Raw genomic sequence first — 72,089 nt, 5'->3', positions numbered from 1 at the left:
TTCTTTTGATTATAATTGAACTCTGATATGAATTGAAACAAAGGAGTCCATTACAACATAAAATCATTTCCACAAACTTCTATAACAAATTTAGAAATATCTCCTTACAAACTAGACCAAACTACTGAAAAAAAGATAAAGTACTTTTCTCCTTGTATAATCTAATCTTGGTAAAAAGGTTTCAAACTAAAAAGATATAGATTTCAATGCCTGGAATGGATTAGAAGCATCAAAACCACAAGTAACAGATAGCACACAACACTCTTGTATGAGATTTGTCTATATAACCATGTGCATAGTTCAATTTCTCATTTTCTCAGATGGCTCCTTCAAAAACATGAATATACATTTTCATTATGAAAATATTCCTTAACTAGTTTCAAAATATTGCATACCTTGATTTTAATCAATGAGTCATCCAAAATTTGAGTCTACATAAAATTAGGAATGATGAATCCTCCATGTATCACCACATTCCTAGAAAATTTCCAGCAAGAAGCTTGTTGCACTTATCCACAGTATTTTGCACCTTTTCATGTGAACATATAAGTCATCTATGGTGGAAAGCATTTTCCATAAGTTTACATTCTTGTTGCTCTCTCTAAGTTCCATCTGTATGTTGCAATCTTCCATCACATAATGAAATAGTTTGTTTTCTATGCATCAACAAGAAATTTGTTGCCCAAACAGCTTGTCTCTTGTAAGAAGTTATCTCATCCGAAATAGCTTCTAAAATTCCATTTGAGACACCTTTCAGAAACATATCTTTCCCATTATGAATATGCAATAACTCACCAATGAAATTTAACCAGCCTACATCCAAAACCATGCCAATTTCTCCACACCGATCAACATAGAAATCATCCCTCCATCTGTCTATGATCAAATTTGATTCATTGTCCAACTTAAAAGGAAAACTTTCATGTCTCTTCATTTTAATTGAAATTTTAGTACCCCATGAAGTACATGAAAGTGGAAGAGTTACCATTTCTTATAACCAAGCCCATAGCTAACTTGGATTCATGCTCTTGAGAAGTTCTAATTTTGCTTGCTTTCATCATGACTTGGTACTTATTGGTGATGTGTTTCTCCACAAACTGCAAACACTAATCCTCCATAACCTTATTAGTTCTCATATCAAAGTATTCAGAGCTTGCCTTATTTTGGCTCAATGGTGCACTCAATTTTTCACTTATCCATTTACATGAAATGGTGAATTTATGAAGAATTTCAACCTTCATGCGCTTCCAAATATCTTCTTTATGTGAGTCTTTGGTTAAAACACCAAGATCCCATATGTAAAATATTCTTGAACTTGAAACAAAAGGTCTATATGTCCTTTGCTACAAGTTGTGTCCATTACTCTATCACCTCTTTTAACATGCTTTCCATGATGACAAGAATTTTGTAGTGACAAAGAAGGAAACAAATCTGACATATTTTCCTACCTTGGGCTGCAAATAAAATTCTCATCCTCCTTTTCCAAAAGAGAATTGATTGAGATTTCCTCAACAACTCAATTTTTGTGAATCAAAACCCTTGAATTAGAGCTAACCAAAATATTCTTCTCAAATGCATACCCATCCATTAAACTACTTTGCAAATCAAACAATGGCTCATCATTTGGAAATTTAGAAGATAGTGTATCTATTGGTGCATTTTCCTTTGAAATGCACTCTTCACTTTTAACAAGTGAATCCCTTCTATTACCTTGCATGGCAACTATATTTCATTCTTGCATAATGGAAATGTCCTTTTCACCATCTTCAACCTCAAAAGGTATTCCTTTATCACCATGACAATCCATTAGAACATTTTCCTAATTTTTTGAGGCTTCATATTCACATACAATGATGATCTTTCATTGAATTCATGAAAAGGAAACTTTTCTTGATGTGAAAACTTATCAAAAATTATTGAGAACTTTTTCAATTAAAATATTTTTACCTTCAACTTATGAATTTGATTCTTTTTCCTTATCTTGAACTTGCAATGACGTATCCATCACCTTTCTGGTTGTACCTTCTCATTTATGCTCCCACATCTATGACTTGGCTCCCAAGGTTCCTTGCAAGTGAAGCAAAGTTTTTGTATTTTAAAATTTGCTTTTGCTGCCTCCTTTTTCACTTTCCATAGGATAGATTCTTTCTTTCTTTCCTTTTTTTTTTTACATCCTCCTTAGTAACCTCTGATTTTTCATTATTTTTACACTCCCTTAAACATCCTTTGTAGGGATACTTAAGGAATTTGATATTCCCATTAGAGTGGTGTGTTGATGCTTCTCCATTGAGTTTATTCATCTCCTCTTCATTACCTTGATTGTTGTAATTTACTTAACCTCTTTTTTGAGGTTCACTCTTCCTTGCAAGTTCTACATATTCTCTACAAGACATTTCCAATTTGATCTCTTCAAGTAGGGGGTCGTAATCTGTATGCCATTTATGGATCTATGGACCTTCTCAAGATGAAGACCTTTATTACTCTCATCATGCCATGTTGCATTTATTCAAGTGACTTAGCTCTCCTACACGCTCTGTAATTTTCATGCCATCTTGCAACTTTTGAAGTTAATTATCCAAGTCAAAAATTAAACATCCAAAGATTTCTCTCATCATTCAAATCAACAACTTATTTTACCCTGTAGGCTGGCAAGATCATGCTCTGATACCACTATAATGTCCTCAATCCAAAATTTAATATTACTCTTAAAATCTAGAAACTAGATTCACAAAAGCTATATTAAATTTCATCAAAAGTACCAAAACTAGCTAACTAGTCTTGCACATAAGAGGCCAACTTAAATGAAAGCTTAGAGAATGTATTGAAATTGATTTTTTTTATATGAGCATCATATAATCAGGTCTAAAACCGGTCTATTCAATAGCAACATAAATATCTTTGATCTCTAACTTTAAAGCAAAGCCCACAACAACTATTACAATCGAAGACCACCAATGTCATTGTAACACCACAAACTGATTTTGTTTGATTTCCAAATAGAAAGTACATAGCTTATGATCTTACACAAGATTGATAACAACAGCAAACCCCTCTGAATACATCTAAAATCACTACAACAACATTAATAAGCCTTGAACACAAACAATGGAAAATTGCTCAAACTACTAAATTTTTGAAGCTCCAATGCAACCTCTGGATGAATTTGCTCTATGTGAACAATGGGGTTTCGTCCACTATCCACCTAAAACTCATTGGTTTATGCCCACAAGCCTCCAATCTCCAATGGGTTTTTGTCCATTGAAGAATTTTGCAAAACATGAAGTTCATGCAATGAGAAATTGAGAAGTAGAAATGACATAAAGATGAATTCCCCAAAATATGCTTTGTATTTATCTTGTCCTTGGAAAATTTGGTCGGAATATCATTAAATAGAAATATTTCAATTCCCCAATTCACATTTGCTTGCCAAATTTGCTCTTGGTGGAAAAATAATTAATTAGAAATATTACAATTTCCCACTCTCCTCTTATTTTCTAAATTTACTCTCGGTGGAAAATAATTAATTAGAAATATTTCAACTTTCCACTCCACTCTTGGTGGGAAAGTCATTAATTAGAAATATTTCAAACTCCTTATTATGATACAAAATTCAACACCTTGCTAAGTGTTTCCAAATATTTGATTTAATATTTTAAATGACCTTTTGATGTTGAGAATAGGACATTCATTAATATTAAATTAATTATACTCCCTAAGCTTGTCCAATTAACCCACAAAAGAATATAATGGGTTAATATTGACCAAAATCTATTTTTTAATAAGAGAGGACATGACGAATGAAGCTCTCTAGTTGCTAACAAGTTATGTTCGAATCATACAAAATTTAGATGGATGTGATTTGGTGTCATGTTCAAATTGTGTACCACACCTTTTGTACCTAATGCCAGATTTCATTCTGAGTTCTATTGAAGGTATTTTGAGTCATTATTAGAATCATCTTTGTGTTCCTTTGGTAATGTAGCAAACCTTAAATTACCTTCAATGTTGAGATAAAATTCTCCTTTTAGTAGGATTTTTTATGATTTAAACGAGTGTTAAAATATGAATTATAAAAAACAATGACTCATATATGTTAGAAATCATTGAACATACAACTTATTATGTGGGATATGAAAACATTAGCTTGTTTCAGGGGAGATCAAATGCTCTTTTTTAATATTGTGAGTTTCAACAATTAAATATTAATCATTATAACAAAATTTATTCCCTTCAATATCTTTAATAGTACTCTCTCCAAATTGTAGCTATCCTACAATTTACAAGTCGGTATCTCAATAGTAAACTTGTAATGTCCCCACCTTTTTAGCATCTCATTGGAGTTCTTAGCCTTTACATTCTCCGAAGGCTAAGTGGAGAAATAAGGAGAAATTGATTAAATTAATTTCTTATTAAGTCATTAAATAAAATAAAATTAAAAAAGGTGACTTTATATTTAATTAATTTAATTAAAAGTGACTTAAGTGATTTATTTAAATATTTTAATGTTATTATAAAGTTATAAAGTAACTTTATAATAATAAAGTCACTTTAATATTATAATGTGTGAATATGTCTTTAATCCCACATTGGCCAAGAAAGTGTTCGAGCTCTCATAAGAAAGAATAAGAAGGGACTTAAGAGCTCATTTTATATCATCCATCCAGAGAATTGATATTTGTTTGTTATGAACTTGGGAGAAGAAGCCAAGGGTTTCTGATTCAGTCAGCCATTGGAGAGCGACAATTCTTCAGTGTTGCAACCATTTGAGGTGGTGAAATATCCACTAAATTTGGCATTTCAGGAGAGCTTCATTCTGGAGTTCTATTTGGGCTTTAAAAAGAAGGGAAGACATCTAGGGTATGCAGAATTTCGAATATATATTAATTGCAGACCTACAGTTTCATTTGGCAGCCATTAAAAATCAGAATTGAAGCAATCATTTCAAAATACAATTGCTGCTACAGTACCCGCGCTACAGTAAACGCTACAGTTTTGTCGTACGGACTGCTACAGTGTCGTGTGAACAGTACCGCATGAATAGTGCTACCGTACGGATTGCTATAGTACCGCGTGAACAGTAATTTTTTCAAAAAAATTAAAATTTGCAGTTGGCAGATTTTTTTCAACTACTGGGACAGCAAAAATCAAGTTTTTATCTTACATTGTAATGAATTTGTTTTCCAGGCATATTGGGCATAAAACAGAACAAACATTCCCTTGATAGTTTTGTAAATTAATTCCAACAGTAATATTATTGTTCCAGTATTATTTTAAGCATAGGAGTTTATTCCAGTATTGTTTCATTGCTCACTATTACCAAAAAAAACACAAAAAAATCTATAAACATTCAAAAACCAAAACAAATTCAAATCTATTGCATTCAAAAGAAACAGTCAGCAGAGGAGAGCCAAGTTGGGTTCTTACATTGGTATCAGAGCTAAATCTTGCCATCCTGAGGGTTTAGCAATCACATGCAGCCGCCTGAGGTTGGCTCTCACAGATATTACACTCACAGGCGAGCTTTGTTTGACAGGGAACAAGAATTTGACAGGCAGCCGGGCACCATGGGTGACAGGCAAGGGGGTAGCCCACCCAAAGGCGATAGGAATGAGGAGCAAGAAACAAGGGAATTTTTCAGAGTAATGGCTACAGGACAGCAGCAGATGGCTCAGGCCTTGCAGGCACTCACCACCATGATTGAGCGTATGAACCCACAAGACAGACAGAATCAGGAGCAAGGGGATAACAGGAGTGCAGTGGGATCACCTAGAGCTCATAGGACTCATTCCAGGACAGCAGATAGGCCTACACGTCCTACCTTCATTAGAGATGAGCCTGAGGTAGCACCTACAGGAGAACCAGGAGAGGAGATGTTCGCAGATATCCTCATGGCTGCGAATGACGAATGGGATTTATTGACTCCACAGGTGCGAGAGAGGATGACATTCGAGAGGTCTGTTAATCAGAGGAGAGAGCATTACAGGTCACTCAGACAGGATAGGAGGCCTAGAGGTCAAAATAGTGAGCTGAATAGAGTTACAGGCAAGCTTACTATGCCTACATTTGATGGGAGTGGTAAGATGACAGCTCAAGCTTGGATTCATAAGCTTGACACATTTTTGGCACTGAGGCCAATGACAGAGATTGAAGCTATCAAATACGCCACTTTGCATTTGGAGGGAGTAGCACATGATTGGTGGTACCATGGTTTGGTAACACTTCAGCATAATCAGGTGACAGAGTACCAGGACTTCGTGGATAGGTTGGTTGAAAGATTTGACAAGAAAGATCCAGAGGTTTACTTCCGGGACTTAGCACAGCTAAAACAAACAGGCAACTTGGAGTATTTCATTGGTGAATTTCAGCGGTTGGCAGTCATGGTGCCAAACATTTCAGAGCGTAGATTGATAGTTCTTTTCATTGAGGGCCTATCCGAACCACTGAGAGGTTGGATAAAGGCATTTGATCCTATTTCTTTACAGGAAGCTATGAAAAAGGCAAGAAGTATGGAACATGCAGTCCCAACAAACAAATTTAAGTCCAAAGGAGCATCTTCTAGTAAGGATAACAAACCATTTTATAAAAAACCAGAGAGGACTGATTTTAAAAATGATTCTAAAGATAAAACTCCAGCACCTTTTGACAGGGAAACATTAAATGATTTGAGGAAGAAAAAATTATGTTTCTACTGTAAAGGACCCTATGATGCAAACCATGATTGTCCTCTTAGACCAAAGGGCAAAGCTAACAGAGTTATGTGGGCATACTATGAGGAATCAGAATCAGATAACTCAGACCAGCAGTCTGATATAGAGGAAATAGATGGTGAAAAAGAGGAAGACAAGGCTGAAAACTTGTCTAAAATGGAGTCCAATGATGGGGAAGGAGATGGGCAACTTAGGGAAGCTCGTCTCACAAGTATTAGGCAAGAAGGGTCATTCCGGATGAGAGGAGTGCTTGCTGGACAGCGAGTCATAACTTTGGTTGATACAGGTGCCACTCATAATTTCATTGATGCTAGGATGGTGGAGAAGCGTGGCATACAAACAGAGGAGTTTGGGGGAATTAGAGTGAGGGTAGCTGATGGCTATGTCCTCAAATGTGATCGTAAGATCACTGGACTCCCATTGAAAGTTAATAATTATGACTTTAAGGCAGATTTCTATGTTGTGCCTATGGGAGATACAGATATAGTCCTTGGGATGAGTTGGTTGCATGATATTGGGGAGTTCACTCTTAACCTCAAGGAGATGGAGATGAGGTTTAAAGTGAATGAGAAGACAACCTTTAGATGTCATTGTGGCCATTTTGAGTTTGTAGTTATGCCATTTGGGCTAACTAATGCACCTGCTACTTTTCAGGCAACAATGAATCGGGTTTTCCATCCTCAGTTGAGGAAATTTGTACTTGTCTTCTTCGATGATATCTTGGTATACAGTAGATCTTGGGAGGAGCACTTGGTTCACCTTGACAAGGTGTTGGATATATTGAGCAGAGAGTCCTTGTATGCAAAGGAGTTGAAGTGTGATTTGGGCATGACAGAGTTGTTGTACTTGGGTCACATCATCAGTGCAGAGGGCGTATGCATGGATCCTGAAAAGATTCGTGCCATTGTGGAGTGGCCTTCACCGGTGAACCTTACACAGTTGAGGGGCTTTCTGGGATTATGTGGTTTCTACAGGAGGTTTGTGGATGGATATTCTAGGCATGCAGCACCCTTGACAGATTTGATGAGAAAGGGAGCTTTCTTGTGGACTCCTGAGGCACAGGAGTATTTTGAGAAATTTAAGAAGTTGATGACTTCTTGTCCAGTGTTAGCATTACCAGATTTCAGCAAACCTTTTGAGCTACACTGTGATGCTTCTGGGGAGGGCATTGGAGCGGTGCTTATGCAGGAGAAGCACCCTATTGCTTATGAGAGCAGGAAATTGAGAGGGCCAGAGCGGAGCTTCAACATTTATGATAAGGAGATGTTAGCCATTATGCATGCTTTGGCTAAATTCAGGCAATATTTGGTAGGTAGCAAATTTTGTATCAAAACCGACCATAATAGCCTAAAATACTTTTTGGGGCAGCGAGATCTCAATGATAGGCAGCAGAAGTGGGTGAGCAAGTTACAGTCCTATGACTTTGACATTACATATTTTAAGGGGACACAGAATGTAGTTGCTGATGCCTTATCACGTCGGCCCCATTTGAGCTTATTGACAGACATATCGGAGGATTGGAGACACTTGATCCTTGCAGAGTATGCAAAGGATACTTGGGCAGCTAGATTCATAGATGGGACTATTAAGGACAGCAGATACACCCTTGTGAATGAGCTCATCATTTACAAAGGGCAAATATTTTTGGTTCCAGGATCAGTAGTGAGGAGGATGGTTCTGAAATCTTTTCATGATTCACCTATGGCAGGACATCCTGGTTTCTACAAGACATACCGGCAGATTAGAGAGCGCTTCACATGGAAAGGGCTCAAAGTAGAGGTACTTCAGTATGTTAGGGAGTGTCCCACCTGCCAGCAGAATAAGCAAGAACACTCCTATCCAGCCGGTTTACTTCAGCCACTTCCGATTCCTGATAGGAAGTGGGAGTGTTTGTCTATGGACTTCATCACAGGACTGCCTAGAGCCCAAGGCAGGGACTGCATATATGTGGTTGTGGATCGCCTTACGAAGTTTGCACACTTCTTTCCAATCACTGCTACATACACTGCTACACAGATGGCAGAGTTGTTCTTCAAGGAGATATTCAGATTACATGGCTTACCTCGGAGCATTGTGAGTGACAGGGACAGCAGGTTTATGAGTCACTTTTGGCAGGAGCTATTCAGGTTGTGTGCGACAGAGCTCACTCCGACTACTAGCTACCACCCTCAGACAGATGGTCAGATAGAGATAGTGAACAAATGGGTGGAGGGATATCTCAGAAATTATATAGCAGGGCAACAGAAGGCATGGGTAAAGTGGATTTATCTCTGTGAGTATTGCTACAATACCACTTATCACATGTCTATTCAGATGTCACCCTTTATGGCCCTGTATGGGTATGAGGCACCCAATTTTATGGATCTGCTTTTGAGTGACAGTAGAGTGCCCAGTGCAGGTGATTTGTTACAGGAGAGTCAAGACATTGTTAAGACTCTCAAGGATAATATAACTAAGGCACAGAATCAGCAGAAGCAGTATGCAGATCAGAAGAGGACTGAGCGGACTTTTGAGGTTGGAGATATGGTGTATCTTATGTTGCAGCCTTACCGTCAATCCACTCTCAAGAAGAGTGGTGCCGAGAAACTTAAGCCACGATACTATGGTCCATTTAGGATTATCAGGAAAGTGGGAGAGGTGGCTTATGAGTTAGATTTACCGGCAGAGAGCAAGGTGCACAACGTTTTTCATGTGTCACGCCTCAAGAAGGCGCTAGGACATCATATTGTGCCTTCTACAGTACTACCACCCCTGGATGATGAGGGAAAACTTGTTTTGATACCGGAGGCTATCATTGATTTCAGAGAAAGGAACTTGAGGAGACGTAACATCCGGGAATATTTGGTGAAGTGGAAGGATTTGCCAGTAGAGGATGCTACTTGGGAGAATGAGGAGATTTTGCAGCATCTGGAGTTGAAGTTGCTTGAGGACAAGCAATTTCAGGAAGGGCGGACTGTAATGTCCCCACCTTTTTAGCATCTCATTGGAGTTCTTAGCCTTTACATTCTCCGAAGGCTAAGTGGAGAAATAAGGAGAAATTGATTAAATTAATTTCTTATTAAGTCATTAAATAAAATAAAATTAAAAAAGGTGACTTTATATTTAATTAATTTAATTAAAAGTGACTTAAGTGATTTATTTAAATATTTTAATGTTATTATAAAGTTATAAAGTAACTTTATAATAATAAAGTCACTTTAATATTATAATGTGTGAATATGTCTTTAGTCCCACATTGGCCAAGAAAGTGTTCGAGCTCTCATAAGAAAGAATAAGAAGGGACTTAAGAGCTCATTTTATATCATCCATCCAGAGAATTGATATTTGTTTGTTATGAACTTGGGAGAAGAAGCCAAGGGTTTCTGATTCAGTCAGCCATTGGAGAGCGACAATTCTTCAGTGTTGCAACCATTTGAGGTGGTGAAATATCCACTAAATTTGGCATTTCAGGAGAGCTTCATTCTGGAGTTCTATTTGGGCTTTAAAAAGAAGGGAAGACATCTAGGGTATGCAGAATTTCGAATATATATTAATTGCAGACCTACAGTTTCATTTGGCAGCCATTAAAAATCAGAATTGAAGCAATCATTTCAAAATACAATTGCTGCTACAGTACCCGCGCTACAGTAAACGCTACAGTACTGTCGTACAGACTGCTACAGTGCCGTGTGAACAGTACCGCGTGAATAGTACTGCCGTACGGATTGCTACAGTACCGCGTGAACAGTAATTTTTTCAAAAAAATTAAAATTTGCAGTTGGCAGATTTTTTTCAACTACTGGGACAGCAAAAATCAGGTTTTTATCTTACATTGTAATGAATTTGTTTTCCAAGCATATTGGGCATAAAACAGAACAAACATTCCCTTGATAGTTTCGTAAATTAATTCCAGCAGTAATATTATTGTTCCAGTATTATTTTAAGCATAGGAGTTTATTCCAGTATTGTTTCATTGCTCATTATTACCAAAAAAAACACAAAAAAATCTATAAACATTCAAAAACCAAAACAAATTCAAATCTATTGCATTCAAAAGAAACAGTCAGCAGAGGAGAGCCAAGTTGGGTTCTTACATTCATTCCTATCATGGCATTGGAAGGTGTATATGGCTCAATTCTATTTTGGAAAATCATTGCTTTGAGATGCATTTGTAGGATATCTCTAATAAGATGTGCCTCTTTGATGCTATCACCAAACTCCCATTGCTTTATGGATTTGACATATCCAAGGCAAGCTTTGTACATATGAACTGGGCATATAGAGAGAGCTTGTCTATCTAGCTTAGTGTATAATTGGTTGCAAATGGACATTAACCTATTGGCCAAGATGAGTTTGCTGCCCAAGCTCTACACCAGGAGAGAGTATACAGAACTTGTTAATGTTGGAGAGACTAGTCTGCTTCTCTGGTCTATTTGTAGTACTCATTAAATTCCCCTCACCTTCTTCTTTCAGAAGGGGTGTTATTAATAAAGTAATCACACTATATTCGTTTTACTGGATTTGTTGTCTACAACCACTCATCACTAAGATGGCTTTTTATGGTGTACATTTCTATCATATTGTTGATGATATTGCCATCTTTGTTGACTATACTCAGTACTTTGGTACTCGTGATGCGAGGATTACTTCGGTAGATGAGGGTTTTCTTTCACCATTTGTAGTTTGAGACTCACAACCATATTCCCTAAGGGTATCAAGGTTGTTCCATTTGTATTCTCGAGGAGATGCAAAACACAACAACATTTTTAAATGGATGCATTTATTTGCAACTATAACAATATTCAAGATTGGATTTATATTTCCCAATGTTGGATTTTTGTGTGTAAGCAGTGTTTACAATAGATTATACACATGCATGGCATTTGTATTAACAATCCTGAAATAAATTTTGGGGCAAAATACTTGCTTTCGGAGCTTTGTTAGGGTTTTGCATGTTTCTTGTGATGGTTTCCCCTTGCGTCTTTTTGTCGTCATACTACATTTGTTGCGGGATTGTTGTAGTTTAATATGGCCTTAGCCAGCCTCAACGTAGCAATTGATGTTGGTGTTGGAGCTTTGGTGTTTGGTGACTATGGCACCCCTGAACAAACAGCCCAAGAAATTTGTACCAAGGTGTTTCACGAGGTATGTCTACCCCTGATGTTGTTCTTCATGTTCAAGATTTTGATAGTGCTTGCCATTAGCTCAAACAGTTCACTTTGATTGGATATTTTGTTTTGATTGGATATTTTGTTGGGAGGGTTCCCCCTGAAAGCATGCTTCGTGAATGGGTAGCCAAGGCTTGGGCTCCTCATGGAGTCCGCGTGAATGGCATCCAAAATCTTGCCAAGGGTTTTCTTTCATTTGCTGAGTCCAATCATGGGCCTTGATTCGTGCGGTCTTCCCTTTGGTTTTTGAACCTTGGTCACAAGACTTTTCGGTCTCTAATGACAAGAAGCTCAAAGTACTCGTTTGGGTTGAATTTCTTGGTTTACCTTTGCCTTGTTGGCCTTTTTTGCAAACCATAGTCCAATCTCTTTGCAAGGTTGTTTGTGTTGAGCCCGCTTGCTTGTATTGTGCTCGTCTCCAGAAGCCAGTTTGTGTTGAGTTCGATTTGTCTCGCAACCTCAAAGATACTATTGATATTCAAATTGGTGAAATTTGCCATACCCAAAAGGTCTTGTATTTGAACCTTCTAAATACTTGTTTCCGTTCTCAATCCTTGGAACATAAGATTAAGGATTGTCATCTGGCGACCCCTAAGACTCGTTTACCTTCAAAGGAGCTAGAGTCGTCGTCCTCTTCTGAGGCTCCCAAGGTCGAAGATGGTTGGACGACTGTTAATCGCAAAGGCAAAAGTTCTGGGGCTTCTTAGAAGTCTTTTGCTTCTGGAAATTCTCAGTCGCAAGCGCATGCACAGGGCCAGAAAGAGCAACCTCCACAGCCCATCTTGCCATCTACTTCAAATTCTCAAGTCCAGGGGAAGGATAAAGTTGGGGATGGTGGTGCACGCTCAGCTTGGGTGTGCACCCCTCTCCCCGCTTCCACAGTTACAGCACAACCAACTTCTCTTTATCACTCTCGACCTTTCTGGGCGTGGCAAGAAAGACAAGCAGGCATTGGAAAAGCGTTGGGCTTCTCAATCACAAGATATCAACTTCTTTCAAAATAGTTTCTCCTCTCTTGAGGACGAGGACAACATGCATGAAGTTTTTCCATAAATTTTCTATCTTGGAATGTTTGAGGTCTTACAGACCTCTCCAAAAAGTATTTTGTAAGGAATACTAGACAAAAGAATGTTGGTTTAGATGTGTCATGTTTGCAGAAAATTAAAATTTATGCATTTCTTTTGCATGTTGCTTGTAGTGTTATTTGGCCAAGTGGTCTGGTTTTCGCTTCAAACCATGAAGTTGGCCACAAAGGTGTTGTTTCCATTTTGGCGCCATGTTGGCAATCTTACAGTGTGGCTAACAGTTAGGATCCCACTCACCGGGTGGTGTGGATTCTCTTGTCAGTTGTCAATCATTCCTTTGGCTTTGGGATCATTAATGTTTATGCTTCCAATGATGATGTTGAAAAATTGTCTGTGGAGGTGGGTTGATGACTCATTGCCTCCCGCCACTTGGGTTATGTGCGGGGTTTTTAATATGATAGAAGACGCTTCTGACCAGGAGGGCTTAATTCCTTTTTGTTGGATAGCTGGTGGCAGGAAGCATGGTTTTACATGCACAATAAATTGGGTCTTTATGATCCCAATATCAACCAACACTGCCCTTCTGGTGTTTGGCACACATAGTGTAATTTTCACAATGGTCTTAACAAAGTCTTTAAGAGACTTGACCGTGCCATGATCACAACTCAGTCTTTTTTTTCTTTTGGAAGCTATCACAATCCTTCGGTTAGGCCATTGACGGATATGACTCTATCAAATCATTTTCCCATTCAATTTAGTATTGAGTGGCAAGTGGGCTGCACCCGACCACCTCGAACACAGTTCTTTTTTAATACTTCTTTGCTGAGTCATTACCCCTCTGTGGCCCACATTCAAAAAATCTGGAAACTGGAGGGTCATCCTACTCATCAACATAGGTGGATTGATTGGTGGAACTTTGTCGTTCAATGCACACTACAATTTCTCAGTATCTACGGTCTACAACTTGCCAATTTTTGTTGGCATTCCTACGAAGCCACCATGGTGGATTTGTGTCATGCCACGAAGGATCTTGTCGCGAACCCATTCTCTCCTATGTTACAAGTCAGGGTTGCAGAGCTTCGATAGTAGAAGCAAATTGCTAACAATCATGTTGCCATAGGGGCTCAAATTAAAGCCAGGTTACACTGGTTCAAGGTGGGGGATCATGCCTCTAAAATAAAATTCCTGGCTCTTCGTGCTCATCACTCACCTGGTATCAAGCGCATAAGAGAAGGTCAAACGATGCTTTTTGAGCTACCGGATGTTCTTCAAGCCTTTGTCCGCCATTATGAGAAAGTCTTTACTGCTCAAGACCCTTCTCCTGAGCATGATGGTGCTCTTTAGGAATGTCTTTCGATGGTTTCTACTCAACTCTTTGAAGCCCAAAGGACTTTCTGTGATCAAATGCTTACCCCCGAAGACTTGAAGGAAGCAATTTTCTGTATGGCAGATGATAAAGCCCTAGGTTGTGACAACTTTCCTTGTGAATTCTACAAGGCTTTGTGGCCTTGTGTGGGCCCTGATTTGCTCAAGGTTTACCAAAAAGCCTACCATTCTTGTTCTCTAGGCAAAATTATTAATAAAGGAAATATTAAGTTCATACTTAAAGTCAGGTACTCGGAAGATATTTGTAATTGGCGGTCCATCACGCTCCTCAATGTTTCTAACAAAATTAGTGCAAAAGCCTTGGCTCTGAAAAATTAGACACCTTCTACCTCAAATTGTGAGGCTAGAGCAGACTGGGTTTATTAAATCTAGGTTCATTCTAGATAATTTTATTGTTGTTTGGGAGGGCATGGACGCTCCAAGCATAATGCAATCTTTCTCAATATCAACTTTGCTAAAGTTTATGACAAAATTGAATGGTTATTCTCGCCATGCTTCAAGCTATTGGGTTTGGTCCCCGTTTCATTCAATCTATTCAAATGTTGTTTGGGGACGCTTCTGCGTGTATCACTATCAATGGTCGTCAATCCTCTACTTTTGATTTGTTCATATCTATTCAGCAAGGATGCCCCTGGCCCCATCCCTGTATGTTTTGGTTGTCGAGGGTTTTGGGTACTTACTCGCTAATGCCATTGTGGCTAGCAGAATCAAAGGTATTGCCCTACCCGAGTCATCTTCTCTGGAGGATAGTGGTAACTCACCATCTCAATTAATCAATGGTCACTTCACTAATGATTCATTTTTAACTCTCATAGAGGATGAACAAAACCTTCAGGAGGCCCTTCATTGCCTTGATATCTTTTGTCTAGCCTCTGGGTCTGCCATTCAATCGTGCAAGATGCAATGCTACAAGCAGTCCTTCCTTTCAGCTCCTTCGTGGCTTCTCCAATTTGGTTGTTAGTGGTTAGATCATGGTGAAGTTTCAAATTCTTGGGTATCCCTTTTGCTTTTAAGGGTTCTCCAACAAATCTGTGGAACTCGGTCCTTGCCAAAATTGAAAAAAAGTAGTCTTGTTGGATCACAAAGCCCCTTTCTCTTGTTGGGAAGTTTCAAATTTGTTCTAAAGTTCTGGTGGCCACCCATGTTTATTACTCCTCTTGCTAGGCTCCTTCAAAAGCTTCGTATTTGAAGCTTGAGAAGCTCTTGAGGGATTTTTTGTGGGCTTCTTCTCCTACAAACACTAGCTTTCATAGAGTTGTGTGGAAATTTTGTTGCCTTCCTCGAGATTCTGGTGGACTTGGTCCATTTTCCACCCAAAAATAAGGGCTTGCTTTGTGTGCCAAATGGGTCATAAGAGCCATCTCTAGCTCAAAGGCCTGGAAAGTTCTTCTCAGACATTGTATTTCTTCAAGGTACTCGGTTAATAAGCCTACTTGGAAGGGGATTGGTTTTCAAACCCTTCTTGTCATGAAAGATGATGTTCGAATTGAAGGCACTTTTGTTGCCAAGAGCATATGACGTGCCTAGAAAGCCATTAAGTCATGCTTAATGGAATGGCTCTGGTTTTTGTGATGGCCTTTCTTTTAATCAGCATAAACTTTGGTGGTCGCCCCTCATTCAAATTCAAGGTTTTCCCCTAGCTAAAGTCCCCGAGGTGCATGCTTTATGCTTTCACAAGCATGGCATTTGTACTCCCAAAGATCTCTTGTCTACAGCTTTCATGAGCATTCGCTCTTGGGAAGATTTGTGTGTGCAATTTCAGCTCATTTAGCCTAATCAACAAACGTTTGACGTTGTCTTATTGGCTTTGCATGTGAATATGCTTCATAAGTTGGGCATTCACTCTGTGAGGCCTTGGTGGAAAGACTAGATTTGATATCCTCATACTTCATTTTTTTCGATACAAACCCTCTTTGGGTTACAGATGGCTCTCTCCACATCTTCCTAAGGTATTGACTTTGAGTGTAGTCGAGTACTACCACTTGGCGACGCAGATTTCTTGGCATCTGGTATGCCATTGTGGAGCCAAAACTTGCCCATTTTGCCTAGTGTATTCTTTTCCAAGGCTTGCCTATAGGCTCTCGCCTGCGGCAAATGGGGGTTTTGGACCCTCGTTGCCCTTTTTGTGGGCAACCAGTCTTATATGCATCTTTTTTGGTATTGTCGTCGGGCTCCAACTTTCTAGAGATGAATTCATGATTTCTTCAGACCTTTCAGGCTTGAACCTTTCTCTTGGCACATGGCCTTGCTCGACGACCCTCCTGGCCTCGCTCATTTCTTCACCGAAATATGGCATGCTTTTAGGGTGGAAATTCTCTGTCTTATGGAAAGACAAAAATGTTATATTTTTTTACAGCTCTATTGATAAACAAGACTCACTTTATGCTAAAGCTTGTATATGCAATAATGTTATGTTGCAGATCTAGGTTCAAGCTAACAAGGTTGCCCTTGAGATGGGCCGCCTTCAGGAACTTTAGAGCATTGGGGAAATGCCCCTTGTACAGTTCCTAGAGTGCCTCCTAATCATCCCCCTTCAAGGGGTCAATCGCCACCTTGTGGGCGGCGCTACGGGCATAGTTCTTCCCACCACTCTCAGACCATGTAGTCTTAGGCCCGTCGCCAGTCTGGTGGCCGGGATTTTCACCGTCGGCGTTCCTCTTCGCCTATTCCCGATGGGTGGGATTCTAGAGGGGTTGCTCCTCTCGCTGGCGGTGGTAGCAAGTGGCCCACTAGAGATGATAATACCTGGCCTAGTATGTCCAAGGCCCTTCCTCGCCTAGCTCTGGCCATTTCACCTAAGCACTGTGAAGAGAATATTGAGGAGGCTGCTACTGATGATGAGGTTGGACCCTCCCGAATGATGTATGGGGTCCTAAAGATGATAAGGATCCACCTCCACCTCCCACTAGGATTGCTCTAACCATCTAGCGGTCGTTTTTATGTAATTTTTTGTAATGTTGCTGGGTGCTGCTTGTGTTTGCTGGACTTTCCTGGCTCTGCCCGTCTGAACTCTGAGGGTTGATCTCGTATCCCCCTACTTTTTTTTTTGTGAATAGTATATCTTTTTCTTAATTAATAGAATCCAGACTGCCTATTCATGAAAAAAAAAAGCAAAAAAAAACCAAGCTATACCTGCTGCAAAGGGATTTCAGTTATTTGCAACTATAACAAATTTCAAACTGGATCCAGGCATGCTATATCAAGTCTGTATTGCACATGAGATATTTTCTAGCGTTGGTTTTGAAATATATAATTTAACTATCTGTTTTAAAATATGCAAAGCTCAAATCTATTCAAAGATCCTGGATCTAATTCCAAGTTGTCAACTAAAATTGTATCTAGATTTTTGGATATATCATAAATGCTTTAATAAGTTATTTGCAAGTTATCCTAGAATTGTCTTCTGGTTATTTGTAATTATTGTGATTATATGAATTGATTTTCTTGTTCATTGGTGCTCTCTTTATTTCTTGAAATATCAATAACACTTTCAAAAAAAAAAATCTCTAGATTTTCTTGGTCGACAGGTAAAGAAACATAGAGCAATTTTGGGAGAAAGGACGTGATTGATGATGTAAGCAATGAGCATTTGAACCAAATCGGAAGAGTGAGCTTTCCGGTTTTAGGACATGTTGCTCCTAAATTGTGGTAAGTCTGGGTGTCTGCATTGTTTTTCCTTCTTTCTATACATAGTAATTTCATTGCGATCTTTAAATTATTTCTAATGCTATCTGTAATATTATAATAAGCTGTCTGCCATTGCAGTAAAATCAATGTAAGTCTCGCTTTATGTATCGTAACAATGAATGTCATGACAATTCACAGACACCCTAGAAATGGTGAATTTGGTCAACCACCTCAAGTTTCAAGTTTGGTGGCTTTGCTTCAGTCTATTCTGGGAATCCGTTCTCAACAAGGTACCATGAAATTGCTTCAATATCAATTCACAAAATTTGGAAAGGTTTGAGGTTTTATGTAGTTGCTTATTTTTTAAATTAATTTATTAATTTCTAATTCACTGTCTGACTGACAGGGATCTCATGAAATTTAATTTGGATTTTGATAGGGATGTCTTGTCATGCCATACGGGTGAGCATATCTTTAATGAAGTCGTCAATCAATCTCATTCATTGTTCTCTGCCACTTTGGCTACTTTCATTGTCATGATGAATAGAAATGTAAACACTTCTTATTATTACCTTACTGAGTGCTTGATATGTTGTGTTCTCTTGTGCAAGCAGTGGATATCTTTGCTGCTTCGATAGCTTGCAAGAAAAGCAGGCATATTTTTTTGAAAAGAATTGCAGAACTTTGGAATATATCTCATTCACAAGCAGAATATTTGGACCAACTAAACAGACATCAGATTCAGGTTTTGTCTACTTCATGACATATTGTATAGCCTTTAGACACCATGATAACATTTCATTATTGCACTTTAAGTGCTCAATTGTTTTTGTCAAATGTGTACCAGCTTCTAAAATCTGTGCTTCAAGTTGGACGTGTTTCTCTACTTCAACGACAGGTTGGCTCTCACAAAAGTAATGTTTGGCATGTAAATTGTTTTATATGTTACGAGTACTTGATAATTATTTGTCTACATTCAGAGTAAAACAACTCAGGAACGTGCTTTTGCAAATAGTGGGAATGCATTGCATGTCTTAGAGCGCATAGCATGTGTTGTGAAGCATAACAAGCCTGTTCTTCTAGTGGTGAGGCTGGTGCTAAGAAAACTACTCTTGTGCAACATTTAGCTACAAAACTCGGTGTGCGACGGTTTTGGTATGTTCAACAAAACTTTCTTATCTTCATCTATGTTTCTGTGCAACGTAAGTTGGAGAGAGGAACTGTCGACACTTTTTTAATCTGCCAGAACCTAAGTCAACAGAGTGACAGCACAAGCTTTTTGGGTGGATTTAAACCAATAGAAGCTCAATTGATATGCATTCCTCTCATGGAGGTCTTCAATCGTTAATTCTATTCAACATTATCTTCAGAGGTGAATATCTAGGAATTTCGTTGCTTCTTCCAAAAGTAGAATATAGGTAGAATTTTGAATTTATAATTATTTAAGGGTTTTACTTATTTATTCTTTTGAATTTGACCTGGTTACAGCAAAATATGCAGTTTCTTAGTAGAATTCAGCAATATGTGGATAAAAAAAAAATGGGATTAGCTGCCAAAAGGATTCTAGATAGCAGTTGATAAAGTAGCAAAACTCATGGAGTCAGAATCGTCTCAATATGTTGGACTGCAACCCACAATTACCTATGGAACAGGTGGTAATGGTGGAGAAAAGACTACCCAGAAAAGGAAGAAGTCAATTGACAGGGAAGGGTCACTGGATTTTATTAAATGAAGTAAATTTAGCTTCTCCTGAGATGCTTCAGAGGCTTAGTGATGCGTTGGAAGGAGATTAAAGTTCTCTCTGCCTGCTTGAAAAGGGAGATGTTAAGTATGTTACTTGCCATCCAGACTTTCAAATATTTGTTTGCATGAATCCAACAACAGATGTTGGCAAGCGTGATTTGCCATTTTCTATAAAAAATAAGTTTACCAAATTCTTTGTTGCCGAGTTGCTAAATGCAGAAGATTTGAGTCTTTTTGTTAATCAATATCTTGAGGGTATGTTGCCATCTCTTCCTGTTGATGATATTGTTAAGTTTTATAAAGAAGCCAGATGAGAATTAGAGTCAAGACCGCTCAATGGGAATCAGAAGCCTCAATACAGCTTGCGGTCTCTGGCACGTGCTTTAGAATATGCAAGGGCAGTAACTCCAGCGTATGGTTTTCAGAGGGCTCTCTATGATGGAATATGCATGTTGTTTCTGACTATGCTAGAACAATCAAGCTCAGACCTAATGGAAAGAATTATTGCTTCAGTGCTTCCTCTATGACAATAAAGGCTTTAAATTCATTACTTAGGGCTCCTTGTCCAAGTTCTGATCATGTACAGTTTGAAGGGTACTGGATTGAGAGAGGAACATCTCAAGCGTCTAAGGCATCTACTGAATTTTGCAAACAATATGTTTTGACAAATATTATAAAGCAACATCTAAAGAACCTTGCAAGAGCTGTCTTTATTCATATATATCCCATTCTCTTACAAGGACCAACCTCTAGTAGCGAAACAAGTTTGCTTGAATATCTTGCAACAGTCACTGGTCACCAATTTGTTCGCATCAACAACCATGAGAATACAGATTTGCAAGAATACCTTGGTAGATATGTTACAGATTCTTCTGGTAAGCTAGTTTTGCAAGAAGGAATATTAGTTGAGGCAGCACGGAAGGGATATTGGATTGTTCTAGATGAGCTTAACCTGGCACCTTTGGATGTATTGGAAGCTTTGAATCATCTGTTGGATGACAACGGAGAACTTTTTGTACCAGAACTTCAGATAACATTTAACCTCATCCCCATTTTATGTTATTTGCAACTCAGAACCCCCCTGGAACATATGGTGGTTGTAAAGTCCTCTCTCATGCTTTTCACAATCATTTCTTGGAACTCCATGTGGATGATATACCAGGAGAGGAATTGTGCATGAGACTTGAAAAACGCTGTGAAGTCCCTCCAAGCTATGCAAGCAAAATGGTTGAAATTATGAAATATTTACAAAGGCATAGGCAAATTAGCAATGTCTTTGCTGGGAAGCATTTATAACTCCTTGTGATTTGTTTAGGTGGGCAGATCGGTTCAGGGGGTGTGGAAAGTCTTATGAAGATTTAGCAATGGATGGCTATATGTTGCTAGATGAGAGACTGAGAAATGTGAATGGAAAGGCTATGGTTCAAGGAATACTAGAGAAGCACCTACGTGTGGAGATTGATATTGGGAAATTATACCCAGAGGTGTGTTACTGATAAACAATTCTAAATCTCATGCTACATTTCAAAGCATTTTCCTTAAAAAAATTTGAATGGTAGTTGCTTTATACAGGTGCTTGATGTGTATATGCACTAAAATAGAATTGGTTTTGAAATATAAAGTGAAGATTATATCTTGTCTGATATGATAATTCGTTATATATTAATTACAAAGGAGATGAAGGCTCCTTATAAAGAGATTACAAAGAAGATCTTTCCATAATGGAAACAATCAAGAATAGAAACACGAAAGATAGAAGGAACTTCCTAAAACTAACTAGAGGAGAAAGACATAAAAAGAAGTTTCTAAATGCTAACTAAATGACTAAGATGACCATTATATCAATATTACAATATTACTTTAATACTCTCCCTTAATATCCTTCTAACTACCCTACAAAAGACTCGACATAATCTGCAGGTCATTTGGCCATGAATGCAAAGAAGGCTGCCCCCTTCTCCTCAAAATGCTCTGCGACATGAGCCTGCTAAGACCCTCCTTGGTTGGACTATTGATCAGCCAACCACTTTCTGTAGAACTTCTAAAGATGACCAAGATTTACCACAATCCTTCCAACATGATGTTGGGTAACAAAGCTATCCCTCCCGCAAATCTAGAGACAAAAACTGAAATCAGCTTCTCAAAAAACTTCACAGTTTTGAAAAAACATGATTTTGCCAAAAATTATCAAAAGAAGCAACAGCCACGATTTTGTTAAAAAAAATGTCAAAAGCCTTTTGTAGAAGCACACTGTTCACCCTAGAAACCCTAGGTGTGATCCAAAACAAGCTACAAGAAACCACGATTTTGTGAAAAAATAGTCAAACTCTCGATGCGATGCTGAAATCATGTCAAAACCCTTTTTTTTGTGCAAAGAGACAGTAAACAATCAAGATTTTTAGGAGAAAAATCATGCAAAACGTTCCATGATATTTTTTTTACAAAAAATAGGAAAACCCACCATTATTTTTTTTGGAAAAAAAAATTAGAGAACCCAAACCACAATGATTTCCCAACAAAAGTCCTTATTATTAAAAAAATCGAGCAAAAAACTTCTGAAAATAATTCAGGTAACAACACAATTTTTTATAAAATATCATTAAAAAAATTCTAGAAATAAATTCCACGTAATGAAACCATGAAATGATTATTTTGTTATATATTAATTACAAAGGAAACGAAGGCTCCTTATAAAGAGATTACAAAAAAATCTTTCCATAACTAAAACAATCAAGATTAGAAACACGAAAGATAAAAAGGAAACATCCTAAAACTAACTAAAGTAGAAAGACATAAGTTTCTAAATACTAGCTAAAAGACTAAGATGACCATTATATCAATATTACAATATTACTTCAACATTGTCTGGCCAGTTGATTGTATGCTTACATGGATTGTATTTGCTAGCATTTTTGGTTGGATGGCATGCTTTTATGGTTTGTTAAAGGTTCCTAGGGTTAAGGGACCTTAGAACTGGAGATAAATGTTTGCAAATTGCTAACTCCTTTTTAGTGTTATGGGGAAAATAAAAATGAGAGGAGTTTCAAAGAGCAATTTCAAACATCTAACATCTGCTTGTCTGCCCAGAGGGCAATCTTATCCAATCAATTCCAAGAACATTCCAACTGCTAGAAAGGTAGAAAAAATAACAGCTAGTAACATTCATCATTTATCCATCATGTTTATTCTTCTTTATTTCGTTCAATTACAAAAAGGTACTACTGAGTGCACATAGAGACACAATTTTATATACTGAAATCAATCTTTTTCTTGATCCAAAGTTTTGCTATTTTCAATGGAGAGAAGCCCTTCCTTTTTGGTGCAGTCTTAAGAAATCAACTTTATTTCCATGGGGGAAAAAGTAGGAGCATAAAACATCTTACCTAACTTTTGCACCCCTGAATTGGATGTTAGATATGCCATTGCATTTCCTCTTCACCTCATAGGTTAGTGTGTGATCTGAAAATTCTTTGCTTCCATCTTAAGTGTCTGAATGACATTGTTGATTGTTTATTTGCCAGTCATTGTTTTGCCCCTTTTCACTACTTAAATAATTAATGTCAAGTTGTTCATTCTTATCATAAAAAATTATTGAGGTTGCCCATCAGATCATCTTTCTAGATCCCTCCTCCTAATCCTGGATTTCCTGCATCAAAATTGAGCTTGACCTAATTGCAAGAAGGTTTCTTCCACACAACCTGAGGCTATCGGGCATCTGGTCAGTTTCCATCTTGTTAAAATTTCCTCATCTTCTTCAAATGTATTATTTGATCCGGGGTTCCAGTTATCGACCAATTTTGATATTGAAGTTTCTATCTTCCCTCGTCCTTTGCATTATATTTTTCTTCTTGTTAACTTTTTGGAGTTTCTTTCAAACCATAGATTCAAATTAAAATGGCTGGACTTGTCATCCAGAAAGCATTTAAAATTTCATTCCAAAGCTTCCTTGGGCAAACCTATATCCAATTTTTATTTGCAAGCCAGCCATATTACTTCCATTTAATTGAAGAATCTTCCCCAAATCACCCATGCCATCTTATAATGCAGAAATAGATGATCCCCTAAAATTGAATTCTTTCTAAAATGATGGAATTGATTTACACCTACAATTGCTGTAGAAATGATCCCCTAAAATTGAATGCTTTCTAAAATGATGTAATTGACTTACACCTACAATTGCTTGTAATGACCCTTATTATTTATAGCTTATTTAAGATCACCTATATTATTTAGATTGGAAGCTCTTGTGTTTTAATCATAGATATTATCATATTCAACATTTATATGTTACCATTATTAATCCACAAATTATAAATTTACAGTTATGTTATTATATAAATTCACAATTTATAATTATATATTATTTATACTATTTACTGATTATTAATTTACAAACAATAATAAAATTTAACCGATATTATAAGCTTTAGTGGGGAGGGGGATAATGATTGGTAATGAATATTGGGAAGCGGGGACTTTTCAAGGAGTCGCCGCCATTCCCAATTCCACTCTAATGGACGTGATTCCCCACTAAGGACGTGGAGGAAAATAAAGGGAAGGCTCGGGGAAGATAAAGAATGGAGAAAACAAAGGATAATTCGCTGAGGACCAGAATATGTGATCTGCAAGAAGAAGAAGATACCAGCCATTGTGTCACGAACGTATAACACAAGGAACAAAAAAAAGAACCGTGAATGATCAAATTATACTATTGAAATATCAAACATGTAAATCAGAATACAGCTATAAATGACAATCATAAATAAACATCACAAGTAACCCAAGGGAATTAATGAAAGAAATTACTGTTTATACGATCTGTTAAAACTACTTCGGCAAACGTAATAATAACTCGATATAATAAATATAAAGTATACGCATCAACATTATTATTGTGAGTTAATACATAAGATCAGACACAGCAACTATGTTGCTATAAGCGATAATACGGATCAGACATTGCATGCTTTAAGTGTTTATATCAGAGACAGCAAATCCATACTGCTATAAGCAATATCATATTCTATCTCATTGCATATTTATATTGCCATATTGGACACAGCAGAGATCCTAGATATTGTAATTATAAGGAATTCAAGTAATTGTCCCATGATTCCTAATTATCCTAAAAGGGAACATTACATTGCTGTACAATTCTCAGAGGTTGCAAATTTTCGTTAGTTGACATTTTAGGCAGGAGTTAGGTATTTTCAGTTGTTTGATGAGATGGCTAGCAACCACTTATTGCTATATTGGTGTAAGGCATTTTTAGTTGGTTAGATATTGCGTTGCTTCTTGTCTGCGTTGCATTTTTCTGTGCAGTAGACATGCTTCCTAGCCTAACTCTTCTGTAACATATTGTGGCTGTTGTAATAGCTAGTTGCCCTTAATGTTCAAAGTCATCCTTTGGATTAAGCTTTCTTATGGGAATTAATTTTTTTTCTGTAATCCTATTTTTAGAATGCAAGTAGAATTCAATTCGTTGTTTGCATGATAGATTTTTTAAACATATTTATCCTAGTTATATTAGCATCTATATTCCTACTTGTCAATCTGTATTCCTTTTCTAAGAATGCAAGTTCGTTGTTTTTGGTTTCGTTTTTCCTTCTATATATGGTAAGATTGTTTGTTATGGAACTGGATGTAGGAGCTCAGAGCAGCTCGTGAGACGTATAGTATTGGATAACCTCCGAATGGTGAATAATCTGCCATCTCATGCCGTGGGGCTGGAGGAACGCGTGAGGGATCTGATGGACATACTCAAAATGGAATCAGATGATTCCCTAACAGTAGGGATATGTGGTAGGGGTGGAATTGGGAAGACTACCCTTGCCAGAGCCATTTTTAACAGCATCAGTTTCAGGTTTCAAGCGGCTAGCTTTGTTGCTGATGTCAAGAGACAGGAGATATGTGAAATCCAGGAACAAATTTTGAGGGATCTTGTAGGACGATAGATCTCTGTGAATAGCGTTAAACATGGAAAGGCACTGGTGAAAGCTAATGCAGGATCCATTCGGGCACTTGTTATTCTGGATGACATTAAAAGTCTAAAGCAGCTCAAAGCATTCAGTGTGGATTGGCTTGCACCCGGGAGCAGGGTCATTCTGATCTCCCAAGATGACCGACTATTTTCATGTGGACAGACAGATGGTATCTATCACGTTAATAGATTGTCAGATAAACAGAGCATTGAATTATTTAGCTGGCATGCTTTACTCAGAAAATATCCTCATAATCAATATGAAGGGTGGTCTAAAAGGATTGTTAAAGTGTAATGTCCCCTTTTCTAGGTGACATGAGATGAGCAAGGGTTGACCTACCATTCGAGTTCCCATAGGTCAATGACATGGTTAGGGGACTCATTCTGAGGGTCATGGAGCTTTGCAGGGGCTCTGTGAGCCGTTTTGGACTTTCATACGACAGTTCCTACATTTTAGGGAGGTCTCCTATTTTTTAGGGAGAACTGGCAGTTGACTGAATGACCACCTGGGGGACCAAGGAGTAGAGCAGGATCCTTTTGAGCAGTTACAGGTGTTTGGAGAGAGGTTCCTACTTTTTAGGGCGATTCCCTACTTTTTAGGAGGTTGTGGCAGTTTCCATATTTGAGGTTCCACAGGACCATACCATGGTTTTATTTTCAGGAAGATTGGGTGTGTTTCCTAATTTCTAGGAGTATCCCTATATTTTAGGGATGGGACTGCCAATTGGCCCATCTTGTCTGGCATCAATCACAAACAGGTGACGAAGTTAGATTCATGTTTGGTTGGTTATTTTGGGTTATTATTGGATCTATGGAAATATTTTAATATATTTAAATATTTCTTAAGTTAGCGATTAAATAAATTAAAATAAGGCTATGTATATAGCCATTTCGGAGTAATAAGGGGTTTTTGGCTTCATCCGGTTTGATATGCCTGTGTTATAGCTCATTCGAAAGGTCTTGAACTTTACTACATGATTCTCACCTCTCGGAGTCTTTTTGGATGCTTGAAGCTATTTATTCGCAATAAAGTGATATTTTTCTATAGTTTGATGCCATAATTGGGAAATTGTCACTTTAATTATAAAGCGCAAGCTTTATTATTCTTTAGGGTTTGACTTGCAAAGGGAAAGGAGTTATAAGGAGATGAAAACCTAATTGATAGCATCTTTGATCATTTTGAAACTTGCGAATTTGGGAATTGCTCTGGAAGAGTGATTTTGGTCTGGGACGTAAACCCCAGGTCTAAGCTTGTTGGGACGCAGCCCTCAGCAAGAGTTGACAGTGGATTTATCCAAAATTGCACAGAGATTGTCAGAGTTAGAAGACAAATCTTCTTGGCCTGAAGATTCAGCATGCATATTGGGGGTCTCAACAGGGCGGCTGGTCTATTTCAGCTGGCACGTGATTTGCAACAGCTTCCACGCCTCCCTTGCAACAACGCCTTGTTTGTATGTTGGCTTGAAGGGTTGTATTTAGCTTATTTGGTCTTCCTTGTTCGTTGCCAGTAATATTCCTCCATCTCGCATCAATCCAGATTGAGAACAGCTCCAAATAAATGTATGGATTCTTGCTGAATACAAAACTAGGTTATTTGCCTGGTATGATTTGCAGTATTTTCAGATTGCTTAAGTGTTCTTACATATGAACATTGTTTACTCTTTTATTTCACAGTTGTTGCTATTTATCAATTACTTTACTTATAACATCAAAATCCAAAAAGAAACAATCCCTTTTTGCAACTTCTGTCTATTCTATAAGATCACAGGGAAATTACAAAAATATAGTATGTTTAATTAAGAATTTACAGCAGCAACAGCAAAAGAATCCATTTGGGATCTTTCAGTCGTATCAGAGCATAATCCTGCCAGCCTGTGGGGTGGTAATTGCATTCACTTGGTGTGATTGGATTTGGTTTTCGGTTGGACAGAAAAAGAATCATCATGTCAGGGTTATGTAAAAATAAACAAGCAGGAGGTGAATTTGATCAAACACCTTCAAAGAGTTCAAAACACACTAGAGGTACAACTACATCTAAAAGTACAAGGAGGCCCCCTGTTAAAACATTCAATGATACAGTCATAAGCAACTATCATGGGTATTGCTCCCTTCCAAAACAACTACAGGATATGCTTACCTTCACCCAATTTATGGGTATTCTGGATGAAGTTGAAGATGCTATGAATTCATATCAGCTGCAAATAAAAAGAGAAGAACCCATTGACTCATCCATAAATGAGGTTTGTAAAAATCTCTATGAGGAATTTGATGAACATGTTACAAAGGATGAAGTGGTACCTATGAATGTTGAAAACATGTCACAAAGGTATGGCAACCATTCTGATTTTTATAACAGCAGTCCTTCATATGAACACAATGATGATTCAAAGGTCATGGCACATGAGGAGGAAGTTGGAGGAGGGATTCCTACAGTTGGCATGCAATATATGAGTGTTAAACAAGAGGGATGCAAGGGGAAAACAAGCTATAGCAGCCCTGACTTTTATGACAGCAGTCTTGCTACTGAGCATAATCAAGATTTCGATGCTTTGGTGCATGAGGATGATGGTTGTGAGGGGTCATCTCATGCAAACACTCATTGTTTGGGTGTTACTGATGCTTTTGATATTGAAGATACATGTCATAATGAGTCTGATTTTTCAAATCAGACCTTAGAAGATGGGAACAAAAACAGAAAATGTGCCTAATGGTGATGGTTCCGAGGAGAGTTTGACAGATGTGTGTGAGTCTATCTTGATAGGGGAGGTGTATGTTGAACTTGGCAAATCAGCAGCCTCTAGCATGTCGTTCAAGCCACCCCACGAGGTTTATAACAAAAGTGATATAACTTCTCTTCCTCAAGATATGGCAGCCTTTGGTCAAGAAGAGAATAATGATTTGCATTCTAGACTTGAAGGTACACATGGTGCAATCATGGGTTATGATAATGTGAATAATACAATCCATCATAAATCAGATTTTGTGCATTTTGGGACAGCTGATATAGAGCAATCTCAGAGGATGAATGAAGGATGGTTGGCAAGAGCCAAGCAAGCCAAGTTGATAGCTCATCAGGCCAAGCTTCAACTTCAGCACATTCATGATACTCATCACCATATTGGTAAGGAGGAACACGAGCTATTTAATTCTGATTTTTCAACTGATATTGGTTATTTTTTACATGGTGGTGATGGAATTGATAATGAGGCTCATAGTGGACCAGCCACTAATGAGTTATCTTTTATTGGCATAGAAGGTGTTCCCAATGCACCTTTCATTTTGTCACCTCTTTCATATGATAAGGCAGCGTTGTACTTATTGATTGGTGACTCAATTTTCTTAGATTTGACAGTTGACTATGAAGATCAGCATGTAAAGGACTTCATTTGTTACATAGCTCAACAAAACATTTACTTAGCAACATTTAATGAAGGCACATTAATTTGTGGAAATATAGGTAAAGTTTCAACAACTGTTTGGAGGTCTTGGAAAAGTATTCAGCACACTTTACTTGTTGGAAATTGGCTCATTGATGGATTCATATCAGCATTGATGGTTGGTAGTACTTGTGGCTTCAATTGGAGTGAAATTCTTAGCTGGTTAGATGATGTTCAGGTTCACAACAGCAGTATAATGAGTATTGACATGATGGATGGATATGACAGTGCAAAGATTTGTGATCCTGGTATTGACATGTGTGGTGTATTTCTTCAGTGGATCCATGATGAGTTGTTTCACTTTGGGTATAAAAATGTTTATATCAGAGTAGCGCAGCGGTTGGGTGAAGCAACGTTTATCAGATTGTTATGGGATCCAGTGAATTGGTTTTCAGCGTGCAGGTGCAGATTGCTTGAGGGAAGATTGTAATGTCCCCTTTCCTAGGTGACATGAGATGAGCAGGGGTTGACCTACCATTCGAGTTCCCGTAGGTCAATGACATGGTTAGGGGACTCATTTTGAGGGTCATGGAGCTTTGCAGGGGCTCTGTGAGCCGTTTTGGACTTTCATACGACAATTCCTACATTTTAGGGAGGTCTCCTATTTTTTAGGGAGAACTGGCAGTTGACTGAATGACCACCTGGGGGACCAAGGAGTAGAGCAGGATTCTTTTGAGCAGTTACAGGTGTTTGGAGAGAGGTTCCCACTTTTTAGGAGGTTGTGGCAGTTTCCATATTTAAGGTTCCACAGGACCATACCATGGTTTCAGTTTCAGGAAGATTGGGTGTGTTTCCTAGTTTCTAGGAGTATCCCTAGATTTTAGGGATGGGACTACCAATTAGCCCATCTTGTTCGACATCAGTCACAGACAGGTGACGAAGTCAGATTCATGTTTGGTTGGTTATTTTGGGCTATTATTGGATCTATGGAAATATTTTAATATATTTAAATATTTCCTAAGTTAGCGATTAAATAAATTAAAATAAGGCTATGTATATAGCCATTTCGGAGTAATAAGGGGTTTTTGGATTCATCTGGTTTGATATGCCTATGTGTTATAGCTCGTTGGAAAGGTCTTGAATTTTGCTACATGATTCTCACCTCTCAGAGTCTTTTTGGGTGCTTGAAGCTATTTATTCGCAATAAAGTGATATTTTTCTATAGTTTGACGCCATAATTGGGAAATTGTCACTTTAATTATAAAGCGCAAGCTTTATTATTCTTTAGGGTTCGACTTGCAAAGGGAAAGGAGTTATAAGGAGATGAAAACCTAATTGATAACATCTTTGATCATTTTGAAACTTGCGAATTTGGGAATTGCTCTGGAAGAGTGATTTTGGTCTGGGACGTAAACCCCAGGTCTGAGCTTCTTGGGACGTAGCCCTCAGCAAGAGTTGACAGTGGATTTATCCAAAATTGCACAGAGATTGTCAGAGTTAGAAGACAAATCTTCTTGGCCTAAAGATTCAGCATGCATATTGGGGGTTTCAACAGGGCGGCTGGTCTGTTTCAGCTGGCACGTGATTTGCAGCAGCTTCCACGCCTCCTTTGCAACAACGCCTTGTTTGTATGTTGGCTTGAAGGGTTGTATTCAGCTTATTTGGTCTTCCTTGTTCGTTGCCAGTAATATTCCTCCATCTCGCATCAATCCAGATTGAGAACAGCTCCAAATAAATGTATGGATTCTTGCTGAATACAAAACTAGGTTATTTGCTTGGTATGATTTGCAGTATTTTCAGATTGCTTAAGTGTTCTTACATATGAACATTGTTTACTGTTTTATTTCACAATTGTTGCTATTTATCAATTACTTTACTTATAACATCAAAACCCAAAAAGAAACAATCCCTTTCTGCAACTTCTGTCTATTCTATAAGATCACTAGGAAATTACAAGAATATGGAAACCAAAAGAAGCAATGAATATAACGAGTAGAAACCTGGTAAGAATGAACCTTTCCCTGTTTGAGGCAACAAAATTTAGTTTGTAAAAATTGAATCTTGATATGAAATGACTGAAACTTGAAGTTATGAATTCTCTGAATTGTGATAAACTTAGATCCATAACTACAAAAATGTTTTATACATGGATTTTTATTTACTGGAAACGTTTTTTTTTCCTTTTTTTGATAGAAATTGGGGAATCTCAGCGTGCTGAGGTTGAAGAATGCTGCATATCTTCAGAAAGCTTCCTGACGACCTCTCAAGATTATCCTCTCTTTCAATGCTGGACTTAGAGAAATGTCACAACTTGAAGAAACTTCCCAGCTCTATTGGGTGTCTAGGAAAACTCAAAACCTTGAATCTTTCTGGGTGCAGAAACTTGGTAGAGCTTCCAGACAGCATCTCTAAACTCTCCTCACTTGAAAGTCTTTCATTACATCATTGCTTTTCACTAAAGGAGTTTCCTAGTGCATTTAAAGAGCTAACTGCTCTGGTAGAGCTAGATGCAGGATTTTCATGTGTAAATAAGCTCCCTTCTTTACAAAGGCTCTCTCAACTGGAGAAGTTGATTCTAACTGGCTGCTGGTCTATTAGATCACTGTCTCGTAGAATTGGGCAGCTCGCTAACCTAAAAGAGCTTGATATACACTCTCTGGGGCTTGTAAAAGAGCTGCCTTCATTAGAGAAACTCTCATCCCTGAAAAAACTAGTTTTAAATGGCTGTGCCAGTTTGACAGGTTTGCCTTCCTCAATTGGGAAGCTCTGCTGTTTGGAATATCTGGATATGAATGGGTGTAGTAGCATATATCTCTTACCAGAGGAGTTTGGAGACCTTGTTCGTTTGAAGAAAATGTTCATGAACAGTTGCTTCAGATTAAGTATGCTACCTGACAGTTTTGGAAACCTTAAGAGCCTCACAACTCTGGAAATGAAGCATAATTGTAATTTTATGAGACTTCCTTTTAGCTTTTCTAAACTGCATTCGCTGCTCTGGTTGAACGCTAGTGATTGCAATCTCTTGGACAGCCTTCCTGAAAAGATTGGGGATTTGCAGGCATTGCAATTTATCAACTTAGGAAACAATTTTTTCCATGAATTGTCTTCTACCATTCATGACCTCTGTTATTTAAAGGAGCTGAACTTGAGCAAATGCCAATCTCTGGAAAGACTTCCGCCCCTTCCCAAAGGACTTGTGAGGCTGGATGCTGAAGACTGTACACAATTGAAGACAGTCAATGATATATCCCACTTGGAAAGGCTGAAAATATTGATCTTATGCAACTGTGAAAATCTCATAAGGTTGTCAGACATCAAATCATGCCAGTACTTAATAATGCTGAACATATCAAGATGCAGAAAGGTTAGAAGCCTGGCAGGAGCTGAAGAGTTAAGCTCGTTGAAGACATTGTACTTAAGTGGATCCGGTGTCTCTGCATTAGGGCTTAGCCAGAGGATAAAGGTATTTTCTATTATTTTCTTTCCCCTTGTCTTTAGCACTCTTTGAAGGCATAAGTGCTTATAGTCAATGGTTGATAGTTAGCATGTCTATCATTTTTGTTTACTTAAACATGGTAAAGGTGTTTGTTTGATTTCAGTCTAAACAAAATATTTTAAGTTTTGATTTGTTTAGATGGTTTGTCTGAAATCACACTAGTTTTTCAGTAGAACTCACCTATTCGTGTGATTTTAAATGAACCACCTAAACGATTCAAATCTTGAAATGTGCTGTTTAAATCCAACCATTAACTCTATGTTAGGACTTAAACAATCGATCAAGGTATATTCTATTATTTTCTTTCTCATTGAATTTGTGTTGTCTTTAGCACTCTTAAAAGCATAAGGGCTCATCAGTCATGTAGGATTACTCTGCATTAGGACTTCACCAATAGATCAAGGTATATTCTATTATTTTCTTTCTCATTGAATTTGTGTTGTTACTCTTTAAAGCATAAGGGTGAAAAATAAATTGAATGAATGATTCAATAATCGGATGATTACATTGAACGATATACATGTTGTTTGTAACTAGGTCAATATATGGGTTCTGATTGCCTTAAGGCAACATCTGAACCCATTTAGGACTAGGCCTTATCCTAAAGGGTAACGTGCCCCCAAGATTAAGCCCAGCCCTATGCTTGCACGCCATCCTAAATACCCCACGCCACAATAACTATATTGGTGCCAAAAGGAAGGAAGCCGACTTGAATCAATAAAGGCTAAGACACATATAAATAAAGATATCTTGCAAAGACAACTCATTCAAGTATTCAGCGAATCAGCTCTGCATGAAAAAGTGTGAATTTACACAAGGAAGGTGTGAACTTGTCCAAGAGCACATAGGCAATTTTGGTGCAGACTTGAAGAGCTTAGAAGTGCAGATCTGTCATACAAAAGGGATCAGATCTGACAAGGAAGCTAAGTATTGTACTTGTGATATTAAGGGAGAATATATAATCTGACCTGTGGGTCTTTAATGCTGGGTTTTTCCTCCTTGGAGATTTTCCCAGGGTATTTGTGTTTGTCTTTTGTTTACTTCCTTCATTTCTGAGTTTACTGAATTATGATGTTACAAATCTGATTAACAAACTAGGGCATAATTAAAGGACATAAATCTGATTACTGATCTAGGGCACAAAAATTACATGGTATCAGAGCTAAGGTGTCACTAACTTCTGATTTTAGTAAATCATTTGTTGCATATAGCTGCTGTTTGTTTTCAGATTAAAATGTCAGGTTTGAGGGTTGAAGATAGATTTGATGGAGCCCTTGATTTTGCTGTTTGGAAAGTACGTATTCTATTGATCCTTGAAGAGAATGATCTGCTGAAATTCGTAGAAGAAGAAAGGCTGTCTACTCCAGAAGATGCTGAAGAGCTGAAACAGTTCAAGAAAGACTCCCTCAAGGCTAGGAAGATCATAATTGAATCGGTCAAGAATCATCTTGTCACTGTCATATCAAAGTTTGCGTCTGCCAGGGAAATGATCAAACACTTGGAAGGGATGTATGAAGTCAACAATCTCAGCAGGGCTCTTGCTCTAAGACAGCAGCTTCTTCACATGAAAATGAAAGAAGAAGACTCAATCATAACCTACTTCATAAAGATCAATGAACTAAAAGACAAGCTAAATACTCTTGATTGCCAAATCTCGGATAAAGATCTTGTTATGATTGCATTAAATGGTCTACCTGATGAATGGGAACCATTCATTCGTAGCATTGGTGGAAGAGCCGATCGTCCCAACTTTGAGCGTCTTCAATTTGATTGCATCGAAGAGGAATCTTAAATTGAGGTAAGAGAAAAACTCAAGAACTCTCACAAAGATAATCATGTTCTCTTAGATAAATCTAGGAAAGGTGGACATTGGAAGAAAGAAAAGAGAAGCAAAGATTTTAGATCCTCCTCCTGTGATCCAAGGAAGAAGTCAAGAGATTCCTCTCACATTCGTTGCTTCAGATGTGATAAGTATGGTCACTATGCCAGAGATTGTCAAAATGATCCAAAGGAAAGGGAAGTCAATTTAAATGAAGTTGCCGAACAAAGTGAGGATTATCTTCTTATCTCTGCTCTATCCAGCAATGTTCCTACGGACAGTAATACGTGGATACTTGACAGTGATGCCTCCAGACACATCTCAGGTTTTCGTGAGCATCTCTCAGATCTGATTGAAAAGGACACCAACCTTCATGTGGTAATCGGTGATGATGCTCGATACTCGGTAAAAGGTTCTGGTACTACCTCTTTAAAACTAGATTCTGGTATTTCCTTACAACTCTGTGATATTCTCTTTGTACCTGGTATTAAAAGAAATCTTATTTCCATTTCTGCCTTAGAAGATAAGGGTTTGCAAAAAGCATTTTCTGAAGGGAAAGTACTCGCTTGGTCTAAGAAATCTAATTTCAAAACTGCTCGTGTTATTGGAAATAGATATGATAGTTTATATAAGCTTGCAGCTAATCCAATTCAAGCTCTCATTCATGAGGCCCCTGAATCATGCGAGCTATGGCATAGAAGACTTGGACATCTGCACTTTCAAGCTCTTCCCACTCTCGGTAAAATGGTTAAAGGTATGCCTAAACTTAGTTTATCTCATGATGATGCTTGTAAAGGTTGTGCAATGGGTAAGAATGTAAAGAATCCTTTTCATAAAAGCGATAGTAGGGCTAAAGAAAAGTTAGAACTTATTCATTCAGATTTATGTGGTCCTATGTCTGTAGCATCTCCTAGCGGTTTCCTGTACTATGTTATCTTCATATCGATGATTTCTCTCGGAAAACATGGATCTACTTTCTTAAATCTATAGAGTTTGAAGAAGTCCTAAACAGATTTAAAGAATTCAAAGCCTTAGTTGAAAATACTACAGGAAATCGAATTAAATGTTTAAGGTTTGACAATGGAGGTGAATACACCTCAGATAGTTTCTATGACTTTTGTGTTAAAGCAGTAAGTAAGAGGGAGTTCTATGTTCCCTACAATCCTCAGCAAAATGGAGTTGCTGAAAGAAAGAACGGGACCATTGTTGAAGCTGCAAGAGCCATGATCCATGATCAAGACCTGCAACCTTTTCTATGGGCGGAAGCATCCAAAACAGCAGTTTATATTCAGAATAGATGTCCTCATCGTGCCCTAAAGGATGTGACTCCTAAAGAAGCCTTTACAGGAATCAAACTTGACATCAGCCACCTAAGGATATTCGGGAGCCCGGTGTATGTTCATGTGCCTAAAGAAAAACGAACCAAGTTGGATTCATCTGGAAAGAAAAGCATCTTAGTGGGATACAGCGAATCTTCCAAAGCCTTCAGGATCTATATTTCAAGTCAAAGGTATGTTGAGGTAAGTAGAGATGTAACTTTTGAAAAAGATATTGCTTTCAAAAGATCTAAAGGTTCATTATCCAACAATAATGATATGGTGATTGAAAATCAAGATTCAATAGTTGATGCTAACCCTGAGATACAGGAGGAGTCTACTGACCTTCCAGATCAGGAAGTTCAGAATGACCCAACAAAACCCATGCACTCTACCGATATACCTCAGGATATTGTGGTCTGCAAGAAGAGAGCACTTTGGGTTAGAAACACTATTCAAGATGTTGAAGGATTTGCTGCTCCCAAAGGAACCTTTAGAGATAGCAAGAGATTCCAAAATCACGCCAACTACATTTCTGTGATGTGTAATATCATTGAGTCTGAACCTCACAATGTAGAAGAAGCTATGTCCCATCATGCTTGGAAATTAGCCATGGATGAAGAGTATGGGTCTATCATCAAGAATGATGTCTGGGACATTGTACCCAGACCCAAAGGTAAGTTTGTTGTTTCCTCTAAATGGTTGTTTAAAATTAAGCATAATGCTGATGGTAGTATTGAAAAATACAAAGCTATGTTTGTAGCTCGTGGTTTTTCTCAAAAGGAAGGAATAGATTATGAGGAAACTTTTGCTCCTGTTGCTAGATATACTTCTATTAGATCTATAATAGCTATTGCTGCAGCCAAAGGTTGGGAACTGCATCAAATGGACGTTAAGACAGCCTTCCTCAATGCTGTTATTGAGGAAGAAGTCTATATTGAGCAACCAAAAGGTTATGTAATCCATAAAAGAGATTCTCACGTTTGCAGGTTGAAGAAAGCCTTATATGGGCTCAAACAGGCTCCTCAGGCTTGGTATGAAAGAATTGATAAGTACTTACTAAGCTTAGGGTTTCGTAAGAATGATGTTGATGCTAACATTTACCTAAAGGTTTATAATGATGATATGCTTATTTTGGTTTTGTATGTGGATGATTTATTTCTCACTGGTGAAAATAAATTAATTACAAGATGTAAGAAAGAATTAGCCTCAGAATTTGAAATGAAGGATTTAGCTCTAATGCATTACTTCCTAGGGTTAAAAGTATGGCAAAAAAATCCAATGAAATTTTTCTAAGTCAAGGAAAATATACTATTGATATTCTGAAAAGATTTAGAATGATGGATTGTAAACCCATGCATACTGCTATGGAATCTAACTTAAAGAAGTTAAGTGTTTCAGCAGCTAACTCTGATTTTGCAGATCCATCTGAGTACAGGCAGCTGATTGGATCATTAATGTATCTAGTCAATACAAGGCCAGATATCTGTTATGCTGTGAATGCCCTCAGTTAGTTCGTGAGCTTGCCTAAACTTGTTCACCTGGTGGCTGCCAAGCACATCCTAAGATACCTGCATGGCACTATTGGTTATGGGCTGAAGTATTCACTTAACACTTCAATATTCTTGGAAGGCTATTCAGATTCAGATTGGGCAGGAAGTGTCAAGGACGGGAAAAGTACTTCGGGTATCTACTTCAACTTGGGTTCTGCAGTGATCTCTTGGGCATGTAGAAAGCAATCTTCCGTAGCATTGAGCACTGTAGAAGTTGAGTACATTGCAACATCTGTGGCATCCAGAGAAGCAGTGCGGCTTCGCAAACTCCTCGTTGGATTATTTGGTCAAACTAGTGGTCCTACCACCATTCATTGTGATAATCAAAGTTGTATAAAGATGTCAGTAAATCTTGTATTCCATGACCGGTCCAAACATGTGGAAACGCACTATCACTTCATTCGGGATATGGTGCAAAGAGGCGCCATTCATCTAAAGTACATTAGCATGGATGAACAGGTTGCGGACATCCTTACCAAACCTTTATCCAGAGTGAAGTTCGAATACTTCAGAGACAGACTTGGTATTGTGGAAAACGGAACCCTGATTAAGAAGGAGCTCCAATCTCAGTGACTCTATTTGCAGCCCTTTGAATCATTCTTTGCTTGTGTGCAAGAATGAATTGTGTCCAATCTATGCTTGTGTGCTAGATGGATGATTGTAATTATGTAAAGACCCACTTGTGTATTACACTTTCTATGCTTGTGTGCTAGAACCATCCTATGCTTCTGTGCTAGGTGGAAAATGTAATTCTATGCTTGTGTGCTAGATGAAACTCTAAAGGTTCAGATTATGTATTCTCTTTTTCCCTAGTTAAGAGAGAGTGTTGTTTGTAACTAGGTCAATATATGGGTTCGGATTGCCTTAAGGCAACATCCGAACCCATTTAGGACTGGGCCCTATCCTAAAGGGTAACGTGCCCCCAAGATTAAGCCCAGCCCTATGCTTGCATGCCATCCTAAATACCCCACGCCACAATAACTATATTGGCACCAAAAGGAAGGAGGCCGACTTGAATCAATAAAGGCTAAGACACATATAAATAAAGATATCTTGCAAAGACAATTCATTCAAGTATTCAGTGAATCAGCTCTGCATGAAAAAGTGCAAATTTACACAAGGAAGGTGCGCACTTGTCTAGACTTATGCGAACTTGTCCAAGAGGAGATAGGCAATTTTGGTGCAGACTTGAAGAGCTTAGAAGTGCAGATCTGTCATACAAAAGGGATCAGATCTGACAAGGAAGCTAAGTATTGTACTTGTGATATTAAGGGAGAATATATAATCTGACCTGTGGGTCTTTAATGCTGGGTTTTTCCTCCTTGGAGGTTTTCCGAGGATTTTTGTGTTTGTCTTTTGTTTACTTCCTTCATTTTTGAGTTTACTGAATTATGATGTTACAAATCTGATTAACAAACTAGGGCATAATTAAAGGAAATAAATTTGATTACTGATCTAGGGCACAAAAATTACAATACACACGTATATATAGAGGTTACAAGACGATGTTCTATAATTAGAACATAACGTTAAAGTAAAAGATTAAAGAGCTAAACGCTAAATTATGCATGAAAGCTAAATTAAGCTTAAAAGCTAATTAACTAAAAAGAAAAAGCTAAATGCTAAATAAAGCTTAAAAGCTAATTAACTAAAAATCTAAATGACCATTAAACAAGGAACTAAATATAGGTGACTAAAATATAATTAAATATTCTAATACCCTCCCTTAATGGTCATGCTATCTATCACACCAAGCTGCCCTCTAAATTTGAGAAACTTTGCCGAGCTCAGGGACTTGGTGAGGATATCTGCAATCTGATCTTCTGTAGGAATGTACTGCAGTATCACTGATCCATCTTCAACATATTGGTGGATGAAATGACAATGAAGCTCCACATGCTTTGTCCGCTCATGGAAGACTGGATTTTTGGCTAATTTTAGAACACCTTGATTATCACAAAACAAGGGAGTAGGTCCTGGTTGAGACATTTGCATGTCTGCAAGCATCCTACGTAGCCAAATTGCCTCACATGTTGCCTTAACAATTCCCCGATACTCTGCTTCGGTCAAGGAAAGAGTTATTGCCTGTTGCTTCATGCTGGTCCATGTGACTGCACCTGTACCCAAGCTGAAAACATACCCAGAAGTTGACTTTCTGGCATCAACACAACCTGCCCAATCTGAGTCTGTGAAACCAACCAGCCTAGGATCTTTGTTTCTGTTGTATAGAATGCCAAAATCAGGAGTGCCCTTTACATATCTAAGCACACGCTTCGCTGCAACCCAATGTTCAACTTTTGGGGCTGACATGAAGCGAGAAATATAGCTCACAGCATAACTAATGTCAGGTCTAGTGGCGGTGAGATAGATGAGGCTGCCCACTAGTTGCCTGAATGAAGATTCATCCACTACAGGTGAATCTGATTTGGCTGATAATTTGAGCCCTATCTCCATAGGTGTAGATGCAAGTTTACAATCTTGCATTCGAAACTTATCTAGTAGGCTCTTGGCATACTTTGACTGAGAAATGAATATGTGGCTATCAGTCTACCAAACCTCTACACCGAGACAATAATGGAGAAGTCCCAAATCTGTCATATCAAAATGCTGACACAAATTCTGTTTGACCTGCATGATCAGATGTGCTGCATTGCCAGTAATGATGAGATCATCAACATAGACTACTAGAAATAGAATATCATCACTAGTATGTTTGAAATACAAATTGGGATCTGAAGGACTCCTCTGAAAGCCTTGATCAATCAAGTACTTATCAATTTTGATGTACCATGCACGAGGAGCCTGTTTGAGGCCATAGAGTGCTTTGACTAGTCTACATACCTAGTGTCCCTTACCGGCAACCTTGAAACCTAGAGGCTGCGTCATGTAGACTTCTTCCTGCAAATCACCATTGAGAAAGGCACTCTTGACGTCCATTTGATGGACTTTCCATCCAAATTGAGCTGAGAGAGCGAGGACAAGCCTAATGGTACTCATCTTGGCTGTGTGAGCAGTCGATGCCCTCCTTCTGTGAAAACCCTTTTGCCACCAACCGAGCCTTGTACTTATCAAGACTTCCATCAACTTTATACTTGACTTTAAACACCCATTTGCAGCCAATGGGCTTCTTTCCTGGAGGAAGATCAAACAATACCCAGGTGTTGTTTTTCAGAAGACTATGTTGCTTCGCTGCCATAGCCTTTTCCCATTCAGGTACACCTTTAGCCTCTGTATAAGTTTGAGGGTCATAAATACTGTGAATGTTGGCCACAAGAGCAAAATTAACTGTGTTGCTGGCTCTTACCTCTAACAGATCTACCCTCAATGAGCTCATCATCATGAAGATCACCAATGGTCTTGGCCCACCACTTAGGCCGGAGAGTAGAAGTACCAACATCTGCTGCAGGATGAAGAATGCCTGGAATATCTGGAGCAAGCTCCTCTGAATGTGGATCGAGAAGATCCTGAGGAAAGTCAAGGGGTGCAATGTCATGCCTAGGAGACCCCACAACTTCAGAGTCAACTAAATCCCTCCCATCAAGTGGAGCTAAGGGAAGACAAACACCCATACTTACAGCCTTTGGAGGGTGATCCTCAGTACTCAAATCAGGAGAGGAAGGCTGAAAAGGCCCTCTTTCTTCATCAAATGCTACATCTCGACTAAATATGAGGTGATTAGTGTCTATATCAACCAACCGATATGCCTTGTGGTTGTCACTGTAGCCGATGAACATCAATTTCTGACTCTTTGGATCCAGTTTGGTGCGTGTGGCATCTGGAATCCAAACATAAGCTGTAGAGCCAAAAACTTTCAAATGACCGATTTTGGGCTTCCTGCCAAACCAAGCTTCCTCTGGAGTCATCTTCTTAACGGCCTTTGTGGGAGACCATTTCAGAAGGTAGACTGCAGTGAAGACCACTTTCGCCCAAAAGTGTTTTGGAACATTTCTATGCTCCAACATAGACTGAGCCATCTCAGTGACTGTACGATTCCTACGCTCAACAACACCGTTCTGTTGTGGGGTGTAAGGTGTAGTAAGCTGATGCTTAATGCCATGTGATGCACAAAAGTTGGTGAACTCTGTAGAACAAAATTCCCCTCCATTGTCAGACTAAAGAGTGACTATTTGACAGGTAGACTTTTTTTCCACTAAGGCCTTAAACGTTTGAAACATGGTGAACACCTCTGATTTCTACTTAAGAAAATAAACCCACATGCGTCTACTGAAATCATCAACAAATAATAGAAAATACCTGCATCTAGTGACGGATGGAGTGTTCATGGGACCACAGATGTCTGCATGAACGAGCTGCAAGACCTTGGATGCTCTCCAAGCGTCTCCATCTGAAAACGGAGTCCTGTGCTGCTTTCCAGCTTGACACGCTCCGCAAACTCCATGATTCTGAGTTTGAATCTCAAGTAATCCTACGACTAGATCCTCTCGAACCAACTAAGAGAGATAGTGGACATTGAGATGCCCATATCGTTGATGCCAAAGAGTGTTGATGGAAATACTCCTAACTGCCATGGCGAGCTCCTGAGAACCAGTAGAATCAACAAGTCTATAAAGACCATGATCCTCAATACCAACTGCAATTGTAGTGCGAGTCTCCCTGTCAACAATGCTGCACTTGTGCAACCCGAAGACAACATCTAGCTGTGGTGAATGCTGCATAATCTGACTGATTGACAGTAGATTGAGCTTCATACCAGGTACAAAGTATACATTGAGGAATATTAAATCCCTCCCACTAGTTGAAATCTGAACGTTGCCCTTGCCGACAACAGTATACTCTTCGCCTCCACCAAAGATCGCTGAATCAGTGAAAGGCATGTACTTTGTAAACCAATCCCGACGATATGTGAAATGATGAGAGGCTCCAGAGTCAATGTACCAGGCTGATGATTGAACATCATCAGAGGAGGTTTGGGCCATGAACGCATAGAAGGCAGATTCCTTCTAATCAAGATGCGTGGCAGAATTGGCTTTCTGCTTGGACACTCCCTGTTTGGATTGCTGGGATGCTATCAATTTCCGGCAATATTTCACCAAATGGCCATATATATGACAGTAGGAACACTGTAAGCTCTTCTTTTTGGAAGACTGCTGAGGTTGACCTTGACCTTGACCTTGTCCTTTATGCTCGAAGGACGGAGCTTTACCCTTGTACTTATGCGAAGCTAAGACTGTGAAAGCCTGTTCAGTGGATGAACTAGCGCTGCGTCCAAATTGTTGCTTCCATCGATCCTGTTGTAGCAGCTTGTTGCAAAGATCAAGAAACTTCAAATCAACACTAGTAGAGGAGATATTGAGCGTATCAATGAAATGCTCGTAGGATCTGGGAAGGCTTTTCAACGTGATCACTACCATATCCTCTTCCACCATGGTTCGGCCTATAGCTTCTAACTGATCATGGATGTCCTTGATCTTCGTAAGATGTGCCTGGATAGATGACTTCTCATCCATCATGATAGAAAACAACATATTCTTTAGAAAGAAAGCTCGGCTCTTGTCGGACGTTTCATGAAGATCCTTCAAAAGATCCCAGATCTCTTTTGTTGTTTTACCTGAAGGCACCTGTGGGAGTTGACCATCTGTGACGGAGAGTTTGATAAGCATGACAGCCTCTCGATTCTTCACATCATGTTTGTCTTGATCATCACCTGTTATTGTAGGACGACAAGTTGATCAAGGCAACGATACTCAAAGATGGTAAGCATACGCTGTTTCCAGGTGTTGTAGTTGTGGCCGTTGAACTTCTGACTGTGTTCCAACATGATGTTGGTTAATGATGCCATCACGGAAATCGAGGTTGATCGAGGTCAACTAAGTGAAAGCAAGAGACAAAAGAATCTGATTTTTTTTAAAATCAAAATAGAAGCAGCTGCTGAAAAAACTGAAACCCTATAGGAGAATTCTGGCACAAAATCCAAGGCACGAATTTCGAGGTTTGGAAGAAACCCATAAATTAAAATTTTCTGCACACTGAAAACATGGTGCCTAAAAAATAGCAAAAATCCCAACGTCCACAGAAATAGCAGAAATTGTGAACTGTTTTTAAATTCCAAGGCAAATTTGCTGGCACAAAATTCGAAGTGCGGAAAACAAGGCACCCAGAAAAATCTGAGACCAACCCTGAAAAGCTCTCGAAAAACCCACCAAGAATCTGAAAACAGAATGCAAATCCAACAGCTCAAAAATCGAGGCATGGAAAACAATGCACCCAAAAAAATCTGACGATGACCCAGTTGAGGTCTCAAAAAACCCACCAAGAATCTCCAACCAGAATAAAATTTTGACTTGAACTAAAGGGTCAAAACCCTAGTTGAAAATTGCAGAAACCCTAGAAAAAATTTCAATCTGCAAAAAAAAACCTCCAGGTCGCAGGCCCGAAAATCTCGAGAACCCTAAAAAAAGCATGAACTGCTGCCCAGCACAAAGAAATTCGCCCACAAACCAGAAACCCTCGAAACCCTCAAAAAGCCTTCAAAAAAGCAAAAAAAAAAAACAATAAAAAAAATCTGGAAAATATTCCAAAAAGAAGGCCATAAAAATTCGCCAAACTTTAAAGAATCCCATCGACCTGCTCTTATACCATGAAAAATAAATTGAATGAATGATTCAATAATCGGATGGTTACATTGAACGATATACACACGTATATATAGAGGTTACAAGACGATGTTCTATAATTAGAACATAATGTTAAAGTAAAAGATTAAAGAGCTAAACGCTAAATTAAGCGTGAAAGCTAAATAAAGCTTAAAAGCTAATTAACTAAAAAGCTAATTAACTAAAAAGCTAAATGACCATTAAACAAGGAACTAAATATAGGTGACTAAAATATAATTAAATATTCTAATAAAGGGCTCATCAGTCATGTAGGATTACTCTGCATTAAGACTTAACCAACAGATCGAGGTATATTCTATTATTTTCTTTCTCATTGAATTTGTATCTTCTTTAGCACTCTTTAAGGCATAATGCCTCATCAGTCATGTAGGATTACTTTGCATTAGGACTTAACCAATGGATCAAGGTATATTCTATTATTTTCTTTCTCAAATGTGAATTTGTTGTCTTCAGCACTCTTTAAAGTATAAGGGCTCATCAGTCATGTAAGATTACTCTGCATTAGGACTTAACCAATGGATCAAGGTATATTATATTATATTCTTTCTCATTGAATTTGTGTTGTCTTTAGCACTCTTTAAAGCATAGTTCAAAAAATCGCGGACTCGCCACGGACTCGCGAGTCCTTGGGAGCCGCAAGTCGACTAGTCCATCTGAAAGACTTGCGAGTCTTTTGCAAGGACTCGCGAGTCTTTCAAATGGACTCGCGCGACCCAAAAAAAACGTCATGCAACCTTTAAAAGTGAGTTTTATTTTTATTTGTTTGCCTTCATTTGGCGTAATTGAGGGAGTGAAATATCTCATGGAGGGTTTTTTTGCCAATAGAGAAATAACACCCGACGCCTATATAAAATAATAAAAGTATTTTTGGCCTCGTGGGGCGCTGCCCCTCGACCCCGCCTTCTATCCTGCCCCTCGACCCCGCAAGGGGCGATGACCCTTGACCCCAAACCCCCGTCGAAAAATATAGGGGGAAACTGCGCTGATGGAAGTAGTGAAAATTTAACCTCCGAATCTGATTAGGCTCCATATAACAGCACAATTAGCATTGAAGAAATCTGGGTATTTAGATTTAGTATTTCAAATTTCAAATATTGCGCGTTTTTAGATCATATGACATGTGTAATGTTTCAATTATGGCTCCTATGTTCTCTAAATGCATTAATTTCTTTATGTTTTTTTGTAAAACTACAGTTTTTTTTTGTCGAGTCCTTGTCGAGTCCTTGCCGAGTCTTTCGCGAGTCTTTCACGAGTCCGAGTCCAAGTCCAAATTTTTGGTTTGCCGAGTCCGTGGCGAGTCCGAGTTTTTGAACTTTGCTTTAAAGCATAAGAGCTCGTCAGTCATGTAGGATTACTCTGCATTAGGACTTAACCAATGGATCAAGGTATATTCTATTATTTTCTTTCTCATTGAATTTGCTGTCTTTAGCACTTTTAAAATATAAGAGCTTATCAGTCATGTAGGATTAAGAAATTGCCAGGTAAAGGATCAATTCCTGACAATCAGCATCTCTGTTATTTTTGGTTTTCTTAAAGATGGTAAAGGTGTCGCATATTCGAAGTTTTGATTTGTTCAAGTGACTCATCTAAAATTGCCGTAGCTTCTCAATAGAACCCCCTATTATTATGATTTCAAATGAATCATCTAAACAAATCAAAACTTAGAATATAATATTTAAATGCTTCTACATGTTCTGATAATTTAAAACTCTGACCAAACGTATATACTTCACAGGATATGCCCAACTTACAAGAGTTGAGTGTTTATGCAAATGGAATTCCACAATGGTTAGAACATAAATCAAGGGATCAATATCTGCAAGATCAGAATTTCACAGATATGCTAATCTCTCCTGTAAACAAGACAGCCCGATGTGGAGGAGTTTTACAGTGCTTTGTTTTGAAATTCATGTATGACTTCCGAAGTGATGAATCCCTTTCTCTAAACTGCATGAAGATGAGCATTAGAGGAGATAATGGGGAAGAATTCTGGTCTACAGTCTTTAGTAATAGACAGAAAGTTGAAGGTGATCAGTTGTACATTTGTCTATATGGGGCTAATCATCGGCTCACCATGAGACTGAAAAATATTGATCATCTTCAAGTGATGGCAAAAGGCACAAATATTCAAATTAAAGAATGTGGAATGAAGCTTTTATATAATGGAATCGGGGATCCGAGTTTAGTGAGATTGGAGGAGGACTTGACTTCACTGATGGCAAATTACATTGATGAAACAGTCATGGACAAAGCGGCTGCCAACAAAACTGAATTCCCTCATCAAACTGTGTATGAAGAAGACGGCGATGTATATGACTACGAATATTCTACCAGTGATGATGATTATGAAAGTAATGAAGACTGCACTCACATGAATAAAATAGTTGGCATAAGGTATCCATGGGTCAAGACTTGTGGCTATCCAGTCAATTAAAAAGCAATTTATAGAACAAGAGTTTTTAAAAAAAAGCTTTAAGTGCTTCTTTCATATGAGTTGCTTTTTGTTTGGCTGCATAGATGAATACGCTAAGCCATCCTAGATTCAATAGTTATAATTTGAAGCTGCTAAGTATGAGCCAAATTATGTATGTAGATGTTTGAAAATTGAATTAAATACTAAAAGATGTTAATTTTACGCAATCAGATGTTAATTTTACGCAATCAGATGTTTATTTAAGCAATTAGATTATAATCAGACTGTGAATAAACAGTAACAGCAATAAAACACAAGACAAAAGACACCAATACCCCAGGAAAACCTCCCTCTTGGAGGTGAAAAACCCAGCCTTAAAGATGATATGTATTATCTCAAATGTAGGCAATTACAATATAGCGAACTTATCTCAGATTGCTGTCCAAACAGCAAGTTAGTAGAGCAATGAAGGATGCAGCACTAATCAACAGCAGATGACTAAAGGAGATCAGCAGCAGATGTCTTAGGTAGGCTGGAGCAGAATCGCACAAGGAGAGCCTTCAAGTTCACTTGAAGATCTTGACAACTTCGCCTAACAATAGTCTTAAATAAATTTGCACAAGAGAGGGAGAGTTCGCCAATGTAGAAGAGCAGATTGTATCCGTGGTGAATTGATGATCAAATGACTTCATTTTGTTGTTGGTTTTATATCAACCTTTGGCGCCAAATATCCCCAAGTCGGCTTGCATGTTTATTTAATTATGTTATATTGTCATTGTGCATTCCTCACGCTACACATTTGCGTCCAGCCCAATAATTACATTTAATTGCCTTCCACGTTACATGCTTTTACATTTGGGTCCAGCCCAATAACACATTTATATGAGAGATAATACATATGAATTTTAATTGTCATTGACAACATTAAAATTCAATAATAAGGTATCCGAGCTAGCTAATATTTTCAACAAAAGAATATGATATTGGGGCTTATTGTGCAAGTCTATGTAGAAATCAGGATGTATCTTTGATCATGTTTATTAAATATTAAATAAAGGACAAAAAAGAAATTGTTGGCTCTCCTAATAGCAATTTGTCATCTCATATGCAGGGAGTTAATGGCATCACTGAAATTGTATGTATTCAATATTTTGATGTTGAGTTTAATTTAGTGATGTTATTTAACGACTCATTTTATATAACATTTTATGTTACACCTTTTTCAGGATTCTACAGGATGGCAAGAGATTGTAAACCTGTCTATGTCATCTAACACTTTGGAAGTTCTCGGCAACCGAGTCTAAATTTTCTACAATTGATTTTGCTAGCATCAAGTTATATTCTAATCTTCATTTACTGTTATTATAATAATTTATTTTGGCTGGACAATGATTTGTGCAGAGTTGTGTGGATCAAAACCCTGAAAAGATTATTCTATCTTGTGGAATGTTGCTATGAGCAGCGTGAGCCTGTGCTTCTTGTTGGTGAAACTGATTGTGGCAAAACAACTGCTTGTCAACTATTGAGCCTTGTTTTGAAATGTTACTTGCACATATTAAATTGTCATCAACACATTGAGTCATCAGACTTTCTTGGGGTAGGCAACATACACCGACTCATAATACTTCAATGTAATTATACAGTGGATTTTCACGATCATATGCAAGATTATAGTTTGTTTGGTTGTCTAAGAAAACTTCAAGCATGTCAGTTTCTGTCAATTGTTGTTAACCATAAATAATAGCAGAATAGTATTTGGAAATTTCAAAACTGAAGTCTGCTGCTGCAAAGCTATATTGTTGCATATGATCTTCATCTAGATTGTAGCAAGTTCTCTACCTTTTCTTGAAAGTGAATAAATAAGAATCTCCTTCTCGCCTTCCTACATAGAATTAGCTCTTGATAAACGAGTAAGATCTTCTTCATGATACATGAGACCGTTCTTCTTCTTGATATATAAGAACCTACTCTTCATACACAAGTCTGCTCTTCTTCTTGATACGTAAGAATGTGCACTTGATGCCTAAGAATGTGCTCTTTTAAGCATAGCATGGCTTACTCTAACTCCAAATGTAAGAAGTAGCTTCTATACTGGTAAGAGTTACTAGGTTGATCAAAGTATGGGCTGAATAGGATATTTACTGGTTTGAAAAACATTTTCTCCCAAGCCATTAATTGTTTCAAATTTTGAATCCTGTGACCATATACAAGATACTCTCAATGCTATAGTCCGAACATATGCCAAAACTAAATTTATCTGATTCCAATCCCCCAAAAAATAGAAATTAGGTCTTACACAAAAAATCCTGCTCATAAACAATTGAGAGTACAATTTACAGCATTAATCCATCTAATTTCAAATTATACGAGAGCCAAGATTCCAGTTTGAAGACTTTACATTTCGGAAAATTTCACAGTTTCCTCGCACAATAACAGACAACCACAACGCGGAAAGCTCACTATTCCAACCCAAAAGTCTCCATGCGTTAAACCCTAATTTTAAAAGGTACACAAAACATGAAATCTTAAACGCCACCCTAACTAAGCCCTGGACCCCAATTGTATCAGGTCCAAGTTTACAACTAAAAAAGGGCCTTAAACAGCAGAAAAACTATAGAGAGAACTTACAAAACAAATAGTAGTCATATAGGAACAAAAAGTCTGGCTATTTGTCTTTGGTTGAAACCCCATATTTTTCCTGCATCTTGACAAGCTCGTCTTCTTTTTTCTTGTGATCGACCTTCTTGCTCATCTTGGCTTGCTGGTAATACAAAACGATGAGATACCTGTTGGCCACATTAAAACCAGAGAGATGATCGACAGCATTCTTGGCATCGTAGATATCTTCGTAAACAACAAAGGCAGTGCCCCTGGTGTCCTTGTTCGTGCCTATGCGTATTTGACGAATCGCCCCGTATTTACCGAAAATGTCATACATCTCCTCGGAGGATATGTTGAAGGGCAGATTCCTCACGTACAGTACCCTGTTCACTTCTGGCGGTAGCCTTGTGTTGGCCTTTCTCAGACTGATGGTCGCCATGGGATTCCGAGACAAGCCCAACCTCAAATTCTTCAACCACTACCAGATCAAAACCCCTAAATCCAGCAAACTGTCCTTTTTCTTCCTTCAACCCACGCCCTTAGGCTGAAAAACGATTTCGTCTTGTAAACAACAAAGGAAATTAGTGTCCAGGCGTATGAGAAATAAATAATAGGCGTTTTGACTCGATTGCAAAGCCATGACCTTTTCCCCTATGACATTGTAAATTAATATTGTTAAAATATATTTTTAATTTAAATTTTTTATATATATTATTTTTTATTATATTAGCTTATTTTATGTTATAAATTTATTTATTTTAAATCAAGATATTTAAACAATTTATGATTGTAGAAATATAAAGATAAACAAGAAGTATTATATTTCCAATAGTTGCTTGAAATATTCTTTAGAAATCATTTTTAAACAATCAAGACTAAATTATAATAATCAAGATTGAAATTACATAATAAATCTATATCCATATATAAATTATATAGACTTGGTTCTTTATTTATTCACATCTACTATTCCTTATAATTAGTGATATGCATTTGAGGGTTCTATCATGAAGTTAACAATTATGTTTATTTGGAAAACTTGTTTATAATTTATAAGGGTGATATGTCTAGACTTGTTATATTATTAACGACAAATATAAGTCTTGGTTATTATACTATAATACAATTACCAATATTAAGGAATTTAATTGGACTTAAGTTGAAGTCAAACAAGTGACAATTGGAGGACAAATAAAATTACTTATGAAGTTTATGGTTGGGTGAAAAACCAAATCCTTCGAGTACTTCTTTTATGGAGATAGTATAGTTACAAGAATTAGTGTCCTTAAATAGAACTAAAAACCTATTAGTTGAAACTAGGGAGACTTCCCAAAAGCTTTCAAAGAAAACTAAGGGAAGTAATAGACATAAAAGTTATGGAAAAGGGGATGAAATGCATTCAACTTAGTCCAATCTCCTTTAAGGTTGTCTCAGTTTTTAAATCTTTTTTATTAGACTCTATTATATTTGGATTCTAAGCGTTTGGTTGTCAATAAATAGTTAATGTACAGTTTAGTGTATGAAGCATCAAGCTTTAAAAGTCATCTACAAGAAGTGAGAACACTTAGAAACATTCAAAAGAGGTATAAAACTTATAAACCTTCAAATTATTTCTATAAAGATGTCATCTTCAATGTAAGCAAGTTTGTCTCATCCCTTCTCCTCATTATGGATCTCAAGTCTACACAAATGATCATTCCAATAACATCAATAGGATAATTATTGGCGATATGAATATTGTCATTAAGAGACATGAAAGAGAACCAATGTTTTGGAATTGTAAGGTTGACCTTACAAAGATGAGGCTTGGAATCATCTAGTAAAAAAATTGAAGTCAAAAATTTATTTTTTTGTACAACCTATTAACACCACTAATAGTCCACACATCAACATAATGAAGATCTACAACTTCATTTAAGCAAGTGACATTTACCTCAATTTGTTTTTAATATATATTATCAAAAGGAAATTGTCTCTTGTGTGTTGTGTAGGTGTATTTCTTTTTTATTGTAATATGAACCCTTTATAAACCACCTCATTTGGAATGGATTCAAATTCTAATAGGATTCATAGTAGAGGTAAGTTCTTTCATGTGTAGAGATGAACAAATTCCAAATAACACTCTTTGAGGAGATAAATTTACTACTCTGTTATTCTTAATTGAACTTGTAGACGGATTGCCTAAGATTCCAACATGTTGTACTTGTTGTTCTTGTTCTTCAAAGAGGTAAATGGTATTGTCAATGATATGATGGTGCAAGCATGTGATTTATAGTTGCAAGATCATAATCCACCTATAAACATAATGAATAAGTATTGTGAATAGAAACACAATAAACAATCAAATAAATAGTGTTAGTTTCTAGGGAATCGATTGATGTTGTCTAAGAAATAAATTGAATATATTGAATCACTTGACTTGTAAACTATGAGGAAATGTATTATATGAGTAGCATATCCCTTTTGGATTTGTCTTCCAAATTTATGTAGCAAATATAGTTTTTAGCAAGTGTAGCTTTTTGTGTATGAATTCCACCAAAGAGATCCATTTTCTACCAAGTTGTTGACTTGGGACCATGCCCAAAATCAACAATCTAATACTTGGAGATGTGGATATAAGTGTAGGATTCCATCATTGATCATTTTGAATGTGTTTTAGTTTGAAGAGGTTAAATATTCCTTATAAAAAGTACATCACATTTGACGAATAATATGTGGTGAATATAAACTCTAAAATTATACTTTAGAAAATAGTCATTAAAGATGAACTTGAAACCAACTTTTCAAATTAATTATATATATCTTATGAATGTTGAAAAAAGATGTCCTTTTTATAAAAAGATGTAACCATGAGTTAATTTTTTAAAATTTAAGTTTTAGATTGGCTATAGGAATGATACATTGAAAAAATATTAGGATAGAGATTGAACTACTATTATCACTTGAAATTGCACCCTTGTTGAATCAAGTTCAACATCTTAGTGAAACATGGGAATGATCTTAAGGTGTGGGATCTTATAGATGAAATAAAACCTCTAGTTAAAGGGTTGGTTCCCTCTCTTACCTTGATGTAGTAGTGTTGGTCCAACCCAACACTAAATAAACCTGCAACTAATCCTATTCTATTAGTTGCTATGGGAAGGGGAAAACAAAATACAAAAAAATGAAAGGTGATGCACATAGATTAGAATATGAATCTTCTCTACTGAAAATGGCATAGAGATATGATAGAGGTTAGGATTTTACAAATACTAAGAGGGAATGAGAAACTTTCTTAGTTAGTTCCTACAAAAAGTATCATCATAAAATACTAAAATGTAGTGGAATGGACTGTTCACCAGTCTAAACATGCAAACTAGGAATCAAACCCATTCACATCAACATTTATTGGAGAATAACCAATTAGGCCCAACTTTAGAGCCCTAAGAGAGTTGGACACTTCGATTGATTATTCTCTTTTTTATTTTCATATGATCGGATATGATTATAATGAGAAATGATGCAAGAACTAGGGATTTTGATAGAAACAACATAAATAGGAAGATAGAAAACTATAAATCGGGAAATCAGCTCAGATCTAGAAATGCAATACAGAGAGGAACTTGTGTCTACAATATAGGCCTAAAAGTGTCAGTCACTATGGCTCTAGGTGCCACTGTCCACATGGTGTTTTCATCATCTTAGATGTGCAGAATCAAGATCAAGATGCTTTCTAGATCATCCTCCCAGAATTTTAGCAGAAAAGTGTTGGACACTGTCAACTAATCGATAGTGACCAGGCGTTTTCACTTGTTCTAAATTTGAAATTGAGTATCTTTGTCTGCACTTTCTAGATTTGTAACTCTTTGTTGTTGTATTTGTCACCTACACACAAAAAAGAGAGGAAAAGTATTGGGTTGTGTAGGGGTTTTTTAAGTCAAACCCTAGATAGAAATTAACCTCCATTACAACAATGATTGATTAGAAAGAGAGCTTACCCTTGTAAGGCATAAGTTAAAACCTTAAGGAAATGCATAATTGGCAATGTTATACCTTTGCTATGAATATTCTTGTCTTTAAGCCTCATGAAAGGTTGTTTTTGCCTAATAGGAGTACATGCATGTCTTCACTTATGGAGGAAATACATAAACTTGATCATGTATGCTAATTTGAATGCTTGAATGCTTGATCTCTCCTTCATTTTATTGAAAAAAATTGACTGAATTTTCTCGATTAGGATTGAATTTCTTGTAGAGAGATGTTCAAATGAGGGGGTGAGACTTGTATTTATACACAACATCACAAAATGTGTTGAATATTTGAACAAGGATGACATCGGGGAACAGTTTCCCGCTCAACAACTTCCCATCCATTCTCATTTTGACTGCAACATGATTCTAGGCACCATACACCATGAGGTTTAGGGTGATAGTGTAATGCCCCACCAGGAACCCCAAAGGAATAACCACACATCTAGGCAACTAAGGGTGAAATAAAAAAAAATTTAAAGTATAAATCACAATAAGTGCATTAATTACTACATTGTACAATGTTAACACAAGCGGAAGACTTACACTAGAATTCCTAAAGGGTAACCAACGAAGAATTAAACTAAAAGTTAAATTCCATAATTACGATTAATCCAATTATCCATCATTACTCATTGAGCATAATAAACCATATACAATAACAGATTACACCATTTCAAGATTGAAAGAGTAACAATATAATTTTCTCTTAAATTTAGAATTTACACAAATCATATAGAAAGCTGATAAATAACATCCAAATCTTAGGATTACATAACCATAAAATACATGGCTTCCAATAATACATTCAAAGTTAACAACTTTATCAAAAACAAGGTTACATAAATTCATTGATACAATTGACCACATAGGTCTCCAAAGAATAATAATCTCCAACATGAGATAAAGCATGAGTCACGAACCACAGGAACACCTATGAAGCCAATCCTCTCATGAAGGTATGAACAAGAATATCCGATGGGAAATGGCACTACCACCCGACCATGTGATCCCAAAATGGAATCACCCCACTGTGCTAGGAGATAGCAAAGGACCCTCAAGCAAGCATAAAAAAGACAAGGACGATTGTACAATACGACCCAACAATACTCCAAGTGACTTGACATCACAATACACTAGTGACCCTAAAGAGAGAGTGTCATTGCATAGCTTATGATGGTTACCCTAGGTAGGCCTCCATAGGTCTCGGCCCCCATCCTGGGTTATCCTAGTAACCTTTCCCGAACCCCCGGCTCCATCTAAGTCTCATGCAGACCCACCAACCCTTTGTGAAGACAAGGTGGTCAGTTTGCCATTCCAGGCCTTCCTACTACATCTTGAGCCTATACGAGCACTCAACCATGCATGGGGTACAATATCTTAATTAATATTAAAACTACCCACCCCCTAATCAATTATTATTTTATCACTTATTAACTGACTTTCGAGGGGTTATCCTGCCAACCACTTTGGGTGCGGCCCCCACTCGAAAGTCACTCTCTCATATGACACTAAACGAACATGGTCACTCTACGAGGACCCTATGGCGAAACAGACAACCATAACACCACTATCCAAATACAAAGTGTCCAAAAACAAAGACATACTAACCCCTGGTTAACCATAAGGAATAAGCACTACATGGTTAAGACAACGAGGTCATACTACATTACTTGGTCAAGAGATACAAAATACGCCACAATAGGACGACTGACAAGAACGAGGGATAACAACCAATTAAACACCTTGCAAGAAAAGCTAAATTCACTAGGTCCCAACACAGTCAATCTTTGAAAGGAACAACATCATATATACTTGCAATTTCATCATTTAAATTAAACAAAACATCACCATGAAAACTACGAGAAATTCAAGTCATCTTTGCACTGATAGGACTATAAATCTAACCAATCGTAATAATCAATTTAATTCTTTTAATTTGAACCAGTAAAAATCACAATGAATAATGAACAAACACCCCCAATAAAATAGCATGTATTTATTCTAAAGGCATCATCTAATTTAAAAATTTAAACCATTTTATTAACTATTAATAAATTAATAAAAACTACTATATATAAATATAGGAGGGAACAACGCAAGCAGAAGGAAATTTGAATTCTGGAAATGGAGGGAACAGCGATGTTGGTTGCTCTGGTTCCACTGCCTTTGCAGCCCAAGGACAAGCACTGGATGATGAGGATGGGAGACCGGATGAGGACCCATGGCATTGGGACCCTCCTCCTAACCGTAAAAAGATGAAAGATTCTCCAAAATCGGGTCCCAAGGGAGTGAAAGCTGACTTGGAAAAGACTGCAGAAGTGAAGGCTCTCAAATCTTGGAGCTGTCTTTTTGCAAACAAACCTATTAGAAAATCGTCTTTCCCCTCTGTGGAAGACATCTCTGATAGAAAAACAGGTAAATTAGCTATTGTTGTTCCAGATTTGGTTATTGATCATAGCATTTCTTTAATGGCTTTTTCTTTAGTGGGAAAGTTTGTTGGACCACGACCCAATATTGAGGATGTTAAATCCTTGGTAAAGAGAAAATGGAGGTTGAAAGGTCAAGTTGATGTTTCAGCCCTATCAAGGGGTTTCTTTGTTTTTTCCTTTTCTTGTGGTGAAGATCTGGAAGCAACATTAAGTGGTGGACCTTGGATGTTTGGTAAATCTTCCCTTTCCCCGAGAAAATGGTCTCCAAACATGGAACTCAATGATTCCTTCTTTGAATCTGCTCCGGTCTAGGTAAGGTTACCCATCTTGCCTCTCGAATTCTGGGTTGAGGATGTTTTTTCAGGTATAGCGAATTCCTTTGGGGAGCTTGTTGCGGCAAATCCAATGACTACAGCTCGAAAGAGACTAGTTTATGCAAGAATTTGTATCAATATCTCGCTGAAGATGGATCTTCCTAGTTCTATTGATATAAATTCCAAACTTGGGTTATGGGAACAGACAATAGAGTTCGAGTCCCTCCCCTTTGTGTGTTTCTCATGTAAGAAAGTTGGGCATTGGGCTGAGGAATGCCCTAGTAACCCCAAAAAATCTATGAAGGTTAATAATCCTCGTAAACAGGTATGGAAAGAAAAGAATAATATTAAGGAAGATAGTAGAGTGGAAGGAGGAAGCGGAATTTCTAGTAACCTAAAAGATTTATCAGAAGATGATAGAAATGCTATCCCTCTTAAGGGGTCCCTTTTGAAGGAAGATAAAAAGGATGAAATTAATGGATTTGAGATCAAAACAGTCAATAATTTTGAAGCCTTACAAACTCAGGAGGAAGAGAATATAATCATTGAAGAGATTCTTGAAGAAGGTGAGATTGATGATATAATCGAATACCAAAATGAGGCCCTTCAAGTCTCAGTAATGAAAAGTGATAAAGAATGCCCAAATAATTATGTAGGACCTGAAGTTAATTCTGGAAGGAAGAACAAGTTTGGATCGCCTAAGGTCAACCTAAACTCTTTATTTCAGAATGTTGGAGTTGACACGCCCTCTTCTTCCCAAAAAAGAGGAGAACTGTGGAATAATATGCAAGCTGATCTTAGAGATGAACATGAGGAAGAAATAACAGGGAATGGAAAAAAGAAAAATAAGAAGGCAGGATGCCCTAATGGGGTGAAAACTAGGACCAAATCTAAAGCAGATATTGATCTTTCCAAATCTCTACAGGGTCGTAAAACCATTAAATGGCATAGGGACCAGGAAAGTAAGCAAAACATAGCTGATGGAAGGCAGTGAACTATACATGAATCCTACTCCGAGGTTTCCAAATGAAGGTAATCTCCTGGAACATTCGAGGCCTAAATGGTCTCAATAAACAGGATATATTACGGAATCTCATTAGAGACCATAAGTCGGATATTATCCTTGTGCAGGAAACCAAAATGACTAAGGAAAAAGTTGAGAATCTAAAGTTCTTTAAAAATGGAGGAGTTTGTGGTAGTAGCTCGAATGGGGCCTCAGGTGGGGTGGCTATTTTTTGGAATAAGAAAACTATTCGAGGAGATATGATTGATGAAGATGGTAATATTATATCTATGAAAGTTAAAAGCATCACTGAAGGAAAGGAGTGGGTGGTTGCAAATATCTATGCCCCTAATTCCAAAACTGCTAGGAGTAAATTTTGGGATAAAATCCAACAGAAAAGAGGCTCTTTTTCTCAGGACAACTGGCTGTTGATGGGAGATTTCAATACTCCTCTGCAAGGAACTGAAAAATTTGGAGGAACTCAAGCCCAACTGGATAGCAGAACTGATTTGATGGACTTCATCAATGTCAATGCTCTTATTGATACTGATCTCACTGGAGCTTCTTACACCTGGTCTAATCGAAGGGATGGTAAAGATCTCATTCAGGTAAGGCTTGACAGATCCCTTATCACTCATGATTGGATCCTTTCTCATAGATGTTCCCTGTCAGTTGTCAATAGAATAGGCTCGGATCATTATCCCATTTCTTTTGTTGTTGAGTCTATTAAGAGTAAGCAGTGTTTCCCCTTTTGGTTTGAGAAAATGTGGATTTCTCATCCCTCTTTGGAAAAATCCATTGCCAATTGGTGGAATATTGATGTGGATGGAACCGCCATGTACAAAGTTGCTAAAAAGCTTAGAAACATCAAAGATAACATTAAGATTTGGAATAAGGTCTTTGGTGATATTTTTGAATAAAAAAAAAAGTTGAAGGGGGAATTTGAACAGATCCAAAACTCTATACAAAAAGATGGATACGAAAAGTATCCCAAGGCTAAGGAAGATGATATTTTAGTCAAACTTCACAACATTATATCTAGGGAGGAAATCTATTGGAGACGGAGATCCAGAGCTATTTGGCTGGAAGCTAGGGATAGAAACACTAAATTTTTTCACATGACTTCTATGAAACATAAAGCTGCGAATACAATATCTAGATTGATTGCTAAGAACAAAATTCTTCTTAAAGATGATGACATTGGGGATGAAGTTGTTAGTTTCTTCTCTAAGCTCCTCACAGGTAGTAAGGAGATTGATTTTGCTAAGCAACAAAATCTGGTTTTCAACATCCCCAAGATCATTGAACCTCACCATAATAAGGCCCTTTCTGCCATCCCTTCTGCTAAGGAAATTAAAAAGGCAGTCTTGTCCTTTTAGGGGGATAAGGCTCTAGGACCTGATGGCTTCCCCATGTTCTTTTTTCAGGAATATTGGCATATTGTGGGAAAAGATACGGTCAATGTTGTTAAAGAATTTTTTGGCTCAAGAAGAATCCTTAAGGAAACCAACTCTACTTTTATTGCCTTAATTCCTAAGGTGGCTGGGGCGGATTCCATGGGAAAATTCAAGCCAATAAGTCTATGTAACTCCTTTTATAAGATCATTTCTAAAGTTATGACTTCTAGACTTTTGGCAGTCCTCCCCCTTATCATCTTTGAGGAGCAAAAAGGATTTGTCCCTGGTACGCAGATTTTGGATTCTATCATCCTTGTGCATGAGAATATCCATTCTCTTAATGCTGCCAATAAAGAAGGATTTCTAATAAAGTTGGATCTGGCTAAAGCTTATGACAGAGTGGAATGGCAAGCTCTTTTCAGAATTATAGAGGCCTTTGAATTTGATGAGAAAATAATCAAAATTACCAGAGAGTTGATCTCCACCCCAATGTTTTCTATTCTCATCAATGGATCTCCATCTAGATTCTTTAAACCTTCTAGGGGGCTCAGGCAAGGAGACCCCATATCTCCTATCCTTTTTACCATCTTGACGGAGAGTATGAGCAGACTGATCCATAAAATGAAAGAGAATAAAATTATCAAAGGTCTTCAACCTTCTTCCGCTAATGTGTCTTGTACTCACCAACAGTTTGTTGATGATACAATTTTAATGGGATATTCCTCTATTGGGGAGGTTGCTTCCTTTAAAGGTGCTCTTAGCTCATATTCATTGGCAACAGGCCAGCAAGTCAATTGGGACAAGTCTGCTATCTATTTCATGAATACTCTTATCATAAGACAGTAGAGAATTGCTAAAATTATTGGTTGCAAGGTGGAAATGCTCCCCTCCACTTATTTGGGTCTCCCTTTGGGATTAGTTCCCCCAAATTCATTCTGGAATTTATTAATTGATAAGCTCAACAAAAAACTGGCTGGCTAGAAAGGATCCATGTTATCTCAAGCTGGAAAATTGCAACTCCTTCAAGCTACTCTTCAGAATCTTCATGTCTATGCTCTCAGCCTATTTGGTATTCCGACTAAATTTGTTGAAGCTTTAGAGAGGATTCAGAAAATATTTCTTTGGTCAGGGGTAGAAGAAGAAAAAAGGATTGCCTTGGTTTCCTAGGATAAAGTGTGTAAGCCAAAGAGCAAGGGAGGTTTAGGTATTAAAGTTCTCAAATCATTTAATAAAGCTCTACTTGCTAAACAGATATGGAGGGCTTATGGCATTAAGAAATATTGGAACCGGGTTTGATTTGATAAATATATTCATGATCAGCCTCTCCAGTCTCTCCTCTACTCTGATGACATCCCTGTTGGGTCTTTCACATGGAATAGTATTATCAAATCCACTAAATTTGCCAAAGCTGGAGTTGGATGGGTCCTAGGCAAAGGTGACAAAATTAGGTTCTGGGAGGATCCTTGGATCAAAGATGAACCTATCTTTAATCAAGACTGTAGTCAATTCATTGATGAATGTAAAAGAAGGTTTGGGTCTATGGTTTGTAACTACTGGAAGGGGAATAGATGGGTTAGGCTTGATGCTATATATGTTGGGTTTTCGTTGCTTCAGCAGGATCTGTTGTCCTTTTCTATTAATAAAGATTTTGACGATGTTTTCCTCTGGAAGAGTAATCCTAAGGGTAACTTCACTGTTGCCTCAGCCTATAAAAACACATTTACCCAGATCAGCAACCCAATATGGGGAAAAGTGTGGAATATAATTCTTATTCCTAAAGTTAATATGTTTTTTTGGCTTGCTATTCATAATAGAATTCTTACTGTTGATAACTTGGCCCGAAGAGGTTTTATGTTTCCTAATAGGTGTGAGCTTTGTCAGAAAGAGGAAGAATCTGTTGATCATCTGTTCATCCATTACTCCTTCACTTGGGAAATCTGGAGTAAGTTTTGGGGGAAATGGAAAGTTGATTGGGTTATGCACAACAGTCTCAAGGAAATTATTTGGCAATGGACCTTTCCCACCAAATTTCCTCTCATCAAGAATCTCTGGTCCTTGATCCTTCCCATGAATTATTGGTATATCTGGAAAGAGAGAAATAACAGAATCTTTACGGAAGCTAAATGCACATCTCAGGTGGTCTTTGATAAATTTGCAAGGCTATAAAAGAAAACATAAATATTCCCCACAGAAACAACAAGCAATGGTTTTTTGCTGACATGAATGATTTTGAGAAAGGTATCCTTACTGAATGGAATCTAATTCATAAAGTTTGTAAATCTGACAATAAGACTAGGAGAGGTAATGTTGTCTGGAGATTTCCTGATTATGACTGGGTCAAGGTGAATTTTGATGGGGCTGCTAAAGGCAACCCTGGGAAGGCCGGAGGGGGAGGTGTCATCAGAAATTCTCAAGGTGTCTGCATTGCTGCTATTGCTTCTCCCTTTGGAGTTCAAAATAATCATGTTGCTGAAGCTCAGGCTATGCTGAAATGCCTCCAGCTAGCTCAGGATTTCAAATTAAAAAAATTATGGTTGGAAGGTGACTCCCTCAATATCATTCAGGCTCTTAAAGGTACTAGTTCTTCCTCTTGGAATATAACTAATACTATTAAAAGTGCTAAAAAGCTATTAAATGACTATGATAGTATTATCATAACCCATACCCTAAGAGAAGGCAATAAGGTTGTGGACCTTTTAGCTAATGAAGGGGTCTATTTAGATGTGGAAACTAAATACATTGGAGAAGCCCAATGTAAAAGGGATGTTCGGGAGCAATTATATTTTGATCGTATTAATGGTTCAAGTTAATATCATGATTACCTCTTGGGATCCAGAAATCAAAGGCAGAGATTGGGGGTATGCAAAATATCAGTTATTGATTGTTTTTAGGCATCATTTTTATGATCAATGGTGTGACGGGACTTATAATAATAAGTGTTGGATCTCTGCGGCCATTATTATTTACTCTCTAAAAACCATCGAAGGTACTCTGTGCTGTGAATCTAGTATTCTGCTCAAGAGCTTGTGTTTAAGTCTTGGTCTGCATTTTGTGAGATATACTACTGAAGACATCGACCTGCTCTTCAACATGGGAGGTAACCTAAACCGGAATGAGTCATCTGATTGTGAGAACTGGAAAAGTGAGCAGAAAGTGTGGAGGAGGCTCCATCGACATGGATTCACAGACTATATGGAAAAGCTGCATGGAAGCAAAAAATCGGTGTCTCAAGGCTTTGCTAAGGGTTGGATCAACAACAAAGTCATGTTGTTTGGGGAAACCTAGAAGATTGATGAGGATTTGGTTACGGAGGTCACGGGATTGTAGAAGGAGGGCACAAAGTTCTACTGAGACCGAAAGTTTGCTACTGAAGCAATCAAAAATTTCTCGAAAACTGAGGATGAGAAGGCTCGGCTTGCCAAGAAAGACAACGTTTCTTACTACCTCCCTCATCACGTAAAGTCATTTTGGTAGAAAATGCTAAGGGTTTTGATGGAATTCTTGACTGTTGATGGTAGATTTACTAAAGTTTACAACTATCATTTTGTTGTACTTAATCATTTCTACCATGAGGTTAAGATTTCTCTGCCCTTTTATTTAGCATCTTCCTTGAATGAGAGCTTGGTTGACCATGCCAAAAAGCCCAAATATTACCCTATAGCCCATCAGGGGCTTATTCTGCTCATTTACGAACACTTGAAGAAAAAAGCGAGGGTTAGCAAAGATGATACTCTAGTGACAAATGCTCATATTTCAGAGAGTCGTAATGACTCTGAGTTTGAAGATGATTTGTCTAATGTTCCTATCAATAAAAAAGGAAGGGTCGACATTGACAAAGTGGACATGGATGTGGTTGATGGAATGGAGGAGGAACAGGGGAAGGGGGCATATATTGATCTAGATAGTGAGAAGAAAGAGGATAATGGGGAGGGGGAGGAAGGGAAAACTGAAAACCCTGATTCTAACCCTTTGGTGTCGGATAGTAGGAATGTTGCCCAGAACTCCATGGAGGAAGCTAACCCTAACTCTGTTAGCTCTAAGTAGGGAAGGGACACGACGAACACCATCTTGAATGCTGCTCAAAATTGCACGCTGGAGTCTTTTAATTTTCAGAAGTGGGTTATTAAAAATATTACCACCATATAGAGTAAACAGAGGGACCTTGAGTATAAGATTCACACTCTGATCAAGGACACTAATTCGGGGAAAAAGAGTGCAAGGGGGGAAACCAACGAAGCAGAGGATGAAATTGAAATGCAGGACTGGTCGGAGAAAGATCTTATAAAAGGTGACTTGAAACACCTGGAAGATGTGATTAGAATTGTAAAAGACAAGATCGAGACTGATAACGAAATTATCATCAATCGGGTTGCTAAAACTGAGAAGGCATTGAAGAATTTTATGAACCACAGTCTTGAGGTCTTGAGGATCTTGTCTCAAAATATGAATGCCTTGGTGGATCACTTGGAGAGGGAAAATCAGAATAAGGATATGGTTATCATTGATGATCTGTCGACTTCTAGCTCAACTCCACAAATCTGCAGGCGAAGGACCAGGCAGATGACCAGTGATTTGGAGACAAAGAAGAAAGACATTCAGCTGAAGCAGGAGAACAATGATCTGAGAGAAGCCGCGAAGGCCATGATGCTGTTGGTTAAGAGTGCAGAGGACTCCAATAAAGTTTTTTATTGATATGTAATGCTGGTTTTTGGACGCTAGTTTCTTGCTGGCTCTGTGCTGTCCTTTTTTCCTAGCTGTTGGTTTTTCTGCTGGTTTTTTTGCAGCTTTTCTGTCTGGGTTTTGTCTTCTCTAGTTTCCTTCACGCTTATCCTTCGTTTTGTAAGTGGGTTTCAGGTCCCTGAAAACCTGATTTTCCTTAATCAAAAACTATTAATAATTAATAAAATACTAACTTTATATTATTAATATTTATTAACCACAATTATCACTTAATACACAATATTATATTAATATCATTATTATTATTTTTAATATATAAAAAATAATAATTAAAAAATAAATAAATTATTAAATAATAATAATAAAAAATAAAAAATAAACAAGAGCAATAACGATGGGGCCCACGACCCACCGCTACTTGAACTTCTACCACATATATGTGGTAGCAGCGCTACTGCTGGGTGCATGGCTGGGTCGAGCCCAGCTCCCCGCCACGTAACCCAAAAAAAATTAAAAAATTATTTTTATTTTTATAAATTAAAACTATACAAACAAATTTAAATAAATCTACTGGTAAAAATTTAATTAATTTTATAAAAATCTTTGTGACAAAACAGAGAGCAACAAACAATTTTTTTTAAAAATCTTTCTTTCCCCAAACAAGATTCACAAAAAACCCAAAGAAATGACAAAACCCAAATCACAATCTGGGCAGAGTATAAATGGTAATTAACAGAAAAGGAGGGAAGATTTAATTCAATTTCTTCATTTTTGTCAAACACTTAGGAAGAATTTTCTTTGGATAACACAAAGAGGGCAAAATTGGCAAAATTTTGCTAGCATATCCCCCAAATTTGCACAAATCAAAACTTGTAAAAACTCAGAAAATCAATTTCATCCATACTACACAAATGTAGGAAATAATCACAAACTAAATTTTATGCATGAAATAGAAAACACACAGCTAAAAAGGAGATTGGAGAAGCTTTCAACAAAACAAATTTAAAATGAAATTTCTTTGAATCCCATAACAAACTACTCCAAATCCCAAACAAACACACAGGAAGAAAGAGGAGCATTCTAAAAAAATTACTAAAACAAAAGAAGAGACTATCCAACCTGCAAAGCAATCGAGGAAGTAATTTGTGGAAGAGCTTCAACCTTGCAACCAAATTTCCCAATCCAAGTTCCTTCTTCCAAATGGATTTTTGAATTTGCATTCCAAAAATTAACTCCTTCCCTTCCTGTGAACTCATAGGCCATATATCCAAAAATATTTCAACCTAAACTTTTAGGTTGAAATTTTTTTCCCAACCAATCAGAATAAAGCTATTAAAAAAAGTAAAAAAATATGATTTACCTTTTTCCATGAAATAATTCTTTTTCAACAAATAAAATCCAAAAGTAAAATAGAAAGGTAAAAAGGGAAATGCTTTTATTTATTTTACATTTTCTATTTTCTATGAGACTTTAACTCAACATAGCATTAAAATTTAAATAGCAAATCATTTACTAATTTCTTTTCCCAATATTCAATACAACTATGACACAATATATTAAGCAAATTTAACCTTTTAAAGCTAGCAACTCATTTATTTAATTAAATCGATAAACTCAAGAGCATATTTAAATAACTAATTATGCCAACACAAATAACTTCATTCACTCAATTTTAATAACTATTCATATAATCGAAAGCACGCAAAACAAGGAATGATCAAACGATGACTCACAAAATAAAAATACTAAAGCACTATGACTCGCATACCGGTCAAACAGGAAAGACGACCGACTGACAACACTCACATGAGTGTGACTGCGGGTCAAGTTAGGGTCCAACCACTATCTCCTCCACTCCCATCGAACAAATAAGGTATGCTCAGACCCGTGAAACCAGGTGGAGTCAATACCCCATACCTACCCGGTACTTGTACCTGCAATGTCATGCATCAATGAACCGCACATGCATATAGACAAATATATAAATAGACACAACATGCACACTGATGAAGGAGAATCATGATGTTCCCTGTCTCACCGGAGTGAGAAGGAAAATCATCCCCTCACATCCCATACACTTGCAAACATGCAACATATAAATAACACATCACACATATAAAGTAAAAGTGTCAGTCCATGACAATAATCCATAAAAATGACATTAATCATAAGTACTGAAATACTGCATGAAAGCATACACCACATATCCAGTTAAAGCATGAAATAACATCGCATAAAGTCTGAATAAAGTATAGCAATAAAGTCCACTGAACAGTCAACTGAAGTCAAACATAAGTCCAAAAAGAGTCTGATCGAGAAGGGGTACTATAGATAGGCTCCATAGACTTGACATTTTGAGCCAGAATCTTGGTCATTGAACATGAATTAATGTTGAACTTCTAGTTTTGGCACTATCTTGAGCACAATCAATTAGAATCAAGGGAATGAGGGGAAAACCACCAAAGTGAGACCCAAATGAGTGTGAATTGATAGAGGATACAATTTATGACACTACATTTAGCCCCCACTTTAGTGAGAGTATGACCTTACACTCATACTCTTGGTAAAGTATTGTTGTAAAACAAGGTGAAGAAAGCTTGCAATATGAACTTTAAATGAATATTATTGCAAATATGAAACTAATATTAACCCTTATCAAAGTGATTGTAGAATCAAAACAAGAAGAAGAAAACCATTCCACATGAAACACCAAATTTACATTGAGAAACCCTTTCAGGAAAAAAACTCCACCAAAAAAAGAGAGGCAAGTATATTACTAGTCAAATTAAGATTAAAACAACAATATACTTCTCTTGTAGACCTCTATAAACATCTACAACACTTTGTTATCCTAGGAACTGAACAATATAGAAAGAATAACTCTAGCTTAAGGCCCAATTCATAGAGATTGGTGGGGATGAATACCACCATGGTATCACCAAATAATAGGCTACAAAACTACCTATAATAAGTCACATGTATTTCCTTGAAATGAGTCAAAAACACCCAAAATAGCCTCTTACGGATGCTCTTATAGCTATCACAAGGCATCTCTCATGCATGGGCACCTGCATAAGGATTCTGTCATAAATATTGTCATAGAGTCAATAATGACTATCATAACCGTCATAGATGCTCTTACAACCCCTTAAAAGTGTCCAATCACCTTAAAATTGAAGCTTCCAAAAGGGGTCACCTAGCTAGTTTGTCCTTTTCCCTAAAGACAAATGGTAAAAATAACTTTGCCTTTACATGGTCTCTTTCACCATCATTAGTTAAACTAGTTAACCTCTTATTGATAAATTGCAAAAGATATTAGGAAAATAATAAATAAAGGATTTACAAGGTTGATGGCACCTATATCCTAACAAGTACAAGATAGCATCAAAATAATTTCACCAAGCCATTAAAGAGACAAGACAACACCAAGCCCCCAGGACTTTGGATCTTATCAATTTGAAACATCAAGATAAAAGGAGCAACATGATCAACATAGGTTACACACGCATGGATCATGCAAGAAAAAAGAAGGATATGACTTCTAGGTCTAGTAATGGTTGCTTACTAGGAGGCATAAGAGAATTGGAGAGTCAAATAGTTATGGAATGGTGAGTTATGCTAGTTGACTCTAGAAAACCTATGTTTGTTAGATAGTCTGACAAAAAGTGACTGCAAAATAGGTGTTGCAACATGCACCAAACACAAAGGTTATAAAAAAAAGCCTCAGTTTGTTAGGTAATCCAAAAAATGTGACTGCAAAATGGGTGTTGCAATGTGCACCAAGAAAAAAATTGAAATGAGACCTCAAAATGGGTGTTGCAATGGGCACCAAGCATATCATGGTGTGTGATCAATGTGTACAAACTAAACTTTGTGGTGCATGCAAAAAGTGTAAAATATATTGGAGTGTATGCCCCCATGTTAAAGTGACTGTGTATGCCTTATTGAAAGCAATTTCTTTAAGGTATCATACATACGTCTGAAAGACAAGAACATCACAACAATAAAATGCCCCCAAACATAGTCAAGTCAAAGGTGATTGCCACAAGACATGAAAAGAGAATATAGGGGATCCACTGTCTAGGGTCAATATGCGCATTTGATAAATCACGTATATCAATTATGATTGTTATGAGTTGATCTCATCCCCCAAAGGTAGTGGAACTACAAGCACAATGGAAGAAGAGCACATAATATGAACAACAAAGTCTTTTTGGGTCAACATGGAAGAGACCAAAAAGATCTCAATGATTTGTATTTTCCCCAAGTAGACAACACACAAGCGCATTTACAACAAAATCACATTTACAACATAACATGTATACAACATATAGAAGAATGAAGATACACATAGAGAAATTTTACAATTGGGTTGGTCCCTTTGTTGCCTTCAATGCAACAACAAGGGTCATCCAAAGAGAGCTTAAAAAAACACAAAGACACTCTAATCATCACATTATGGGGATCACATTACATGCAAGAAAACACACAAAATAATCTATTGCACAAGTGAGCTAGTCTAGCAAATCATCCACCTCCTAATCTTGCTCAACATCATTTAGCTCGATGGTGGACAAAATGCTAAAGGAGTTATGACTAGTAGTAGATGGAGGTATTTCAACTAGTATCAAACACGTACCATGCTCTAATGATAAATCATTGTGTGTGTTACTAGGAGCTAGAATCAAAACTTTTAAAAATATGTTAGATAAATCATCATTAGCATCCTCAATAATCTCAACATTATCATCAAAATCATCATCCAAATTAATCACAATAGGAGATCTCATGCGAGGATGAGAAGAAGAAGAATTATTTTGCATCAACAACCTCAAATTTTGGCGAGGTTGATCAAAGTAAAGCTCCTCTCTAAGATTAGGTGAAGGTTGGGAAGGCAGGATCAAATCAACATTCGACTGCTTATGTTAAGAATCACTTTGGGAAATAAGTTCATGAGCCTCGGCACGTCTTTATCAGCATTCTATCACACTATGATTTCATTTGCCATGAATCAAATCTTGTGCAGAAGAAGGTTCGATATCACTTAATGTTGGTTTGTTTTCTTCCTTTGCTCTGGGAACAAAAGGAGGGATAGAAGAAACCACACTAGGTTGAGAGATAGAATATGTTGGGCATTTTTTTTTGTCCTTTATAGGATTTAGGAGGTGGAACGACAACATATATAGGAGGAATAGGAGTAGGAAGGAATCTTGGTCTAGGATGTGGAGCAGGATGAAATACTTCCATGTCCCTAGACAACAAAGGATCCTTAAGGAGAGGAGTTGAAGCTAACCTTGAAGGATTACTTAAGGTAACTATCCTATTACCTTTGAAATTTTGGTAGGAAAGGAGTAGGATATCTTGATGAGGTTTGAGAGGTTGTTTTTTGAAGCCGAAAGAAATCAAGGGTTAAGTTTCCATGATCATATAAGAACTGGAAAAGACTATGATTGATCATTATAAATTTCCCATTGTAAGAACACTTATGAAAGGTAGAAGGGATTGCTTTCGTGGATGTGAGCCAAGGATGTCCCAACTTCACATGAAATTGGTTTGAGGTAGCAATGATAACAACGGTGACATCTAAGCACTTAGTACCAACTTCTATGGGAAGGATGATGGAACCTATAGTGGGACAAGTGAAACCATCACGCACCTTGATCACACATTAGATTTATCATATGTGTCTTGATGAAATTGTTGTGCATGGACATGTTCTTTCGTAATAGAACTCATCATACATACTTGATCAATAAGAAATCCTCTTAAGAGTTTATCTTTAATTTTTGCAGTAATGTATAACGAACCATTAGGTTCTTTTGTGATATCACTTGAATTAAAGGTAATGTTAAGTTCACACTTAGGCTTAGGTTTCTCTCGGTCAATCAAGTTCACAGCATTGTTGGCTTCATTAGATATTGTTGAATTGGTTGAATGGATCAAAATACTAAGAGGGGCGGGGGGGGGGGGGGGGGGGGGGGGTTTAAATCAGAATTCCCACTCGTTGAAAACTTTTACTTATACATTGACCTTAATAATTAATCTCATCAACATGAAATAGCAAATGCAGAATAAACAAATAACACAACCACAAATTGAACACTGGATTTTATACATGGAAAACCCAAATGGGAAAAAACCACGAAGAGTGTTAACTCTCAAGATAATATCTAGTTATATAGTGTTTACAAAAAGGGGTGGCTCACTATCGGATGGCTCACTACCAAATTACAAAGTGGCTCACTGTTGTAATGCTCACTGGAATATAAAGTAAATGAACAGAAGAAAAGTGCATCTCCTAATGCATGAGGTCAGTTCCAGATTAAGCTCAGATACAACTCACAAAAACTCAAAACTAATCCGGTAAGGTATCACTACACCACTATCCATAATTGCCTATAGCAAGTCTGATAAGGGATTACTACACTACTCTGTTGAACCAACTACTTGTAGTAGATCTGACAAAGGATCACTGCAACATTGTCTACACTCTGACTCTTCTTCACACATCTTTTATCATACATTGCTCACATTGTATATTGCTTGCACACTAACTTTGTCACTTGCACATTTCTTATTCTAATACACATCACGAGCATACTATGTTGAATACGATACACACACACACTCTTCTCATTACACATGCACTGCTCTTCTTTAATTGCCACACTATCTATTACTTTCCTACATCCTCACATCTTCTTATATATATATATATATATATATATATATATATATATATATATATATATATATATATATATATATATATATATATATATATATATATATATATATATATAAGCACATACACCAAAATACTATGTCGACCAAACACAAATGATTTGCACAAAAATATGGTGCTCGGATCAACACGTTATCCAAAACATGCCTCAACCAAAAATAGGGTGAACAAATCAGTCTTCACCAATCTTCTACATGCTTCCTTCACACACTACATTTACTAAAACATATGCCACAATTACCAAAACAAAACAAGGGTCTACCGGACCCATGAGCACAAAATCCAAGCACAACAACTCCCAAACTCCAAGATACAAATACCAAAAAATTTAGAACATTCAATACAATATAATCATTCAGATAGCAATACAAACTGATGCATAATACAACTGATACCGATACTGGAACTCACATAGCTAATACCAGAACTAGATACAAACCAAGATAAGCACAACATAGGATTCTGGGGAAGAGTATCTTCCAAAATGACTCTAGTAGATCATGTATTCCTTACTGCTTCATATCACATACATACCTATCTTCTAGAAATACCAAAACTGCTTCCAATGACTTAATAGTAATATACCACATCCAATCCTAACCGGATCATCGGGTTTGACATCAATAACAACATTCACACAAATCTAACAGATATATCATCAATAGCTATAAAGCTTCTATCTTTATGCTAAAAAACACTGGTATAATGGGAAGGCAAAGGATTGGTAAAGATTTACAAATTTTGATTATCAAATGCCACATATTTATTTCCTTTATCACTCGAACCATCCATCACTATAGCATTAGAATCAATGAGATCTTGGATTTCATGTTTTACATGCATACATTTCTTTGTATTATTATCAGGTTGATGATGGTATTGGAAAAAGGCTTTTGAGTCAAAAGAAGGTGGCAAAGGCTTGGAAGTATCTATAGGATGGATAGGAGGAAGATTCATTACATTATTGCTAATTAATTCAATTATGATGCTATGCAAGGACTCAAAAAAGGGAGTAGAGTTGTGATGCTTGAATTTTGAGGCAAAGTGAGCTACAATAAGGATTGTTTTGGAATTCTTGATAAGCATCTTCATTTATATCAACTAGAGTCAAAGATGAAGAGGGTTTGTATTGACTCCCATGAAGTTGATGATAATGAAGCGTTGTGCACAATTGTGTGAAATATGTGAATTCAAGAAAAACAAAATCTCATCTCTAATATCTTTTTGAAAACTGTTAATGAAAATCCTTTGAATATTATCCTCAATAATAGGATAAGCAATTTGTGCATAAAAATGTTTATATCTACCAATAAAATTAGTTACTTTTTCCTTAACACCTTGTTTGCAATGCACTAAATCAATCAAAGTAACTCGTGGCCTGATATTGTTTTGAAAATGTTGAATGAATACATCTACCAATTATTGAAAATTACCAATTGAATAACTAGGCAAATAAAAAATTCATTTCAAAGTTTTATCCTTTAAAGAACGAGGGAAGATTTTTGCAAGAAGTTTTTGGTCATAGAAGAAGTTACTGGACAAAGTGGAAAATGTTTTCACATGAGTGTAGGGGTCAGTTTCTCAAAATGAAGAACTTCACTGTGTTGTGTAAGACGGGTACAAAAAGTGGGCTACTTGTGTAATATGTAAGGATAGTGGATTTTGATTGGGTTATGGTGGCCAATTGTTGTTGTAAGGATGCAATTTTTCACAACAAGTGGTTTATGGTGGCTTTGGTGGATGAATTGGATTGTGATGGAGGATTTGAAAGTGTAGTATGATAAGTAGGTGGAACATTGTGGTAGGTAGGTAGAGGAGATGGCTGGGAAACAAAGGGGAGATTGGTTCAAGGTGGAATGTAGGCATTGTAGTGTTGTAAATTGTAACCCCTTACAATTTTACACTCTTTTTTTGGGCCCTTGCCTTAGTGTGCCCCCTCTTATCTCTTTCCAAGCTTATTTATGGCTTCTTTACTTCAAAATAGTCATCATATATTCGTTTGGTGACTGGATCCTATAACTTAGATCTATGCACTCAACATCTACCTTTGTTCTGCCTTTTTTGGGTGGACTATGGTGCCTAGCACCATAGTTCCTCCAAAACATGCCCAAATTTGAATGTTTTGGGGTGTCAATTCTCACTATTTATTATTTGATCTCGATGAGTTGATATGACCGTTGTAGATCAGCCTAAAATACAAATTACCTAGTGAACCCTATATAAAGGCATCATTATTAATTCATTTTCATCTAAGAATTATTGAGTTCACATCCTAAAGAAAGCATTATGACCTTATTTCTTCATATTTGAGCATTATGGAGTAATAAGTTATGACAACTTACATACAAGAATATTTTCATGATTTATCCTTTCATGTCTTCTCATGTCATGTTATTGCATCAACCCTTGAGGGTCCTACCAAAATATCATTGCATCATCATCATCATCAAGTTTGAGGTATAATTATTTCAAATAAGTATTTTTTTTTAGATTTAGTCTCCTTGCAAGGGTAGGGTTTTTTTTTCTAATCATCATTGTTGTAGTGGAGGTTAACACCTACTCAAGGTTTGACTTAGGAAAGCCTCTATACAACACCACACCATTTTATCTATCTTCTATTTTAAGGATTTATATTTGGTAAATTTGGATTATAGATTTATGAAGTGTAGACTGAGATGAATAGATC

General features: G+C 37.3%; 1 protein-coding gene and 1 pseudogene across 2 annotated transcripts; one reads left to right on the top strand and one right to left on the bottom strand.

Annotated features, from left to right (window-relative positions):
- Window positions 1–19,535: 19,535 nt before the first annotated feature.
- Window positions 19,536–25,910, top strand: LOC131060854 (midasin-like; annotated as a pseudogene).
- On the bottom strand, window positions 21,279–49,438 carry LOC131060800 (splicing factor 3B subunit 6-like protein). 2 transcript variants are annotated; one of them, XM_057994210.2, is made up of 2 exons: window positions 48,853–49,437; window positions 21,279–21,748 (listed from the first exon to the last, which is right to left on the bottom strand). In XM_057994210.2, the coding sequence occupies exon 1, from the start codon at window positions 49,262–49,264 to the stop codon at window positions 48,890–48,892; it is 375 nt and encodes a 124-aa protein (XP_057850193.1). In that variant the 5' UTR covers window positions 49,265–49,437; the 3' UTR covers window positions 21,279–21,748; window positions 48,853–48,889. The 2 variants fall into 2 exon arrangements, with proteins under 2 accessions (XP_057850193.1, XP_057850194.1); XM_057994211.2 differs by lacking the exon at window positions 21,279–21,748 and adding an exon at window positions 48,557–48,717 and having other exon boundaries at window positions 48,853–49,438.
- Window positions 49,439–72,089: the final 22,651 nt, after the last annotated feature.

The sequence above is a fragment of the Cryptomeria japonica genome, chromosome 10, assembly GCF_030272615.1.
Source record: "Cryptomeria japonica chromosome 10, Sugi_1.0, whole genome shotgun sequence".
Classification (NCBI taxonomy): Eukaryota; Viridiplantae; Streptophyta; class Pinopsida; order Cupressales; family Cupressaceae; genus Cryptomeria; species Cryptomeria japonica.
This window is presented reverse-complemented; position numbering and strand designations above follow the sequence as displayed.

Coding starts and splice junctions, on each gene's coding strand:
- LOC131060800 (XM_057994211.2), bottom strand. CDS start 49,264: ATGGCGACCATCAGTCTGAGAAAGGCCAACACAAGGCTACCGCCAGAA.